General features: G+C 42.4%; 1 protein-coding gene and 1 pseudogene across 1 annotated transcript; both read left to right on the top strand.

Moving 5' to 3' along the window:
• The first annotated feature begins 252 nt into the window (after positions 1-252).
• ZNF365 (zinc finger protein 365) lies at positions 253-35,990 on the top strand. Its single transcript, XM_039481754.1, has 5 exons — positions 253-282; positions 1,391-2,134; positions 22,306-22,486; positions 30,744-30,781; positions 35,706-35,990. Exons 2-5 carry the CDS (start codon positions 1,404-1,406, stop codon positions 35,944-35,946), a joined length of 1,191 nt encoding a protein of 396 aa, XP_039337688.1. The 5' UTR covers positions 253-282; positions 1,391-1,403; the 3' UTR covers positions 35,947-35,990.
• A 7,383-nt stretch (positions 35,991-43,373) lies between these two features.
• Positions 43,374-48,065, top strand: LOC120409499 (annotated as a pseudogene).
• The last annotated feature ends 12,883 nt before the right edge of the window (positions 48,066-60,948 follow it).

Here is a 60,948-nt window from a genome sequence, read left to right as displayed (position 1 = left end):
TCTCTGTTTCCAGTTGCCTTTACGCAGGCTGTTTTTCTGCTCCTATGCTGGCCTGAAGTGGATTTTGCTTTGTGCTCTGCCTAAGCTCTCAGCTTTAGCCCAGCCCCCTCCTTCCTCCAGATGCTCCTCCCCGCTCACTGCTCAGCTATATGTGTTGGTGTGAATGAATGAGAGAGGGGGGTGTGAATAAGTGTGACTGTGCTGGGCTCAGCGTGATTTACGGCTCTGCTGAAAACTGCTTTCCCTGCAGCTTCAGCACCAGCAGCAGCAGCAACAAGTCAGGTAAGTGCTGCTCTCTGCACCATAGAGCCTGGAGGCGGGGGGAGAAAGAGAAAAGATGTGCTTGCTGCAATCCGTGCATGTGTTTGTCAGTGCAGGGAGGAATGGGCTTTAGGGGTGTGCCTGAGGGAACTGGACTGAGCTCAGAGCCCTCGGAGAACTGGGTCTAGGGAATCCAGGGAGACAGCACCAGGCACCGTACACACTGGAGGAGATGGGTCACCTGACACACACACACACACACACACACACTAGAGGGAGGTTGGAGCTCTGCCTAATCTTCCCCAGCCCATGCAGAAATAGTGACCTTGTCTTATTTAATCTACTGTACCTTAAACATCTTTGTGCCCTCCGCATGCACACTGCACAGCCCCCCTCTTTTCCATGTAAGTAGCCTCTCCTTGCCCCTTTCTGCTTGAAGTCCTCCCTCCTGCATCCCTCTGCCACCCCACCTTCAGCTTTTCTGTGTGTAAGCTACCCAGCCCCCATTTGTCCCCATCTGCTGAGTTCATGTCACCGCCAGTACTGTCACCTAGCTGCATGCACACCTATATGCATATATGCGCACAGGTACAATTTTAGATTTGTCATATCGATGGAAACAGTTATCAGGTCTTATTGCTTACTAGTCAAAATAATGAATACAAAAACCTTGTTATTGGCCTTTATCTGTGAGTGAGGAATAATAATGAATGTATGAAAAAGCATAGTAAGCTATTTAGTTTCTGAGCATGCTACACTACAGACTAACATCGTACAACAGGCTCGCTTTTCACATATATGTAGTCTGACTGTTAAACAAGTGCTTCAGGGTCAGTTGCTCTCAATATCATGATGTTTCAGCTTAAATGAGAGCCTAATGAGGGCTTTGAGGCAGCTAAAAAAAGTTACAAATTAATTTGTTGACTTTATTCTGCTGTGTGATGTGCTGCCATTCGAATGAGATGGTTGAATTTACTTTCCCAGGAACCGGTTTGAAAAAAATCAGTCTGAAAGTTTGTTCTTACTTCTTGGTTTGTATTAGCAAAATATGCACCACTTTCCTCAGTATGCGATAAGAGCATCTTTCTGAACAAACCTGAAAATTAGTTGGTCTTTTCTTTCCTTCCAGGATTCAGAGAGTAATGCAACAGAACACTTTTGAAGAAAGCAGACACCCCTGGCAGGAGTCATTTGAAAATGTCAGTATCTGCATGCCATTTCGTTGCCCACGATGTGGTGACCACACTAGATTCAGAAGCCTTTCTTCTCTGAGGGCACATCTGGAGTATAATCATAGGTATGAAGAAAGAAGCCTTCTGACAAAATGCAACCTATTTTCTTCCCTCAAAGATGCAGACTTGCTCTCTTCCTCAGAGACCATGACTCAAGGAAAATTGGGGAACACCAGCAATGCAATAAAACAAAAACCATCCTACATAAATTTTGGTGACACATCACATGAGAACCCAAAGAACAGAAAATCACTGGAGGTGGAAGCTGAAAGGCCTGTCTCTTTTGTGGCAAATTACGGGTCAGCTGACTTCACAGATAAGCAGATTTCTAAACCTGGGGTTCCAACAACAGACTCCAAAGCCTCTTTTGAGGCACACGTACGAGAAAAGTTTAATAGGATGGTAGAAGCTGTAGATAAAACAATAGAGAAGAGAATTGACAAGCTTACCAAAGACTTGGCCCAAAAAACTGCTGAGCTGTTGGAAGTTCGGGCGGCTTTTGCGCAGCTGTCTCAGAAGAAACAGGAAGTTCAGAGGCGAGAGAGGGACCTGAACAGACAGGTGGATGTTGCAGTTGAGATGATTGCTGTACTGAAGCAACGTCTTACAGAGTCTGAGGAAGAACTTCACAGGAAAGAAGAGTAAGTGGAGGGCAATAGAAGCACAGTGTTGATGGCTTTGCATGTGCTTGGAGAACATGTGCAATATTAGTTTATATATATAAATCTACTTTATCATGGGTACTATTGTTAACTGAACATGAGGGCATATAGGCGGTGTGTCTGGTGTTCTTTAGCTTCTATATTTTATTTCCAGAGTAGTAACCCCCACCACACTGGCATTATCTATTTGCAGTTGCCACCAAAATCTTACTATGGGTTTCATGTCACAAGAACCCCTAGGTCACCACTACCCAGTGCAATTGCAGCTTAGGCAGCACTACACCAAATTTTACTCTCCATTATGTGAGTGTAATTCCCCTGACTTCAATGGAACATAAGATGATAGATGATGATAGATGATAGCTTAAAGATGATAAAGTCATTGCGGAGAAACTAAATGGATTCTTTGCTTCAGTCTTCATGGCTGAGGATGTTAGGGAGATTCCCAAACCTGAGCTGGCTTTTGTAGGTGACAAATCTGAGGAACTGTCACAGATTGAAGTGTCACTAGAGGAGGTTTTGGAATTAATTGATAAACTCAACATTAACAAGTCACCGGGACCAGATGGCATTCACCCAAGAGTTCTGAAAGAACTCAAATGTGAAGTTGTGGAATTATTAACTAAGGTTTGTAACCTGTCCTTTAAATCGGCTTTGGTACCCAATGACTGGAAGTTAGCTAATGTAACGCCAATATTTAAAAAGGGCTCTAGGGGTGATCCTGGCAATTACAGACTGGTAAGTCTAACGTCGGTACCGGGCAAATTAGTTGAAACAATAGTAAAGAATAAAATTGTCAGACACATAGAAAAACATAAACTCTTGAGCAATAGTCAACATGGTTTCTGTAAAGGGAAATCGTGTCTTACTAATCTATTAGAGTTCTTTGAAGGGGTCAACAAACATGTGGACAAGGGGGATCCGGTGGACATAGTGTACTTAGATTTCCAGAAAGCCTTTGACAAGGTCCCTCACCAAAGGCTCTTACGTAAATTAAGCTGTCATGGGATAAAAGGGAAGGTCCTTTCATGGATTGAGAACTGGTTAAAGGACAGGGAACAAAGGGTAGGAATTAATGGTAAATTCTCAGAATGGAGAGGGGTAACTAGTGGTGTTCCTCAAGGGTCAGTCCTAGGACCAATCCTATTCAATTTATTCATAAATGATCTGGAGAAAGGGGTAAACAGTGAGGTGGCAAAGTTTGCAGATGACACTAAACTACTCAAGATAGTTAAGACCAAAGCAGATTGTGAAGAACTTCAAAAAGATCTCACAAAACTAAGTGATTGGGCAACAAAATGGCAAATGAAATTTAATGTGGATAAATGTAAAGTAATGCACATTGAAAAAAATAACCCCATCTATACATACAACATGATGGGGGCTAATTTAGCTACAACGAGTCAGGAAAAAGATCTTGGCGTCATTGTGGATAGTTCTCTAAAGATGTCCACGCAGTGTGCAGAGGCGGTCAAAAAAGCAAACAGGATGTTAGGAATCATTAAAAAGGGGATAGAGAATAAGACTGAAAATATATTGTTGCCCTTATATAAATCCATGGTATGCCCACATCTCGAATACTGTGTACAGATATGGTCTCCTCACCTCAAAAAAGATATTCTAGCACTAGAAAAGGTTCAGAAAAGGGCAACTAAAATGATTAGGGGTTTAGAGAGGGTGCCATACGAGGAAAGATTAAAGAGGCTAGGACTCTTCAGCTTGGAAAAGAGAAGACTAAGGGGGGACATGATAGAGGTATATAAAATCATGAGTGATGTTGAGAAAGTGGATAAGGAAAAGTTATTTACTTATTCCCATAATACAAGAACTAGGGGTCACCAAATGAAATTAATAGGCAGCAGGTTTAAAACAAATAAAAGGAAGTTCTTCTTCACGCAGTGCACAGTCAACTTGTGGAACTCCTTACCTGAGGAGGTTGTGAAGGCTAGGACTATAACAATGTTTAAAAGGGGACTGGATAAATTCATGGAGGCTAAGTCCATAAATGGCTATTAGCCAGGATGGCTAAGAATGGTTTCCCTAGCCTCTGTTCGTCAGAGGATGGAGATGGATGGCAGGAGAGAGATCACTTGATCATTGCCTGTTAGGTTCACTCCCTCTGGGACACCTGGCATCGGCCACTGTCGGTAGACAGATACTGGGCTAGATGGACCTTTGGTCTGACCCGGTACGGCCTTTCTTATGTTCTTATGTTGTTACGTTATTTATGGATGAACTGCTTACAGTATTTAGCATTCTCAGAAACCTTTTCTGACAGTTCGCAACAACTTATTTTTAGTAAAATGCATGTTCTTTAAAATGTGATGCTTCTAAACTGGTTCATTAGTTACCAAAAAGAACTATGAGGAACACTAGTAGATATGACAGTGATTTTAAACAGACGTAAGTTTCCAAAATAATAGATCTAATCCTGCAGCGCTTTTTCATGTGGGCCAGATCCAGCTCCCACTGAAGTCAAAGCGGGTATTGCCAGGGACTTCAGTGGGGCCAGCATTTTGCATTCTTTCAATTACATGAGAAGTCTTTCTAATGGCAATCAGAGCAGTGGTCAGACACGGAAAAAAAAATAAGTAGTGGTACTCTCCAAAGCTGTGCCCAGCTGTGTGGTCAAAGTGAGATGCATTAAGTAGATTGTGCAAATCTTTGTAATAAGATCACACTTTTCCCTTTTGTGTGAATGCCTCGATCAACAGACACACTTTAAATGACAAGCGACAAAGAGTCCTGTGGCACCTTCTAGACTAACAGACGTGTTGGAGCATGAGCTTTCGTGGGTGAATACCCACTTCGTCAAATGCATGTTGACATTCTGACGAAGTGGGTATTCACCCACGAAAGCTTATGCTCCAATACGTCTGTTAGTCTAGAAGGTGCCACAGGACTCTGTCGGTTTTCACAGATTCAGACTAACAAGGCTACCCCTCTGATACTTTAAATGCCGACATGGTTAAGCCTCAGAGTTAACATCCCACTGTGCTCCATGGGAGCAGTTTACACCTCTCAGAAATATTCTTTTAAGCTGCTGGTAGATTCAGGCCTGGTCTACACACAGATGTTGTGCTGGTATAACTATTTAGTTTAGAGGTTTGGTAGTGAATGCCGCCGTCCCCCCCCCCCCCCCACACACACACCAAGGTTTTTCACTTGCTTAAAGAGCCATAGGCCGCAGAGCCGTAGGGCACATGGCCTGACCAATTCTTAGCAGTGGTCAAGTATTAACTCAGTAGCAGCTGCTGCCGGAGCATCACTCAAATGTGTGTTCGCACTGAAATTTGACTCAGACAAGTCTCAGTGAGTGGGATTGCAACCTGGCACATGGGATTGCAACAGCACTGAACTTTAGCCTGGCCGCTCCCTGTCCAGAGAGAGGAGCAGCCAGACAAATGGTATTGTGACCTGTCACACTGGGCATCTGTTCCTGTATGGCACAGTGAATGGGAGTCCACCAAGAACTTGACTCCTGACAGCACCTGCTCATGCTCATGCGAGTAAGAGCGAGGGGAGGCTCCTCAGCCTAGGAAACCTAGGGGCCCTGCAGCGGGTGAAGGGAAAGCAGGAACCAGAACGTGGTCCTTGCTAGGGAGGGACAGTAGTGATGCCAATTTTGGTTAGATGTATTCCTGGAGGTTTCATTGCATGACAATCTTTAAAGATTAATCTTTAATTCCTGGAGAATCCTGGAGGGCTAGCAACCCTAAGGGGCAAGGACTGGAATTTGCTCTCCCCCACCTCACACCCAAATATATTTAAATTGGTGCCACTGCCTTACTGGAATAACCATATCAGTATAAAGCATCCTTGTACTGCTATAACTGTGTCTAGATTAGGGGGGCTGGACTGCTTACCTATACCAATATACTTCAAGTGGCACAACTGGTGTGTGTATATGACCCCTCAGGCAGACACCTGAAGAGCAACACCCCCAGGGACATCACTCAAAGAAGAATGCCAGAGATTTCTGTTTCTATTTTGCAAAAGAAAGTTTAATACTCTAGAACACTAGATACAGTCAAAGATAACTCAGGTCACTGAGCCACCTCAATCTGACCCATGACTGAGACCACGCAGATGAGTAAAGGTTGTGGGATTAAGCTGTGAGTGGAGCCCTTGAGCAAATTTCAGAGTTAATTGGAAAATGTGGGCAGAAAGGAAATACTCAATGTTTGATGAAGGAGAGCGAGAGTCAGAGTGAATACTGTGAGCTTCAGAATACCACGGAAACCTGCACAAAGGGAATACATTTTAAACTACCAGTTAGATCACTGCAGCTAAGAGCAATTATGAGTTCAAGAGGGCATCTAGAGGCTTGTTTCTGGAAAATAAGGGGATTTATTGGTATGGTGAGAAAAAAAAATCAAGCAAAAGGGGTTTGATTTTAATAAACCTAAACAGAGTAAGCATGCAAGGCCAGGGGACATTTGTGCACCCCTAAATTTTAGTATGTGAGGCCTGGTCTACACTAGGACTTTAATTCGAATTTAGCAGCGTTAATTCGAACTAACCGCTCAACCGTCCACACCAGGAAGCCATTTAATTCGAACTAGAGGGCTCTTTAGTTCACCCGGCAGGTGGAGTAACGCTAAATTCGACATGGCTAGCTCGAATTAGGCTTGGTGTGGATGCTAATCGAACTTAGTAGCTCCGGGAGCTATCCCACACTGCACCACTCTGTTGACGCTCTGGACAGCAGTCCGAGCTTGGATTCTCTGGCCAGCCACACAGGAAATGACCCGCGAAAATTTGAATTCATTTTCCTGTCTGGGCACTTTGAATCTGACGTCCTGGTTGCACATCGGGGCGAGCTCTGCAGCACCTGCAACGATGCAGAGCTCTCCAGCAGAGGAGTCCGGGCAATCCCAGAATAGAAAGAGGTCCCCAGCATGGACTGACCGGGAAGTCATGGATCTGAGCGCTGTGTGGGGCGAGGAGTCTGTGCTCTCGGAGCTGCGCTCCAGCAAGCGGAATGCGAAGACCTTCGAGAAGGTCTCTAAAGCCATGAAAGACAAAGGATACAGCCGGGATGCGATGCAGTGCTGCGTGAAAGTCAAGGACCTAAGACAAGGGTATCAAAAAGTCAGAGCGGCAAACGGACGCTCCGGAGCACAGCCCCAGACATGCCGCTTCTACGAGGCACTGCATGCCATTCTAGGTGGGTCTGCCACAACTGCCCCACCAGTGACGGTGGACTCCGAGGACGGAATAGTGTACCGGGACAGTTCCTCCTCGATGTTCGCCAATGGGGAAGATGAGGAAGGGTCTTTTGAGGACGGCGCAGGCAACAGCGAACACACTCCCGCTTTCCCTGACAGCCAGGATCTCTTCATCACCCTCACAGAGATCCCCTACCAACCCTTCCCTGCCGTTAACCCGGACTCAGAATCAGGGGAAGGATCAGGCAGTAAGTGCTACACACGTATAAACATTTATTTTTATAACATTGTTATAGAAAAAATAGAAACAGTATTTACAAAATTCTAAATATTAAACTATATGAAAAGAAGGTCCCCACAAATGGGGATAGAATAATAATCCTCTATCGACAATTCCACGAAGGTGTCATTCAGTTCCTGAAGAGGTGCCTTGTTGGGCGCTCCGTGGAAGCAGACTCTTCCACGCCAGGACATCCGAATATAGAGAGGAAGCATTGCCTCTACTAGCATTGCTGCATATGGTCCTGGTCTGTGCAGAACATCCTGTCTTTCTGGGCACGAGTGACCCACCTCAGGGTGATCTCGTTCTGCAAATACTGCATCTAAGTAGGGCAATTAGTGTAGTGTTACTATTGTTAATGGTTTAAAATTAGGTTGCATAACAATGACCCTCGCCTAACAGCCACGTGCTAGAGGCCACAGAGAACAACCATCCATTGATCGTTCCCGTGCACTGGCGGGAGGGGCTGCAAAAGGCTCATCCTCTCTGCTTTGCACATTGCTTTTAGCAGGAAAGCACAGCTATCCACTAACTGATAAGCAGTATGTACTGTAAGGCTTACCAGGACTTTGTGCAAGAGGGATGCAGCTGTCTTTCCTCGCTTGTGCGCTCTCCAGTGCAATGGCGCCGCCAATGAGAGCGTATTCCGAAATCTCGAACTAGTTCTGAGATCTCCTGAGACTTGGTGCCCTGTATGGTCTTGTTCACTGAAACTGACTAGACTGTGTTCACTGTTGGCAAACATTTATGTGTTCAAGGAAATCACCTACTTTTTCGCATCACACAGCTTCGGCTCTTTCCCGGACTGCCCCAGCATCCCCCTCGAGGCTGGCTCAGATTAGACGGCGAAAGAAAAAGACTAGGGACGACATGTTCCAGGAACTGATGGCCTGCTCCAGAGCAGAGGCGGCAGAGCAGAGACAGTGGAGGGAGACCCTGTGTCAGCAGCATCGCACACACATCGAACGGGAGGATAGGTGGCGGCAGGAAGACCAGCAGGCGACTCAAACGCTGCTTGGTCTAATGAGGGAGCAAATGGACACGCTCCGGCGCCTTGTAGATGTTCTGCAGGACCGCAGGCAGGAGGAGAGAGCCCCCCTGCACTGCATCTGCAACCGCCCTCCAACGCCAAGAAGTCCTGTCCCCCCCTCACCCAAAGTTACAAGAAGGAGGGGCGGTAGGGGCCGTGAGAACTGTCACTGCACCGCAGCAGAGCGCTAATGTTCAAGACACCTCTCGCGCTGTAAATTTGTACAAGTTCTTTCCTTACAGCATCACCCAGTCCCAACTCCAAGTTTCAACCCCCCACTGTATACTACATTATTAAAAGCGGTTTGCTGTTACTCACTGTTTCCATCACGTTTCTCGTGTCAGAAGACTTTGTGTGTGTGTGTGGGGGGAATTGTAATTGCAGTGCATAGCCCACAGTACCATGGTACAGACTTGGGGGCAGGGTCAACTGCAGGGCACACACAGACTGCAGTCACTAGGCACCAGGGTCAGTCTGTGTGGTGTATGCTGCCCCGGTCTTCGTTGATGTGTATGCTTGTCCAGGGTCCTGGTGCCTGCCATCCCCGAATGTAAAGGCAGGCTTCCCTTAACATGCACTTCGACTGTAGCCACAATCCTCCCCGCTGCCCTGAGCCCCAAAAAGAGCCCTCATCCAGGGACAGATACTCACCCTTCCCCCACACCCCTCACCCCTTCCAACGCCCAAATCCACAGCCCACAGCCGTCATGCAAACCCCTATCCAAAGACGGCACCCCTCGCCCCTTCCTGCAAACCCACCCATTCCTGCAAACCCACCCCTACATGCACAACCACCGTAAACCGTCCCCCACCCCACAGACCTATGTAGGAGCAGGAGGCTGTCCGTCCTGTTTTGGACAAGCGGTCTGTACATCAGTGCACACCGAACCCAGCACAGTATGCTTCCATGTTTCAACCAAGAAACAGAAATGCAAAGTCAATGAAAGATTTATTATTAATTACTGTAACATTTCCTTAGTTTTAAAACGTGCTTTGGAAGTGGGGGAAACTTGGAGAACCGGGTTTGTGAGCTCAGATCTAACTCGACACATACGGACACAGGCCCATGATCAGGCTCTCTTAAAATCAAGTGGACAGTCACAGGTTACCCTGCTCTGCGAGGAAACTAGCTTTCAAAGCCTCCCGGATGCACATCGCTTCCCGCTGGGATATTCTCTCGGCACGGGTATCTGGCTGATCGTAAACAGCAGCCAGGCGATTTGCCTCAACCTCCCAATGCTTTGCTCTCACAGAGATTGTGGAGCACACAGCAAGCAGCAATAACTACGGGATATTCTTTCGCTGATGTCCGAGCGAGTCAGTAAGCTCCGCCATCTCCCTTGAGACGTCCAGCACACTCCACCACCATTCTGCACTTGCTCAGCCGGTAGTTGAAGAGTTCCTTCTCACTGTCCAAGGCGCCTGTATAGGGCTTCATGAGCCAGGGCATTAGCGGGTAGGCCGGGTCCCCGAGGATCACTGTAGGCATCTGCACATCCCCAACCGTTATTTTGTGGTCTGGGAAGAAAGTACCCGCCTGGAGGCGTTTGAACAGACCAGAGTTCCTGAACACACGCGTCATGAACCTTGCCCGCCCACCCGACGAAGATGTTGGTAAAACGTCCCCTATGGTCCACCAGAGCTTGCAGCACCATTGAAAAGTAGCCCTTTCGGTTAATGTACTCGCTGGCCTGGTGGGCTGGTGCCAGGATAGGGATGTGAGTCCCATCTATAGCCCCACCGCAGTTTGGGAATCCCATCGCGCGGCCATCTATGATGACCTGGACATTTCCGAGTCACTACCTTTGAGAGCAGTTGCTCAACGATTGCGTGGGCTACTTGAATGACAGCAACCCCCACGGTAGATTTGCCCACGCCAAAGTGGTTCGCTACTGACCGGTAGCTGTCTGGCGTTGCTAGTTTCCAGAGAGCTATGGCCACTCGCTTATGCACACTCAGGGCTGCTCGCATGCGTGTGTCCTGGCGCTTCAGGGCAGGGGACAGCAAGTCACACAGTTCAAGGAAAGTGCCCTTACGCATCCTGAAGTTTCGCAGCCACTTTGTGTCATCCCAGACCTGCAGCACTATGCGGTCCCACCAGTCCGTGCTTGTTTGCCCAGAATCGCTGCTCCACACCATGAACTTGACCCATTGCCACCATGATCTCCACGGCGCTGCTTTGTGAGAGGTCTGCACCACTCTCCTCAGAGCCTCTCGCCCGATTTCTCAGCATCTGACTGTGGAAGAGGTGGACGATAAGGTGCGAGGAGTTGACAACGGCCATAAGTGCAGCGATGATCGCAGCGGGCTCCATGCTCGCAGTGCTGTGGCGTCCGCGCTGTAACCGACCAGACAAGGGCGCGGACAGATTTCCCGCCGGCGCTTTCAGGGAGGGAGGGCGTGATTGACGGTTCAATGACGACAGTAACCCAAAACCACCCTCGACACATTTTTTCCCCCAGCAGGCATTGCGAGCTCTACCCAGCATTCCAATGGGCAGCGGGGACTGCGGGAACTGTGGGATAGCTTCCCACAGTGCACCGCTTCCAAAGTCGACGCCAGCTCCCTTAATGTGGACTCAGAAGTTTGAATTAGTGTATTTAGTGTGGATACACAAATTCGACTTCATAAGGTCGAATCCACAAATTCGACTTAAGTAGATTCGAAATAGTCTTGTAGTGTAGACAAGGCCTGAGAAATATTTAAGAGATTAGAGACCTGGGCCTAAGTAGTTCTCTCTGCCTTGATCATTGTTATGACTAAGGACAATACATAATTGGGAGGAACTCTCCCTTTACAGAAAAAAAGTGCTGATTTTAATCCAAAATCTGGAATTTCTACTGGCATTTTCTTTTTGTTTTGTCTGTTTGGTCTTTCTATGTTCTCTGGCTTTAGTATAAGAGCAAGATATAAGGACACTTATTAAAGGCCAAACTTCCAGTACTTAGACAAAACTTCCATTGACTTCCCTCTATCACCTACCTTCCATATTGTTAGTTTCTTACTCTCAATGTAGAGTCCTTATTCTGGAATAAAACTCACTTTAACTCTGGAAAAGTGTGTCCACATAGGGAGCTATTGTGGAACAGTTTATTCCACTTTCCCATGAAGAGTAGGCCTTGGGGCCAGATTGTGACTTGTTTTTCCACAGCAGTTCACAGAGCTGTTCCCTTATGCCCCTAAGTAGCAAACTGACACAGCTGTGGTGAGTGGCTCTCTGGAGTACATATCCTATTCCTTCTGTGCACCTCTTGGGATGCCCGGAGGGCAAAGGGAAAGAGCAGAGCCATGGTCACATCCACTTGCATAGAGAACAGAAAGGGGATTCAGAATACTGGAGGTCTTCAACTGAAGCCATTTGTGTCAAAATTTCACAGAAACTTGAAGGGGGAGTTGGGCACCACATTGAAAGTCAATGGGAATTGGGTGCCTACCTTTCCTTGGTACCTTTGAAAAATTTCCTTCAGTTAGTTAATGCTTATCATTGGTGTACATTTAGGGCCACTTAGGATGTGGAAACTATCAAGGCATTGCCTTGCTATCTACAGGAGGGAAAATTTTTGCCCATATCCTCTTAAACTGATTACTTCCTTTTGTTGAGGAAATATTGGCCAAATCTCAGTGCAGTTTTAGACCATCCCATGGGACAACTGACATGATCTTTGTTGCCTGCCAAATCCAGGAAAAATCTTGGGAGCAAAATCAGGACCTGTACATGACTTTCATCGATTTGACAAAGGCCTTTGACTCTGTCAATTGCAAAGCCCTGTGGAAGGTGCTGGCCAGATCTGGCTGCCCTCCAAAATTTATTAAGGTCCTAAGGCTTCTACATAATCAGATGACTGCCACAGTTCTCTGTAATGGCCTTGAGATGGAACCTTTTGTTATCAAAACTGGGGTTAAGCAAAGACACGTTGTTGCCCCAGCCCTGTTTTCCGACTACTTAGCAGTCATTTTGGTCCTTGTTAAAGCTCACCAACTCCCCAGTGGAGTTGACATTCAATACAGAATGGATGGGCAGCTCTTTAATCTTTGACATCTCCACTCGACGTCTGAAGTCTTCAGTGGGTCCGTTACTGATATTCAGTATGCTGATGATTGTGTCATCCTTGCGCAAACTGAGAATGACCTTCAGTCCATACTGGATTTTCATGCACAAGCTCACCAAAGCCTAGGACTCTCACTCAATATTGAGAAGACTAAAGTGCTCTATCAGCCTGCTTCAGGCCTTGCACATGACCCACCACAAATCCTGCTGTTGAGGGTCAGACTTTGGAGACAGTTGAGCACTTTTGCTAGCTCAGTAGCAAACTTTTTCAAAACGCAAAAATCAACAGTGAGATCCAGCACAGGATCCAGTGTGTAAGTGCTTCCTTTGGAAAATTGCTCCGACGCATTTTCACGGACCGTGACCTACGGCAGGATACACTGCTCTACAGGCAAAATGCTTCTGAAATAAATGTAGTCCAACTTTATTAATTCTGGGTCACTGAGAATGAAAGTGATGCTTAAAATTGTTGATTGGCTCTAGTTTTCAAGATATGCTATTGGGTCAGTATATCCGACCCTTAACTTGGGAATAGCGGAGGATAAGTGAGTTATAAAGGGAAGGGATCTCAATTTAAACCAGAAATGACTAAAATACATCTTTGACTGGATCTATGAATAAATCTGTGACTGGGTTTGGACAGTACTTGCTTACAAAACAATGAATGATGCAATCTGAAGCTGGTATTGTGTCATACACATGTTGAATCAAGGAAGATTTTGTTACCACCCTTACACATTAAGCTGGATCTGATGAAGAACTTTGTCAAGGCCATTGACAAAACACAAGCAGCTTTCAAGTACCTCCGTGGAAAATTTCCAAGGTTAAGTGAAGCTAAGATAAAGGAAAGTGTCTTTGTTGGTCCTCAGATTCGTGAACTTCTTCGAGATGATGCATTTGACCATGCACTGCGTGGCAAGGAAAAGATGGCATGGAAAGCCTTCCAGTTAGTGGCAATAAATTTTCTCGGAAACAACAAGGCAGACAACTACAGGTTGTTGGTGGAAAACCTCCTCAAGGCATACAAAAGCCTTGGTTGCAATATGTCACTAAAGATACATTTTTTGCACTCTCATCTAGTTTTTTTTTTCCCACCAAACTGCGGAGCAGTGAGCGACGAGCACGGTGAGCGATTTCACCAGGACATTGCAACAATGGAGAAACGCTATCAGGGCAAATGGAGCCCATCAATGCTTGCAGACTATGCTGGACAGTGACAAGAGATGCTCCATTTAATGAATACAAGAGACAAGCCAAGAAGCGCCGAGTAGACACTGAATAGGACTTAACTATGTACATAATAGTTTTTTGCCTTTTGTTTCATAATAAATTTTAGTTATATAACCCTTTTGCTGATTTTTAAAGTGTTACATAAACAGGACAGGTGAAATATTATCATGTAAAGCAACCATAAACACATGAAAAGACCTAGGTTTACAATTTATGATTAAAACTCTACTATCTACACAATATACATAGACATAAAATGTAAAAACTTAAATATCTTAGAAACAGTAGCCAGTTGTTTTAATTGTCATATTTGAATTCAGCACATCAAAATACATAATAAATAGCACATTTTATCTCTGAAGCAGACGACTTCTCAAAAATTGTAGACCAGTGATACCAAGATCCAGTCTATAAGACAATTGTTGTTCCTACACTCCTCTATGGATGCGAAACCTGGGTGACCTATCGACAGCACCTCAAGAGTCTGGAGAGGCACCACAAACAATGCCTCTGGAAGATCCTTCATGTCAAGTGGCAAGATCACTGCATTAGCGCTCGCATCCTTGTTTAAGCAAATGTCACCAGCATTGAAGCAATGATCCTCATGCACCAACTACGCTGGGCTGGACATTACATGCAGATGACAGACTCTTAGCCCCCAAAACAAGTCCTCTTCTCTCAGCTCACGCAAGCTGGGAAGAGCAAGCTACCAACCGACCCCAATGGCACCATATCTCCACGAGGCAGTGGCCCACTTTAAGGAGAAGTGCTTTGCCCTCAAAGCTGAAAAAAGAGAGAGGAGGAAGGAAAAAGAAATAACTTTCTCCCAGCAGGCTGCTGACTTGCCACAAAATGTCTATCTACTGCGGGCAGATTTGCGGTTCCAGGGTCAGACCCCTGAGTCATCTCAGGACCCATATGTAAATCCATGGTGGAGATCATCCTTGAATCGAGGGATCGCCAATCAATCATTTAGGGTCACAGAAGAGGTTTTTTTGTCAATGAGTGACACCTTAGGGCCAAATGGAGACCCTCCTGACTCACCCTGGTGAGTCAATGGAACTACTGATGCAAATAACTACTCAATGGGAATACGAGGTTCACAATCAGACAGAGACCAGCGCAACTCATGCTTTTTTAAAGTACACAGTGGAATGTGCTTCTGATTATTTTCATCAAAGACAAACAGTCTTTGCATTGTCTGTAAGTATAGTAATTAGTAGGGCCAACCAGCCTTAAGGTGATAATACTTACTGGGCTGATGAAATACCATCAGGACAGCAACCTTAATTTCTAACTAGGCCTCAATATTTATATGGTACTTTACCAACCAAAGAACTACAAAATAAAGCTTGCTGTATCATAAATTAGCAACATTCCATGTCTTAAAACAGCTTGACGGGGGAGGTTTGGACAAAATTGTTCAAAACTGTAATTTAGGGTTTTGACTCCAAATCTTAGTAACTATCTTAGTATTTTTCTCCATTTTTCTTCATTTAAAATGTTTACTGGAGGAGAGGATACTGTTGCAATTGCCTGTAAATAATACACCATATTCTCAGAATCTGTTGGAAGGTTCAATCCAGATGGCTGACAGAATCTATTCTCTCTTCCTGTGCATAGTTTAAGTAATGAGAAATATCTTCACCCTTAGAGTTACACCCAAACCCTACCTCTGTCTCTATAAAAGCATATAATTAGTTACAAACTGAAAATATTTTAGATACTCAAGATATCTACAAACGTCCACAATCTTAACACCAAGAGGGCTCAAGGAAACAAGAAACCAAAGTGTTGATTCAAATGATCTTGCAGGACCAGCGTGAAATCCATAGGCTAAACATAGGTGAGATTCACTCTTCTGACCTTTTCCCAGCTATGTTTTGTGACTCCTTGCTTACCAGGGCTTATGCTGGTTTGGAGGGACCAGCCTCTGTGAATAAGTCCATAGAGATTCTGAGCTCCACTGAATAAAGCCATCACTGCTTGGAAGGTGTCCAAACAGGGCTCAGGATCTTATGCTCTATATATTTTAAGGCATTATTTTAAGTGATAGCAGATAAATGAGGTATTTTTGAAGAAACAAAAGGTAGAAATCCTTAGGCTGAATGACTATGGAAAGGAGAGCCAACAGATTACATTTGGAGGAGGTGAGGAAGGGGTTAATGTTGAAAATGATGGGGTTCAGATGGGTTTAATAACCCTAGAGAGTCTGTTTAGAAATATTAGGAGAGTACACAGGGTGTAGCATAGCTAGCATGACCTAAAGGAGTTCTCTTTTGAAGGTACAGTGCCCCAGCTTTGAGGCAGCCCTTATCAAATGTTTCCCACTTCACCTTGAGTCTGCTGAAGAGGCTAGTTTGTGAGGACATTGGTCACAACTGTCTTGCTTTGGTATATTGTGTGTATTCTCCATTCTGTCCCTCTAAACAGAGGGCCCCAAAATGGGGAGGATGCCGCTGACTTCATTAGGAGCAGCATCTGACCATACCATAGTGAGTGTCGGTTTTTCTGTGAAGCAAAGAAGTGAAAATAGCAAAATGGGGAAATTCAGTGTAGGTAATATTAACAAAATCCAAATTAGCTAGCATAGGCAAGGTGTGAATGGGAACTAAAGAGAGAAAAAATAAAGAGCACATAGCTATATATATATATATATATATATATGCCTGTATATATGCCTATATATTATAAAAAATAGATCTGAAGCAAGAAGGTCATATATATATATATGCCTGTGAGTAAGACCATGCAAACTGCCTGGAGTGAAGGAGATAATTTAAAAGATAATGTAGCTGTGGTGAAGTTAAATAGTTTGTTGAATCAGTCTTCTCTAGTATGGATGATGAGGGAAAAAATTCCCCAATGAACAACTCCTAGGTAATCAAGGCATAGCAATGGCAGAAAGAAAGATGTCTCTAAGGAAGAGGGTTGGAACAACTAAAGAAACTTAATAGCAGCAGATCCTCAGGGCTTGATGTTGTTTTTAAAGGAAGTACAAAATATAATAATTATAAGATAGCAGAGCTACTAACAAGTATGTAATGTACCTGAACAGAACAGGAGCAGTGCCTGAGGATCAGAGAATTGCTACTGTGGTGCCTATCTTTAAAAAGAGTAAAACCTACCCTGGGAGCTATAGAGGGGGGAGGCTCACTTCTGTAGGGAGAAAATTAGTTGATAGTACAGTCATTAAAGGCACATTAATAAACTGCTTGGATGAATCTACACTAAAAAGCACAGGATTTACCATCCTCAATCAGACCATCTAGCTTGGTGTCCTGCCTTTGACAGGGATCTCGATCTTCCAAAGAAAATCAATCCCTTACATAATATATCTAGCCAACTATGGATGTGAAGGAAGGGGAAATTACTTTCTGCCCTCTGCAGGTGATCCATTCACACCCTAGAAAAGGAGATTGTTTCCTTTTAATGATCTTTCCTGGAATAGGTACAAATATCATTAGTATTCATTAAATTATCCAGCCCATCTTACAGCAACTGCCAATTATTCAACCCTTGACATGCTGTCGCATTGAATCCCACCAGGATGACTATGTACTTCAGAAAGTAGTAGCTTCTTATTGTTTTAAATTGGCTGGTTCAGTAGCTGATCCTCCTGCTGTTTCTGGGGGAAGGGAAACCAACTATCTGCTTCTCTCCTCAGCAAAGAGTAATGGATTGTTACCCACAAAGAAATCCAGGGCAGCCCACCGATACCTTATATACGCTCAAGGTGTGACCCAATCACTTTAGGGCCCCCCCCCACCCTTTCCCTTCCAAGAGCTCGGGGTGTAAGGCACCTATCCTTACCCCTGGGGCTCAGGAAGAAACCTGGTCAATTTAAGTACCTGCCCTTTTCCTCGGGGCTTGGGGCTTTACAGGACCTTTTCCCACTGAGAGAGCCTTACACAGCTGTGCTCTAAACATCTATTCATTAGCAACACACATAGAATACACATACCAAGCAAATCTCTTATGCTCACCACTCCCAATATACAGACAAAATTCACCTGATGGCTAGTCAGGATCCTCTCGTCCAGGGTTCCGGCGATGCCTCTACACATCGTGGTCATGCAGAGGGGTCAGAGTTCTAGCAGCTTGATGTTAAATACCAATCCAGAGATGGTTCCCAAAGAGCTTTTTTGTTGTTTTGGTTACATCATATAGGTAAAACTAGCTACCTCCTTTAACTTTACTAAACCTATCACATTAGTCAGTACCCCTACGTAACCAAATTTAACCAATCACACACTGGCATCTATGTTTTCTCCTCCCTGATCAACTTTTTATATTTTCTCTCTCATGCCAAATTGTAACTTATGACCTTCTTTGTCTGTGCAGATGGTCAGCATAAATTCACTGGTCAGAGCTTATCGTATCTATTTTACCAATTCTTTCTGTTTCCTCCCTAAACTTCTCAGCACCTGGGTCTCTCTACTTTACAACCCTTGGTGTTATAACTCTTGTTAGGGGCATTCCTGAGGTGGGGGAACATTTCCCCCCCTTTAATGCAGCAGTGGAGCATTTCCCCCCCTTTAATGCGGCAGTGGAGCATTTCCCCCCCTTAATTTGAATGGTGAAATCCCAGAGTTTCACCCAAGGTTGGTTTAGTATGGGGTGAGTTAAATCTCAGGCCTACGGTATAGCAAACTGCAAGTTTCCACATCTGAGTTTCCTGTCCCCTATTAAATAGTAGGGTATGTAGGAAATGACAAGGCACTTTGTTTGTTAATGCAAATTCATTATTATTTTCGTAAAGTTGGTTGCAAAACATTGCATCCTGTAATCTGTGCAATAACATGTGGGCAGACATTCATTAGATCATTTCTGGGAAGAGTAACATTGTAAGACAGATTTTTTTTTTGTTTGTAAAAAAAGTAAAACATTTCCTCTGACACACCTAGACAGCAAATCAAAAGTCCCTGTATGAGTGTAAGATTCCTAAGGGCCTCTATTTGCTCTTGCATCAGTATAAATCCAGAGTAATTTCATGGAAGTCAAAGAAGTTACAATGATGTAAGTGAGTTAGTGAGAGGAGAGTCAAGCGCTAAAATTCATCTTGGTTTTAGTGTCAGCATTCTCCTAAACTCTGATCTGTGCTTTTTACCTGTTTGTAGAAAACCTCATGTTATTCTGGAGCAAGCTGATAGTAACAGAAACCATATATAGCCATAAAGCTGGTATTACCCAGTAGACAGTTTAAGAAATAAGGTTCCCATTATCTCATTCTTGCTTGTCTCTAGCAAAATCTAGACTATGTGTAAGTAAATACCCTAACAGGAGCTGGGATGAAAGACAAAGCCTTTGTGTGTGCCTTTAAACAACCATTCTTGGAGCACCTTCCACTCCTGCTAGATTAGAGAGGTTTTTAGTGCATTCTGGTATTGTTTACAGCAAAATCCAGAGGAAAATCAAATTCTGCATGTAAAGATTCCATAGTCGTTTGCTTGTGCCTGAAACTACTCATGAGACAGATTCAGTTCATGGTTTGTTAGGCAGAAAAACTGTAAGGACACTATTATTATCTACATACAACTATGTGGTATTAAAAAAGTTTAGATAAATTTAGATGAAATGTGAAAAGAAACTTCTGAGTGCTGACGAAGAACAGGGCTTTAGAAGGTCATCACCACTATAATGTTTTTCTTTTTAGCCACTGTTTATAGCGTTCTCATCTCAGACTACATTTTTCCCTGGCCAGTTTTGTCCTTTTTTAATTTACTAAACACTGATTTCCCCCCTCCCATATTCTGTGTTTTGAATGAAACTAAAACATGGTTGTATTTGCATACCAGTAACCTCAGTTTATCTAGCACTTCGTGATTAGGGGCAAATCTGACATGCTCAGAATTGCACTTAACCAGCTCAGGCCTGCTGAACTCGATGCAGTGGTCAGGTAAACAGGAAAAGCCCGCGAACTTTTGAATATTTCCTGTTTGCCCAGTGTGGAGTATCAGCGCTCCGTTACAGAAGATGAAATTCAGAATCCTTTTAAAATCTCAGACAGGCGCCATAGCAGGGACTCAGCGCAGTTCCTGCAGCCTGTCAAACACAGTGTAAAACAATCCTCTGACTTTTTACATGTCACCTATCTTTACTGAATGCTGCAGATAGAATGGCAATCCATCCTCATCATCAGCATCAGCTGATCGAAGATGGAAATCCATCCTCATCATCAGCCTCAGCTGATGGTACAAAAGGACTTTTTCTGGTGGATGGATGGTGCAATATGGCTGGTAACCATCCTCATCATAGCAACAGGGGCTGAGCTCCATCAGCCCCCCCCCTTCATGTGTAAAAGAAGATTCAGTTGCCCTGGACTAGCAGTGGGATGCTGGGCTTCTTCTCCTACACACTGCTTTATGTCCTGTCTGGACTATCATAGCAGCTGGAGGCTGCCTTCCACTCATTTCTCACTAACAAGTCAGTGTGTCTTATTCCTGCATTCTTTATTAATTCATCACACAAGTGGGGACAATGCAGAAAGGCTGGGGAAGAACGGAATCAACAGATGGGGGTTTTTACAGGAGCACCCCCTGGAATAGCATACAGATCATAATTTCTGCAGGCTCTGACACAGAGCAGCTGTGCTCTCTGGTTCTATGATACGGTGGTTCTCTAGCACACTTGCCTATATTAGGCAGCACTGATTCTATTTTTAGATGGATTGACTCAGGAGTCATTCCCAACTGGCTGATCAGCCAAGCTAATGGTACAAAACGATGGAAGGTGCAGCACTAGCAGCAAATGGTACAAAAGGACTGGTAGCCATGATCATCCTCAGTTCCAATTTATGGAAGGGTTTGGATGGTGCAATATGGCTAGTAACCATCTCTGCTGTCATGCAAAAGCAAAAGCATGCTTCTGTGTAGCGCTGCTTAATCGCCCTCTGTGGCATCTAGTAGTACACATGGTGAGAGTCACAAACAAGCTCCATGATTGCCATGCTATGGCATCTGCCAGGGCAATCCAGGGAATGCTTGTCTGCCGTTGCTTTCCCAGACGAAGGGTGACTGACGACATTTACCCAGAAACACCGCGACAATGATTTTTGCCCCATCAGGCACTGGGATCTCAACCCGAAGTTCCAAGAACTATGGGATAGCGGATAGATACCCACAGTGCAACGCTCCAGAAATCGCACCACCGATTTAATGTGTTTAGTGTGGTTTATAAAATCTGTTTTACAAAACCGGTTTATGCAAATTCGGAATAGTCCCGTAGTGTAGACGTACCCTCACTCTTCACCCTGCCCCTTTCCTTAGCATGGCAGCATAGAGGGATAATGCCTTGGGCTGTTTTACTTAGCCTTGCTCACACTTTGTCTGGAGCACAACAGTCTTATTCTGCCCTATTGTGCCCTTTGTAATGATCAAGCCAAAATACAATTTAAGGGGCCTGCCAACAGTGGCTCTGTTGATTAGTGAAGAGCTGATGTTTTAAAATAAAGGTATTTGGGAATCATAAAATTGTTTCTTTAATTTAATTTACAGGATAGGATGAGAAGTTTTAGGTTTCTTTTCATTTCTAGTCATATTTCAGGGTTAAGTGTCAAACTAGTGTGTATGTAAACAGGGAAAATGGCACCACGCTTGCAATTAAACATTAAGGAAGTGTCAATTTTGGAATGTATTAAATGTTGCTTTTACAAAATATCTCCAGCCACCACAGTTGGCGATGAAGGTTATTTCTGAGGTTATATGGGAGATCCTCATCTACCATGTGTTGGCCTTTCATATTGCTCAGTATGAGTGCAAGTTTCTTCCCTGGATGCAACAGACATATGAGTGATTTTAGTGCTGTTGGCAAGGAGCTTACGAGATGAATTCGTCAAGAGCTTCTGAGGTGGAATTTCCATTTAAGGAAGGAAGTTGTCTGAATCACATTTTACTAAATCTATCCCATATTTGCATGTTTTTATTTTAAGGCACAGCTCTGAGCAGGGGATATTCTGTGCACCATCCTGGCCCAGAAGAAGCTCCAGGAGGCCACTGTGTTTTAGTAAGTTCTTGGGAAGCACAGCAGCTGTGCCACCCCTTAAGCAGTGCACAGGGGTATGTGGCATAGCAGGGCAACCTTCCTACCCTTTGTGGGGTAGCCTGCACCTCCAGGACTGCTAGCAGGAAAACAAGGAATTTCTTGGAGAGGCTTTCCTAATCCTATAGATTTTCCAAGTCTGTCTATTTTTCTTATTTCCTGTCATTTACATAACCAGAAAAAAAAGAGAAATATGGCAATAAACACAAAGGCATTGGTAGGAGATTTCGACAATACAGGTGAGAATCCCCTTTCCATTGCTGTTTCTTAGCAACAATTACAACAACTACAAAGCCAGGACTCTTTCCAATACTTTGATGTTGCTATATTTCAAACACTTTTGTCTTACAGAGAGGTTGTTACTTTTAACCACTTCCTGGAAGAGGCAGCTGAGAAAGAGGTCCATGGGAAAGCCAAGCTCCAACACTTCATTGAGAATCTGTTGCAGCGGGTTGATCTGGCAGAACGACAACTAGAATATTATCAAAATCAGCAGATAATGTGCAATTACAATGATCTCAATGAACACATGGTAAGCACACAAAACTGTCATCTAATGTGGGTGTTCTCAAACCATGGGTCGGGACCCCAAAGTAGGTCATGACCCTGTTTAATGGGGTCAGCAGGGCTGGTGTTAGACTTGTGGGGCCCAGGGCAAAAGCTCAAGCCCCATCGCTTGGGGCTGAAGCCCTGGGCTTGGGCTTTGCGCCCCCCCCACCCCGCATGGGTTAGTGAGGCTTGAGCTTTGCACCCCTCCCCCCCACACACACCCAGGTGACAGTGCTCAGATGGGCTGAGGCTTCAGTCCCGCCTCCTGGGGTCGTGTAGTAATTTTTGTTGTCAGAAGGGGGTCATGATGCAATGAAGTTTGAGAACCACTAATCTAATGAATTATATTGTAGTTCACTGCTCCAGGGAAAGTACCTGAATTTCAATGTGAATAGACTCAACAAGACTGAATCATTTAGAAACCAATCACATCTGTACTTGTAAGATGTCCGTATGTCTGTGAACTTTTGTTTTATTTATGTTGTTAAGCTGTTGCTCTACATGGGCAACAAACTGCATATGCTGCGTGGTAACTAATAGGTGCAGGTCAAGCACTTGTGAATGTTCTAGAAACCTGAGAAGTTCTGAGTCACATCTGAATTTTATTTGAAGCTTTAAAATTCCATTTTAATTGTTTAATGGTAACAAATTTAAACACAAACCTAAAGTAATGATTTAGATGCGATAATTAAGAGAGGCAGAAGGAAGAGTATGTTTTGTTTTGTAAATTCACAACTGCCACAAATGACAGCTAAATAGCTACTGCTGGAAACAAAAGCATTACACACCACTCTAAACATTACTAGTAATGGACAAGCAATGCTCCAGGTCGATCATTCCTCGATCTCTAGCCGGGACTGATTACAAAGGTATCATTAGTGATGTGGATACCAGCCACATTTAAATTAATGGGAATTAGGCAACGCTCTTTGAGGATCTGGGCCACAGTCCTTGGGCATTAGCAAAGAAATGTATTACAGGTTACTGAACGGTCAATAGATGGTAACCCCTACCAACATGGGTTGTGTACAAAGGTTTAACCTAGCAATAGAGTTGAATGAGTAAGTGATATTTTGGTTCAGGAACTGAACTAAAAACAATCTCCCTCTCCCAAAAAATTTTCAGTTAATTTAAAACCAAAAAACCTGATTTTTTTCAGTTTTTCTTGCCAAAATGAAAAGAAAAAGTATTTTTTATCCAAAATTATTACGAAACATAACTGGAAAAAATGCTGTGTTTTTGGGCATGTCACCCCTTTTGTTTAAAATACAGTTCAATTTTTAAATGAAACCTTATGACTTTAAAAAAAATAATTTCAAATTTTTTGGATGACACTATGGGCCAATGCATTTTTGGGCAAATTTGCCGAAAAATGTCACTTATCTCTACTTAGCAGTGAAAAATTCACCTATGACTTTGGCTGATGTATCCATAAATGTAGCTGCACTGTACATATTTATGCAGAGAATTAAGAATTTCACTTTTTTTATATAAAGATTTCAATGCCATCCAGTGGTGTGGCTGGGGGAGCAACACATACAGAAGCTCAGTTCATCCCAACCCCATTCCTTCCCTACCACTCAGCCAAACTGCATTTTCTTTTCAGTAAATGATGGCAATCTTAGGCCTGGTCTACACTAGGCGTTTAAACCGGTTTTAGGAGCGTAAAACCGATTTAACGCCACAACCGTTACTGGACACTCATGGACTGGAGGACTGAAGCTATCCCACAGTTCCTGCAGCCTCCGAAAAGTATTTGCATTCTTGGCTGAGCTCCAAATGCTTCTAGGGTCAAACACAGTGTCCGCGGTGGGTCAGGGCATAGCTTGGCAATCTACTCACCCCCCCCACACACCCCCAGAAGCGAAAGGGAAAACAATCCTCTGACTCTTTTACATGTCACCCTATCTTTACTGAATGCTGCAGATAGACGCGATGGTGCAGCACTCAACACCAACATCCTTGCTCCCCCCACGCTATGGCTGGCTGATGGTACAATACGACTGGTACCAGTCCTCATCATCAGCCTATTGGCACATGGGGCAGTGCAAAAGGACTGGTAACCATACCAACTTGCTTGGGACCGGTCGATCAAGGTCGCCTGGTCCTAATTTTTCCTGGTAGATGGTACAGTATGGCTGATAACCATCGTCGTCATAGCAACAGGGGGCTGAGCTCCATCAGCCCCCACCCTTCATGTGTAAAGAAAAGATTCAAGTGCCCCTGAACTAGCAGAGAGATGCTGGGCTCCTCTCCTACACACTCCTTACTGTCCTGTCTGGACTATCATAGCAGCTGGAGGCTGCCTTCCACTCATATCTCACTAACAAGTCACTGTGTCTATTCCTGCATTCTTTATTACTTCATCACACAAGTGGGGGGACAATGCTACGGTAGCCCAGGAAGGCTGAGGGAAGAACGGAATCAACAGGTGGGGTTGTTGCATGAGCACCCCCTGTGAATAGCATACAGCTCATAATTTCTGCAGGATCTGACACAGAGCAGCTGTGCTCTCTGGTTCTCTGATACAGCGGTTATCTAGTACCCTTGCCCATATTCTAGGCAGGACTGATTCTATTTTTAGATACCAAAAAGGAGGGATTGACTCAGGGAGTCATTCCCAATTTTGGCTTTTGCGCCCCTGGCTAAGAGCAGCCAGGGGCACTTATGACAGCAGCAAATGGAACAGTGCAAAAGGACTGGTAACCATGATCATCTTATTACCAATTTATGGTATGGTAGATGGTACAGTATGGCTGATAACCATCTCTGCTATCATGCAAAAGCAAAAGCATGCTGCTGTGTAGCGCTGCTGAATCGCCTCTGTCAGTGGCATCTAGTACACATACGGTGACAGTCACAAAAAGCAAAACAGGCTCCATGATTGCCATGCTATGGCATCTGCCAGGGCAATCCAGGGGAAAAAACCGCGAAATGCTTGTCTGCCGTTGCTTTCCCAGAGGAAGGAGTGACTGACGACATTTACCCAGAACCACCCGCGACAATGATTATTGCCCCATCAGGCACTGGGATCTCAACCCGGAAATGCCAAGGGGCGGGGGAGGCTGCGGGAACTATGGGATAGCTACGGGATAGCTACCCACAGTGCAACGCTCCAGAAATCGACGCTATCCTCGGACCATGGACGCACACCACCGATTTAATGTGTTTAGTGTGGCCGCGCGCACTCGATTTTATAAAATCTGTTTTACAAAACCGGTTTATGCAAATTCGGAATAGTCCCGTAGTGTAGACGTACCCTTAGAGAAGAGAGGAAAAGGACAGCAGTAGCCAAAAATGGGAAGGAGAAAGTGAGGAATAACTAAATTTCCATCTGCCTTTTTGCTGAAAGGTCTTGCCTTTGGGACAAATAGCCGATATAATTTTTTCCATTAATAACCACTACTATTACTTTGAGTCAGTAATTTCCCTCTAATATATTACATTTGTGTGGCAAGCTTCATCTACAAGAATTCCAAAGGCCTTTCAACACTTAAATGGATACAGAGGACAAACTGTACCTTCTCAGTGAACAACAGTGATTAGTGACAGGTTTCAGAGTGGTAGCCGTGTTAGTCAGTATCAGTAAAAACAACAAGGAGTCCTTGTGGCACCTTAGAGACTAACAAATTTATTTGGGCATAAGTTTTCATGGGATGTAACCCACTTCATCAGATGCATGGATTGGAAAATACAGTAGGCAGGTATAAATATACACCACATGAAAAGATAGGAGTTGCCTTACCAAGTGGGGGGTTCAGTGCTAACGAGGCCAATTCAATTAGGGTGGATGTGGTCCTTCTCAACAGTTGACAAGAAAGGGTGAATATCAACAGTGGGAAAATTGTTTTTTGTAACCCAGCCACTCCCAGTCTTTATTCAGGCCTAATTTGATGGTTTCAAGTTTGCAAATTAATTCCAGTTCTGCAGTTTCTTGTTGAAGAATGGTGACTTTTAAGTCTGTTATTGAGTGTCCATTGAAGTGCTCTCCTACTGGTTTTTGAATGTTACAATTCTTGATGTCTGATTTGTGTCCATTTATTCTTTTGCGTAGAGACTGTCCAGATTGGCCAATGTACATGGCAGAGGGGCATTGCTGGCACATGATGGCATATATCACATTGGTAGATGTGCAGGTGAACAAGCCCCTGATGGTGTTGCTGATGTGGTTGGGTCCTATGATGGTGTCTGTTGAATAGATATGCAGATAGAGTTGGCAATGGGGTTAGTTGCAGGGGTTGGTTCCTGGTTTGGTGTTTCTGTTGCCTGGTGTGTAGTTGCTGGTGAGTATTTGCTTCAGGTTGGGGGACTGTCGGTAAGCGAGGACTAGCCTGTCTCCCAAGGTCTGTGAAAGTGAAGAATCATCCTTCAGGATAGGTTGTAGATCCTTGACGATGCGCTGGAGAGGTTTTAGTTGGGGGCTGTAGGTGACGGCTAGTGGCTTGCTATTACTTTCTTTGTTGGGCCTGTGGTAGGTGACTTCTGGGTACCCTTCTGGCTCTGTCAATCTGTTTCTTCACTTCTCCAGGTGGGTTGTGTAGTTTTACGAATGCCTGATAGAGATCTTGTAGGTATTTGTCTCTGTCTGAGGGATTGGAGCAAATGTGCTTGTATCTGAGGGCTTGGCTGTAGACAATGGATCATGTGATGTGTTCTGGATGAAAGCTGGAGGCATGTAGGTAAGTATAGCAGTCAGTAGGTTTTCGGTACAGAGTGGTGTTTATGTGACCATTGCTTATTTGTACTGTAGTGTCCAGGAAATGGATCTCTTGTGTGGACTGGTCTCTACCTAGTGTGGACTGGGTCACTACAAAAAATAATTTTCCCACTGTTGATACTCACACCTTCTTGTCAACTGCTGGGAATGGGCCACATCCATCCTAATTGAATTGGCCTAGTTAGCACTGACACTCCCCCTCACCCCCACACACACACATACAAACACACTTGGTAAGGCAATTCCCATCTTTCATGTGCTGTATATGTACATCTGCTTACTGTATTTTCCACTCCATGCATCTCATGAAGTGGGTTATATCCCATGAAAGCTTATGCCCAAATAAATTTGTTAGCCTCTAAGGTGCCACAAGGACTCCTCATTGTTTTTAGTGATTAGTGAGCAACACAAATACCACCCCAACCTTTGGTACTAATTGGCTCCCCATTAGCAAGTTCAGTAGCAAGATCAAAGAATGAATGAACATGGAAATGGAACTCTGCAGGACATAAATGAGATTCAAGCACATTGGTTGGATAGTAGCAGGGAGACATGGCCTGTCATTGCTGTCTATTGTTAAAGATCTCCAGAGCTGTCAATCTGGCACCTTTCAGAAGCACTAAAATACACATTAATATTTGGAAAGGTAAGTGTTTAATTTGGGGCTGCAGGCAGGCAATGTTGGTAGATATTGGGAGTTGTAACAATGTATTGTACTTGAATTCAGTCATGGACAGATCATTGATTGGAAGGGCATGACAGATCACAGTAGACCTCCTGTGAATTGAGGAATTGCAAAATGGACAAAATGTGATCCAGGAAGCTGGTGCAATGCCACCCAGATGCATAAAACCGTTCCCCAGCAGAGAATGTTTTCCCCTCCAGTTTTCTTTAGGCCCCATTCCTATACAGTGCTCAAACTTCAGAGCATTCTGCTGCAGGTAGGTTTGAAGGTAAGGGAGAGGACAGCAAAAATTGTGGATCTTTGTTATTCTTTGCTAATATTATTTAACTCGGGTTTTGCCACAAAACTCTTGCAATGCAAAAGTTGGGATTTTTGGCATGGCTCTTTGGCCTGCTATTTGGGGAGATAAAGTAAGTCAGTATTTGAAGACACTGGTCAGGAAGAATTATTGCTTGAGTCAAATGTGTCAATCCTCTCATCTTGCCATATGGGCTGATGATGCAGTCCTTATTCAAGCAAAACTCCCTTTGACAGTCTTGTCTCAGTAAGGACTGTAAGAATGGCTCAGACTATGTATGATTATCCCATGCAGAAAAACATAACAATTCTGAGACCGGAACCCCCCATTAACGGACGAATGTGGTTCACTGTTAGATTTCACTGAAAGTCATTACCCCTGCACAGGGCCAGATTCTTGCCCCACTAAAGTTACTGGTGCCACTCTGGTGGCAAAATACAGCCTTAAAGTGGACTTAACCATCTACCTGGAGTTTTTCTGATGTAGGTAAATTCCGAGTGGATCTAGCTCTGTCCACCCCAGTTCCACACCACCTGTCCTGGCCCTTAGTGTCTGGAGTGTCACTGTGCTCTAGATAGACCCTGCTATAGATGGACTCCTTGGGGAGTTCCAGCCCAGCAGTTTGGAGCACGCTGGAGGCAGCTCTTACTGTGCCAGAAGTTGACAGGCATTAGTTGGTCCTGGGATTGGGGGTGGGGAGAGGAAAAGGGGTATAAAGCCACTGCTGTGCCCCTCCAGTGAATGCTGCTCTTGGCATAGCTGAGAATGTAGCTTAGAGATTTTTAGTTGTTCTTGTAGAATAAATATATTTTGGCAAAATTAAAGGTTGTGAGGGAAAATTTATTTAATCCAGTTTAATGGGGAACAATGGCTTATTGAGCACAATAATTACTTCTCATTGTATGTAGACTGTATAATCAAATGTGAAGTACCTACAGTCAGCCCTTGCTATTCATCTTTAGCAATTTACTTTGATTATAGCTACAATAAAAAAAATTGTAAATACCTGCGGGTAAATGAACTAACAACGCATGCATAATTACAAGATTTAAGATTATTTATTAAGTTGGAAGAGTTGTTAGTAGGAAAAGAAACAAAGAATTTTTTGTTTAAATGTTCCTAGTAGTGAAAGAAGGGAAAGCTGGAAATAGGATTCTGCATACTGAATATACAGAATTGTTTCTGTAACTGGAAAAGTTTAAAAATATTCCACTATTGCACTTCAGTCATTTTAAATTTGGCTTTAAATTTTAATTGAATTAAAAATATGAGCAACTGGACTAAAATAAAGAGCTGGAAGATAATTTCATAGCCTTTGATTGCATGGCCCCAAAATGAAAGAATAACAGTGGCTTAACTAAAGAGATAAGGGTGAGGTAAGATCTTTTATCGAACCAACTTCCGTTGGTGAGAGAGAAGCTTTCAAGCCACACAAAGCTCTGCTTCAGGTTTGCAAATTACACCTATAGTTGCAGTGAACACATAGCTAAAAGTGACCAGATGACCCAAAATATGGGCTTTGCATTTAAAAAGGAATCCCTTTATTTGTTTCCAAACAAACTGTTGCTAAGCTATGAGAAACGTCCAATGACTACTACTTTTCTTCCACTACAAATACTGGGCTATATGCTAACAATATGTAGAATTTAGTGCACAGGGGTTAGGAAGCACTACAAGTTTCCACCTGTTGAATTTCCTAACTTTGAGGAGGACAAAATAAATCTCTCTTCTTTCCCCTCAACCCCTAGAGCAGGCAATGAGTTCTACCTCTTAACATACTGATGTCCTGAAATCTATGTAGATCTAGGGGTGCCCCTGACTGAGGTTAAAGTTAAACACGTGTAGATCTTTGCAGGATCAGGGCCTTAGATACATTTTTTTGGTAAATATAAAGTGATTTAAATGACCGAAAACCACTGTGCATAGGTGGCATGCGAGTTTTTCATTTGGGGAGGCTACACCCAGCAGTGCCAGAAGCTCCCTAGAAGTGGGGGGGGGCACAGGTGCCCAGACAGTGCCCCCTGCTTGCCCACTCTGGCCCTCTCCCTGAGGCCCCACCCCTGCTGCTCGCTCCTCTAAGCTCCCCACCACCACCCATCAATTGCCCTTAAGGCACAAAAAAAGTGGGAAGGCGTTTGTATGTCATTTCATTTTGCTTTTATCTTCATTTATCTATATTCCCTCTCCTTTTTTCCCTGCCTTAAAGGCGAACGACGGACTGGAGGGGGTGGAAAGGAGCGAGCAGCAGGCAGGGCCTCAGGAGAAGAGGGGGAGCTGGGGTGGGAAGGGGTGGAGCGGCACAGAATGGTGGTGCCCTCCCGCCACCGCCGCTTTTAGGGAGCTTCCAGTGCTCCTGCTCCCAAGGCACAAAGGCGGCAGGCAGGCGCGCCTCCAAAGGGAGGTGACTCACCTCCATCATTTGCCCCCTACATGGCCAGTCTTTTTTATTTTAGGGAGGCTTAGCCTCCCCAAGCCTCTTATACGTGCCACTCATGCCACTGTGATATTTGCTCATAAGAACATTTTTCTGTTTTTTCCAGTTTACAGACCTCTCATCAAATAAGAAACCCAGATGCCTGTATGTATGTCATTTCATTCTTCTATCATTTAAACATGCTTGCATTTTAACATGCTTACATTGCTGCGTATGCTGTATAACCCTGATCCTAAGTCCATTACACTGACTTCCATGGGCTTTGGAGCAGGTCCTATATTTGATGATATATATGCATTTTGCATAATAAAGGAAAACCAGGTGTTTTGCTAAATTAAAAATAAAATATTTTATTCAAGAGAAAAATAGAATCCTTTTGTGCCAATAAATTACTGCTTCCTCTTTGACCGTATGAGGTTTTCGCAAAGTTTGAATCTACTAAATGAACACATACTAAGTTTCAGATGAAAATGTCTTTAACATTCTGTCAGGGCCATTCTTGAGTACCATATGCGGGAGATTTATACTTGCCATTTATGTCAGATTTTTTTAAAGGGGGCACAACTTAAAAATACCATATTATGAACAAACAAATGTCCTGACCTACAGTATGTGACTAAAAGAGCTTCAATTTTTGAAATCAAATTAAAAAATGTAACTTACTTTTCACTTTGTCCACACTAAGAAATTAAAAAATAAACAATGAAAATTATTGGAATCAGTTTCACTTTTGCTGATAGCATGGGGATTATTAATTAACAGTGCAGGAGCTGGTGATTTTTGTGTTTGGCTTTAACAATTTATTCCATTTGAAATTTTGTTTTTTTTAAAATCATGAAACATTTCTCTACTGGTTTTAGATTAGTAAAAACAAACTTTTTTCCAAAAACCTAAACTTTGGCCTATACTTGAGCTGACAGTGTCTCTGAATTTCAGACCCCGTCACTGTTTATATCATTGGAAGAAGTGGGAGAATGTGTGAAATTAAACATGACGTGACACATTCACCTAAGTGGGTATAACTCCACTGGAGTCAATGGTGTTGCACCCACTTGTGTCTTATTTCTACAATGCTGACATATCAGGCCAAGTTCAATCAAACTTATGTATTGAAATCAGATGTGGGTAAGTGATATGACATGGATAATTGAGGGGATTGGTAATAGCATATATAAGCCACTGGTTTAAAGCAGCACATTTTAGCTGAAGCCAGTAGTTGCCACCATTTGCTGGGATTTCAGTGGCCTATATGAAATAACATGAAGGTCTCCATCCAGCCACTGATAAACAGTTGTCCTTATGAAAAACACCATTAGAATGCACACTGATTAGCACCCCAGCAATCTCAGCAGATACACCAAGGACTGAATCAGCAGATGGACTGAAGTTACCTGCTTTTTATAGAGATGGTTACCACAAACAGAGCTGAGGCAGTTTGGGGAAGCTTTTATTGCTGCTATGCCTGTTCTGTGGATGAAGCAATAACTTCAGTTTCCATAACTGTCAAGCCAGCTGTTTTTGAGATCACATTACAAATTAAGTTAAAGGTAAAAGAGTTAAGCATTATATGCATCAGCAGATTTGACATATTGTACCTCTATAGTTTACTCTCCGTAAAACAAATATATTGGCAATTTGATGAAGCTTCAGCTACAAGAGATTTTTCCTACAATATTTTTATTTTTAAAAAGTTGTATTGTGGATCACTGGTTGTTCAAGCAAGAGAACCAGGTTTGAGTCCCACCAACACTCTGGAAGGAGAATCCTCATTTGGTGTAAGTAGTTATAGCCCCACTGGGCCTATAACATTTTACATCAGTGTCCTACCGCCTTATGTCAGAATGTACTAATAATTAGAGGTGAAACAGAGGACAGGACAGTTGTCAGAGTCAACTGTCAAAAGATGTCAAATGCATCTTTTCTGTAATAACTCAGTAACTCTCACTGTACACTATCTCAGCATCTAGCAACATAGACTAGTTCATAACTGGTTGGTGTGATCTTTTACCATTATGATCTGTTTTAATAAGATAAAAAGTATTTTTAAATACACTGAGGTTTTTTTAAGTTAATTTGCCTTCCACGTGCACTGAAGTCTATAGCCATAAGGGCTATAAATCATTTGTGTCTGTAACAGTGTAGCACCCACCTCTCATGAGAGTCCCTTCTGGTCCAATGTGTCTTCAGTCATTAGCCAGTCCTGGCCCTGGTATTGAGGCATGCCCCCAGGGCTTCCTCCCTGGTTTTACCATCTCTGGTCTCTTCTGGCCCCAAGCTTTCCAGATGGGCCTCTTAACAGTTCAGATACCCTTCTGGGGGCTTATCGCTGTCCAATTGTAGGCCACTTCCCCAGTGAGGGGACCCAGGCCCACCCACTATATCTGATCCCAGCCCAGGGACCCTAAAAATAGCAGCCACATGTCCTTTTAATGAAACTGCCTTCAGTTCCCCAGACCACTTCCCCACGGTCTCAGCTTTCACCAATGTTTCACCCTTAGCTCAGGGTTTTTCTGCATTCAGGCCCAGCAGCCAGCCAAGTGCTCTTTCTCACTCCCCCAGTCCCTACCCACACTGAGCAGTCTATCATACTACAGTTTCTTTTGGACAGCCAGCAGCACCATGTGCACTTCTCTGGTTCCTACAAGGAACTGACTGTGGTATGCACTGCAGCTCTTTCTTATATGGCCCTCTTGGGCCCTGATTGGTTGCTCCTTACACCCTCCCCCCCCCCCCCCCCCCCCGATTGGCTGCTTTCTGCGCAATCTCTCCAGGCTGCTTGGAGGATTTAGCTCCATTGCTCCTTTCCTGGGATGAGTATGGCAGGACCCTGAGGCCTCCAGCAGGGGGCCTCTGGGCCTAATCCACCCCATCACAGTGTCATATTAATGTTGGCTGCAATTTTCAAAGTAGCCCAAGAGAATTAAGCACCCAAATACCCTGTGACCAGCACCACCACTAACTCCAGGAGCAGAGCCTCAGCTGGTGTCTGTTGTCATAACTCCATTGACATTAGTGGAACTATACTAATTTACACAGCTGAGGATCTGTCCCTGCTCTCCTCATTGGTCTCCTCAATTTCTCCACTGTTTGCCTGCCAAAATCTGATAGCAACTCAACTTGCTGGGGGCAGCAACCTCTCATGTCCATGCTGCTTGAGATTAGGGTTGGTGGGGGGAATCTACATTCCAGAAACTCTTTACCTTTCACTACCTCTCCTTTGAGATTATGGGGTTCTTTTCTCTGTGAGGTTATCTTCATGAAATTACCTCTAAAGTAGTAATCTTAACAAAAACAAATGTATATTAAAGGAGAGAAAATGGAATTAAAATAAAAATTGTTTGCTAACTTATCTAAATTTGCACTTCTTATAACTTAAACTAGCTAATGCAGTGTTGTTGTAGCCATGTCGGTCCCAGAATATTAGAGAGACAAGGTGGATGAAGTAATATCTTTTATTGAACCAACTTATGCTGGTGAGAGAGACAAGCTTTTGAGCCATACAGAGCTCTTCTTCAGGTCTGGAAAATGTATTCCTAGTGTCACAGCAAAATGCAAGGTGGAACAGATTGTTTAGCATAAGTAGTTAGCACATACTGTGGTCCTCCATGATCCCTTAGAACAGCGTTTCCCAAACTTGGGATGCCGCTTGTGTAGGGAAAGCCCCTGGTGGGCCGGGCCTGTTTGTTTACCTGCCCCGTCCGCAGGTCCGGCCAATCGCGGCTCCCAGTGGCCGCGGTTCGCTGCTCCAGGCCAATGGGAGCTGCTGGAAGCAGCAGCCAGTACGTCCTTCGGCCCGTGCCGCTTACAGCAGCTCCCTTTGGCCTGGAGTGGCAAACCGCGGCCAGTGGAAGCTACGATTGGCCAGACCTGCGGATGCGGCAGGTAAACAAACCGGCTCAGCCTGCCAGAGGCTTTCCCTACACAAGCGGCGTCCCAAGTTTGGGAAACACTGCCTTAGGATATGTACTAACTACTTACGCCCTCTTCCACCTTATATTTTGCTGTGAAGCTGGGAGCATCTTTCCAAGTCCTGAAGAAGAGCTCTGTGTGACTCTAAAGCTTATCTCTCTCACCAACAGAAGTTGGTCCAATAAAAGATATTACCTCACCCACGTGGTCTCTTTAAACTAGCTAAGGCATTTTCAGTATAGTTACAGAGAAAGCAGAAAAATAAATAGTTTACAACTTGAAAGCAATCTCCTCCCTTTAACTATTTTTGTCAGCTTTCCTTGCTGATTAGATACTCTCCACTGTGAAGAGAAATTTCTCTCTTATCAAGCTCTCCATCTGAATGTTTGTATCCCAGACATACCACCTTTGATCCAAGCCCAGTGCCCTGCTTTCCAAACCAGGTTTCTTCAGTACCTACTCTCACAGTGGGGATTGGCTCACTGCTTTAATGGTCTATTAAAGGTACAAAGACATTTGCTAATGCTTAATAGCAACCCAGAGGAGTTTCGGTGTAGTGCAGGGGTCGGCAACCTCTGGCACGTGGCTCGCCAGGATAAGCACTCTGGGCTGGGCCAGTTTGTTTACCTGCCGCGTTGGCAGGTTCGGTGGACCACGGCTCCCACTGGCTGTGGTTCGCCATCCCAGGCCAATGGGGGCGGCGGGAAGCACCGCGGGCCGAGGGATGTGCTGGCCACGGCTTCCTGCCTCCCGCCTTGGCCTGGAATGGTGGGAGCTGCAATCAGCCGAACCTGCCAACGCAGCAGGTAAACAAAGTGGCTCGGCCCACCAGGGTGCTTACCCTGGCGAGCCGTGTGCCAGAGGTTGCCAACCCCTGCTCTAAATGAACATGCACTGAAAGTGCATCCGATGATGCACATAGCATGTTCAAGTAAGAAATGTGAATGTCTATATTTCCTTGGAGTAAAGGGAAATGACTACATGCTAGTCTCAACTCTTACCCAACACTCTCCAAAGCAAAAGAACAATTTACAGTAGTCATTCTAGAAATGCTATTTTTACCATGCAGTACCTCTGGTAGCCGCAAGTGCTCAGCACCTTTAAATATCAGACCATTTGTCACCTTTGCAAAATCTGACTGAATTTTTTTTTATTTCAGAAGCCGAGGAAATCAGCATGGTTCATATAATATACCTGATGCAAAACCTCATTCCCTTCAAAAAGGTAGAATGTTCCTAAAGAAAACCAAGGATGAGAAGAACAGCATCCAGCCAGTTATATTCTTCTATGAGCCTGTCGACTGCTCAAGAGAGCTATGGAGGCCACAGAAAAAGGGTGAACCAGTGAGTGCTGCCCGAAAGGCGAATTCAAAATCCAAGCAGGGTAAAAAAAGCAAATAGCTACAGTAACAGATTATATTATATAAACAACATGCAGGAGCTACTGGCACAAGGCTTCAACAAAACAGATATTGAATCATGTCTGCTATCTAAGCATTGTACTTTTTCCTATTCATTTGTTCATGCCATAAAATATTAAATATAAATATATATAATATATACAGTTTGAAAGAATATTTATATTATTTAGTAATTTTGTTTCCATTGGGGGGGTCTATAAGTGAAATAACATTTATTTATGACAGTTTGCATTTGATTTTTCTATTTATTTAATGCTAGAGTGTATTGAAAATGATCCTAGTATCTTGCTGTATACTCTTGTGGCTATATGTTTTATAACCAGAGATTTTAGTGGCAGTATGTGGTTTACTAATCTAATTTCCATCTATGTCATTGCATTAGTTCAGAAGAATCCATTTAATTGGCATCCTGATACTCAGTCTTTGCACTCAATTGGTGTGATTGCAGGGAAATATGTTCAGTGACAAATCACTACATATACCAGCACACTTAGTTGTGAGAAGTGCATTTTAGTGCAATCCTACAGTGCTGTCTTCAAAGTTGTTCATAGCAGCAGATTGGTATTTGCCATCCTGAATTTTCTCTGTGCAGCCCTGCATGTTCATTTCATGCTCCTTTCATGCTTTACTATAGCTGCTAAACAAATTGATTTTACCTAGGGCCAAATTCCAAGCTGGTGTAAATTGACACAGCTCAATTAACTTCAGTGTTTGCTTTGAAAATGCTGTATGCTCTGTATTTTCAGTACCGTTACAACTCTTGCCATTGTTGATCAGATGGAATTGAACTGGGGCCTAGAATCAGAAACTACTTTGTCCATGTCTACACTGCAGTTAGACATCTGCAGCTGGTCCATGTCAGCTGATGCGGGCTAACGCCAGGGCTCAGGCTGAGGGGCTGTTCAATTGCAGTGTAAATGTTTGGACTCAGACTACAACCCGAGCTCTGGGACCCTCACACTTCGTAGGGTCTTAGAGCTCAGGCTTCAGCCCAAGTCTAAACGTCTACACCACAATTAAATAGCTCCTTAGCTTGAGCCCAAGTCAGCTGGCACAGGCCAGCCTCAGGTGTCTAACTGCAGAGTAGACATATCCTTTGAGCTAACGGAATAACTCCATTACCAACTAGCAGTAGTAGTTTCTTTCCCTCCGTGGATCAGCAGCTAGAGGGAAAGATGAGTTATGCTATGTGCCAGCATGTTCCACTGTAATATGTGTTTTTAGGCAATTAATGAATATTTACCAGCACAGTGTATTATGTGATCCTCTCTTAATTGGGATGATAATTTAGGACCCAACCTGCTAATTTTTATCTGTATGAATACTCCTTTCACACACTAATACTCCCACGGATTTCAAATAAACACATATGAGTACGGATGTTAGAAATGATCGCAGGATTGGAACCTTAACTGGAATGTCTCTACTGCCACTGGTTTGTGCCAATTGAAAGGATTCTACTTGATCATAATGTTCTTCAGAATTAATTTTGTGTGTATATTTTTAGTAGAATTAATCCTTATGCCAAGTTTATAAATACTAGCATCCTGTTGAGATTACTGGCAAGAATTGTTTTCTTGAGAAGAGAATAAATAGCCGAGTCAAGTCTCTGTTTAATTTATTTTTTAAATGCTCTTAACAGAAGTAAATTGTCTTTGTGGAAGTTGGATTTTAAAGTATATATATATAAAGATGTGCAGAAAATGTGACTTGTTTTTTATAATTATGACTGTAAGCATAACTGAGTGAGAAGAAACAGAAGAAAACATATCACCATGACTATTGCTGCAATAAACTCTAGATTTGCAATATATTTGATATAGACGATAACTAATATGCTAAAATGCAGGAAACAACAAATGTCACACATTTTTCATTTCCCAGAATGTATCATAGTGAAGAATGAAACGATTGAGTTCTCACTTTTATTTAAGATAATGTATATGGGACTATCACGTGTGTGTTTAAACTTTCACAACACTGTTTCAACTGAAAGTCACAGGGTAAAAAAAAATCAGGTATTTAAATTGTTGACATTTTAATATATGTTTAGATATCGCATTGCAAATTTAACGTTATGTCATGTTAGATGTCATGTGCTGGTAAAAAAAAATGATCTGCAAATTGTATTGCATGCTGTTTTTTGTCAGGTAGTATCTGATGAGAACCATCTTTTGCAATCCATGCAGCCAAAAATTCTTTAAACTTTTCTACTGCTTCCCACATTATCAGCTTTCTTTGAAAAAAATTGCAGATCTCTTAATGCAGATAGTAAAGGAGGATGTTTAGAAAGAACTTCAGTAAAACCCATTAGCCCATTCTTTATTAGTCAAGAGTAAAAGTAGTCTTTTTATTTTTCAGTACCTTGTCTACTTTTTTTGGATGATAAGTTACCAAAGTTAAGCACAACTATTCATATTTCATGCATGAGAGGCTTATTTTATTATTTATCATCACTTGAAATCTCTACTATAATTGTCCTTTAAAAAAAAAGTTGCATGTTCTTTAACTTCCTAAATCCTAAACTGTTAAAGACACCATTTGCTGAATCAATGCCAAACTAGTCATTTGCAAAGAAGTTGAGATATACTGTAACCTGCAGAAAAAGAATTTAGAATATAAAAATTTTAAAATAAAGCTATATTTCTCAGTTATTGTGTTTATGAACTATGTAATAGTACAGTGCATGTTTGTGCAATGATGTCAGACGGGGCATGAATACAAAAGAAAAATATCCCCCCGATGGCACTGTTCATTAGTTAGTTGCTTGTTACATAAAGTGAAACAAGGTGGATAAGGTAATATCTTTTACTGGACCAACTCTGTGCGTGAGCAAGACAAGCTTTTGAGAAGAACTCTGAAGAAGACCTCTGTGGAGCTCAAAAGCTCCTATCAGCAATAGAAGTTGGTCCAATAAAAGCTCTTGCCTCATTTGCCTTGTCTCTGTCATATCCTGGGACCAGCACAGCTACACCACCACATTACATTAAGTGGCAGTTTACATAAGTATAAGTTAATTGGGCCCCAATCCTGCAAAGATGTACAAATGAATTTGAAACAAACGACGTGAAAATAAAATGCCTTTTTCTGAAAAGATTTATTTTCTTTTTGAGGAAGAAAACTTCTGTAGAAACAAAAGCTGCGGGAAGAAGTGGTATTAAGACATTGTAAAAGGAGATGAAAAACCTCTAAAGGATATCTTCAAGTCTGAATATTATTAATTCATTACTCTGTAGGCCAAAATGGCTCCTGCATGGAAATATCTTGCAATTCTGTAGGCATGTTTTTAAGTGAATGTCTGATCTTCAGCTGAACATAATTGCTCCACCAACGCTACAAAGCATCAATCATGTCCATTATTTAATGGCACAGATAATATTAATAATGATAGGTACATTTTAAAAATACGGGAAAAAATCTATATATTCAGTACATTTAATGTAACTTTTTTTGTTTAGGTGGTTTTTTTTTTTTGCTATTCTACAATTTGGAATGTAAAAATGTTCATTTAAAATTAAAAAGCTTTTTATTTTTAAAATTAAAATAGAAATACAAATATCTGAAGCCAAGAACTATCAGGCTAGTATCTTCAAATGGGCCTAAGCAAGTTAGGCAGCTGAATCCAATGGAAAGCGAATAAGAGTTGGGTGCCTAGTTCCTTTTCAATCCTTTTAAATATTGCCGCTTGAAGTTCTACATCTTCTATCACTTTAAAATGATTCAATGGATGTTGAAATCTCAAAGCAGCGTGCATTCATTTAGACCTTATGGGTCAGCTTTTATCTTAAAACAAAATGTTCTAACAGCCTTGTAACATTTCAGTGCAGGAAAATAGGAGACTCTAATGGAAATCCTGACAGAGCCTTAATTATAGTAGTGCAGAGAAGCACTGCTATGATTTTGATGTACGCCTGCCAGTTGAAGAAATAGCCTGTTTTAAAGCACTTGAAGGCATTTGACCCCTCAGTATCTCAACAATACAGGGAATTTCAGGCTATTTGAGGCACTCTAAATACATGTCTTTTGTTTCCAGAAGAGTTACTGGAAATATTCAAATATTCATATTCAAGGGAATGGGCATCAATAATAACATCAACTATGTCTACCAAATTACCACTTCTGCTGTCCCTAATAATGCACTACAATGGTAGTCAAATCCTTGAGTCTACTTGAGCAAAATCCTGTCCCTTTATTCTGCATCACCAAATGGTTGCTGCTGTTTCTTCTTGCATCATCCTAATGTTGATTATTTCCAGAGATCCTGTCTGAAGTGTTTGGAGTAGACTATTTTAGTGTTTTGTGTACAAGCAGTAGTTCTTTTTATTCCAGAAGTGATTTTACTGGATGAAACATTCAATAGACTCTTATAAATAGAACCTGGTGTTGTGAACAAAATGTCCATTCTCATTTCATTGCTAATGCCACATTCTATTTAGCTTCAATGTTTTGCAGTCTGGTTCTTCCCTCAGGATGGGAGATATAAACAAACAATTATCTTTAAATGCATTTGGTGGTTTGGCAAAGTCATTTTATCTTTCTTGATGTTACCTACATGAAGCAGGCATAGTTTTAACATTGGCTTAAATGATGTATAAAATAATTAGTAAAAACATATACTTTATATTGTTTCAGTAATACTAGAATGTAAAGGTAGAAAGGGCTGTACAGAATTGACAAATGTAAATCAATATTCGACTTGTGTTAAGAGTAACTTTCAAAAAGCGAATGTAACAGGCCCTCAAACAAATTCCAGACTATCATGGCACTTTTGTTGATGAATTAAGTTCTCATTTTAAGCAGCAATGGCAGAAGGAACTTCAGGTGTTTATTTCTGATGCATATTCCCAAAAGCAGTGCATTACAATTTCATTGCATACTACGTGTTTCTTAGCCCTCTCTGATGCTACTTGTTGCCTAGGTCCCAAAATATAACTCTAAATGGTAGCCAACCTGTCATGCTAATACCCTAAATCACTGTTTGAAAAGACAGAAAGGAGGCTAAGAATTAATTTCACAAAAGTAGATTTTAGGTCCAAATTTTTAAAGAAGTCCTCTGAGTCTAATGGACAATTGTGTTTTTAGAACATCGCCATAGTCTTCAATGGGCTTTGGGTCAGACCAATAAATAGCTTTTAAAATAAATAAATAGCTTATGTTCTGGATTTGCTCTGTTATAGCTTTTCACACAAAGCAGAACTGTTCTGAGTGGCATGTAGCCTGGCTAATCTGTGGTACCTCCACTCATTTACAGTCAAGTTTTTCCTCACTTTGAGGATTTTTCATGTTGCTTTGCAAACAACACTTTCTGCTTCATAATTTCAGATCAATATCCTAAAGGAATAAATGCAAGACCTTCTCTGCTTCAGGCTACAAGCTGTGAACTGGAGCTATGTCCATCCTGGCTAGTCAAGGCCAAGAGAGCGACATGATGTCTGTTTTGGAGGAGACTGTCAATGCTTCCAATGTTGTATGTAGTGTTATTGTAGCCACGTTGGTCCAGGATATTAGAGAGACAAGGTGGAGGAGGTAATAACTTTTATTAGTCCAACTTCTGTTGGTGAGAGAGACACGCTTTCAAGCTACACAGAGCTCTTCTTCAGGTCTGGGGAAAGTATTCAAAGGGTCACAGCTACATACAAGATGGAACAGATTGTTTAGAATAGATACCACATATTCTAAGGGGCCATTCAAAGTGGATTGGCCTGTTAACACCTCTGCAGACATAGGAAAAAAAGGGGGAGAGAAGAGACAACGTGATGCTCAGAGTACCTTTCCCAGACCTGATGAAGAGCTCTGTATAGCTTGAAAGCTTGTCTCTCACCAACAGAAATTAGTCCAATAAAAGATGTTACCTCACCCACCTTGTCTCTCTAATGCTTCCAACAACAGCTAAATAAATAAATGACTACATACTGTTTTAGGGCCAAATCCTGCCCTCAGATAGACAAGTGCAATTCATATTGACTTCAGTGGGCACTGCACATGGGTACATGAAACCAGAATTTAGCCCTTTGAGTCTGCACTTTCAGGGGAGATATCTCCCAGATGACACCAATTTATTTATGTAAATTTATCAAGCATTTGTGCAAACCTGCCGGCAATATTACATATTTTATAAAACATATACAGATAAACTAATGGATTCATTTCCTTAAAATGCCCCTACCCCCAAAAGTTCTCTTCCTCTCAATATGTACAAAACATTTCCTTTTACTGAAATTTATTCTTCCTCAGCCTGCTAATGCCATATACTATATTATTCAGATAAAGTTACAAATAGTCTTCCTTAACTGACCAACAATTTGAGAGACTTTTGCCTAAACACAGCTACGCTGAAAACTTCCCCATCACCTTCTAATTTAAGATACACAAAGTAAATAGAATTCTACATATTACATTGGAAATATAAAATATAGGTATTTCACTATCTTTTATGGGATTCCAACAATCATAACATACAGCTTATCAAAATAACAGCCCTGGCAGTATTTAAAGAGGAGAAATACAATATGATTGAACTCATATGAAATGCTTTCCCTGAGGAGTTACCATTAATAAATAACTTCTGAAAATTAAAAATAAAAGCAAGTCTGTAGTACAACAGTATATTGTATAACATTACAGGTGAGTGCAGTAATTTAAAAACAGAAACATGAAGACAAACCTTCAAAATCATGGTAAACACTATTTGTAGACTTGATCCAAAACCCAGTGAAGTCTTTGAGAGGCTTGCCTTTGACTTCAGTGGGCCTTGGATCAGGCCAGGAATGAATGAATACGTCTAGTCCGTAGGGACTGTGGATAACCCACACATGTAGCTTATCCAACTAAACAGCTAAAAAGCTTCTTTAACAGTCAAAAGACTGATTTTCCCTCCTCTATACATATAGTTATGTGTGGGTCCTTAAGACAGTCTTGAGAATTTCATATCAGGAAGATACGTGAGGCTATTTCAATTCAGGTTTAGTTTGTACACGATCCACAAATAATAGTGGATTCATATTCTTAGAAATTGGATTACAACATTAAGGCCTTGATTCTACAGACACTTATGCATGAGATCCCAAGAGATTGCTCACATGATTAAAGCTAAGTGTATGTATAAGTGAAGGTGCAGAATCAGGGCCTTACTCTAAGAAATAAATTGCTACAAATATATAAAGATATAAATATATATATAAAGATATAAAAATATAAAGATACACATTTTATATCATTAGGAGAAAAAGAAATGGTCACTCTTGCCCCTGTTGTCCTTCAAGATATATTATATATGTCCATTACACAAGGTGTGTGTCTCGTCCACCAGTGCTGGAGAGTTTTCCCTACTGGTACCAATAGGAGCAGTCTTGCCCTGAGGGATTAGGGAAGGAGTGTGGGTCACGTAATGGATATATGTAACATATCATGAAGTACAACAGTTACAAGAGGTAAGTGTTTCTTCTTCGAGTGCTTGCATATGTCCACTACACTAGGTGATTCCCAAGCAATTTCCAATGGAGGTGGGCAGTCTCACTGGAAGAGGGGCTACAGCAGTGCTACTCAAAGTGGTGGTCCGTGGACCGGTGCTGGTCCGCGAGCCATTGGCTGCGCTGGTCTGTGGCGAGTTTCCAGGAAAAAAAGAGAGAAATAATAGTATAATTTAAAAATCGCACTGGAATTCCACCAAGAATAATGATCAGTCGATAAAAGTCGACAATACTAAATAATATTATGTTTTCAGAAGCACATATTATAATATTGATAATTATGCCATAGCGCTACAGCATGTTTTGCATGAGACGTGCGAGCACATGCTTACCTCACTCCTTCGCATATAAAGACCCCGTCCCACCAGCAGTTACTATCGAGAAGTCGAATAGGTAGCGTCATACGGATCTCTGCGTGTTTGTCATTTGGGACCCCATCCGAACCCACTGATCTGAGAATGTAAGTACTAATAATATTATAAATTTTAATAATTCTTTTCTATCCTATCCCGCCGTATCCCTTATGAAGTAGATAGAGACAATTGAACACCACACACCTATAGCCAAACAGACAGTCCTTGTAGGAGCAGGATTTTATAATTGTACTAGTTGTACTATAAGAATTGATGTAAACTTTTATTTCATTCTGCCAGCCACCCTTTTTGAATAACAGAAAGGAATGACCATCTGAGACTGGGATCCTGTTTCCAATATGTATTACAACTAGGACCTGTTATAAAGTTTAGTTAGTAAGAGACAGGATTTTGTATTGTGTCTATGATAAATAGATTAGAGAACTGTTGAGGGCCTGAAGCCCCAATGTGTATTGTTTTAATTATAAGATTTAGCAAGGCTTGATTTACAATGTATTCTGCTTAATATAAAATACTGCTGTCTGTATACCATTGAAGGTTTCTGTGAGAGACTGTTTGTGTGAATGAGGAATGCATCAGGAAAGGATAAGGTGTGAAAGCCATCACAAATGTCCAGATGGTCAAGAAAAAGTGAGAGACTTGGAAAGACCAGGAGACAATCAGAAAACATCCATTGTATCAGATGCTAAACATGTTAACAGCACTGATGACCTCAGAGGTGAGGCAGGCACCCCTGAAGGCGAGACAACAAATAGGAGCTAATGATGGGAAGCCCAACAATAACCATCAAATGATAACTGCAGAAAACCCTAAGATTAACACCACTTAAGGACTAATGATTACAGGATGACATTGTAAAATGCATGGACTCAAATGGGAATTTACAACTATAAAGCTGGAGCGTTTTGCCATGGAACTCTGGGTTCAGTCCTGCAAAGCCTCAGAGCATCAGATCGCAACCAACAGAGCCCAGCTCCTCACTCATGCTCAATCTAACTGGCCATTAGGTTGACTCGAGCTACAACAGACTGGTAACTATAAACATGAACTGGCAGGACTGTGTGTGTGTATGTGTGTGTGTGTGTGTGTGTGTGTAACTGTTCCCCCTGAAAAGATCCTGTGTGCTTTGTATGAGTATAACATCCTCGCTTCCTCCATATCCATATATCTTTTCATACACGTGCTCATTGTTCTTACTTATAGACTTCCCCTCTTCTAGAATCAAACCTACGCGTTTCTGCCAGGAAGTTCTTGAAATTCCTCGCTTTCTCACTCCATATCTTTCACACAGGTAAATCTTATTTTTGACGTTCATTATTCATTCTTTCCATATGTTCGAACCATCTTAACTTTCCAATTATTATCCTGTTTGCAATTTAATTTTAAAATTTATATTATCTTCTTATCCTAACATTACTTACCCTATTAATCAATGTTCTCCCGCACATATTTCTCAATAAAAGTATTCCCACTGCATTTATTCGGCTTTCATCCTAATATCATAAATTAAGTATATACCCAGGGTAATGGAATTTATATTAATTATTTTTAGGCCTAATTTACAGATGGCAAAGCAAGGCCCAATTGACATATTTATCAAGCAGAGACATCCGGTTGCTGAACACGCAAATAATTCTGAATCAGATGACGGCAATGTAAATGAAACTGAAGTATTGTCAACAAAAAGAATTTGTACTAGCTTTACTTGGAAATATGACTCCTCATACATTCAGTTCAGTTTTGTAGCCACGAATGATGGTGGAGTGCCAAAACCGCAGTGCGTTATTTGTGGCGATGTGTTGGCTAATGACGCAATGAAGCCGTCAAAGCTCAAGAGGCATTTAAATACAAAACATAATGAAATTAGTTCAAAGCTGAAAGAGTTCTTCGAAAGAAAGCATGTTGATTTAAAAGGCCATCAGAAACTGATCTTTGAAGTGTCACACATAAATACTTGTGCTTTGTGAGCTTCTTATAAAGTAGCGCTTCGTGTTGCTAAGGCTAAAAAGCCATACACAATCGGTGAGACACTAGTGATAGGCTGTATTAAAGATATCTGCATGGAAATGCTGGGTGAGCCGGCGGCAAAGAAAGTGGCTCAGGTGCCACTTGCAAATGACTCTATAGCTCGACAAATTCACGATCTGGCTCAAGATATGGAAGATCAGCTCATAGGACAGATTAAATTAGCAAAGTACTTTTCTTTGCAGCTTGATGAATGTACAGGTGTTGCTAATACAGCAATTCTGATGGTGTATGCGCACTTTGAACATGAGGGTGATTTGAAGGAAGAGTTTTTGTTTTCTGCTTCACTACCAACAAAAACAACTAGTTGTGAACTGTTCGAGACTGTGAGCGACTACATCATTAACAAATGTGGGTTGGATTTCAAGTTTTGTGTAGGTGTATGTTCTGATGGCGCTGCTACAATAACAGACAGCATTCTGGAGTGGTTACCCAGATTAAGGTGCTTGCACCCGAATGCAAGTCACCGCACTGCTTCCTTCACTGAGAAAGTCTTGCAACAAAAAAATGTCAACAGAACTAAACAGTGTGCTCAGCGAGGTCATAAAAATTGTGAACCATGTAAAGGTGAATGCTTTAAATTCGAGACTATTCGTTGCATTATGTGATGATATGGGAGCTGATCATAAACAGCTCCTATTGCATGCCGATGTACGTTGGTTATCAAGGGGAAAAGTCCTGTCAAGAGTATTTGAGCTCCGAAATGAGCTTGCCAAGTTTCTTCAGGACAAAAAACCAAACTGGTCACAATTGTTCCAAGATGTGGATTGAATAGCCACACTGGCTTATTTGGCTGATATCTTTGCCATCTTTAATTATCTCAATACCTCCATGCAGGGAAGGATGGCTTCACGTCTTACAATGGCAGACAAGATCGACGGACAGAAACGAAAGCTAAAAGCATGGAAGAGTCTGTTGTCAGAGTGCTACCGGTATGGTGCTCTGCTTTCTCCAATGTTGATATCACTCAGCTGTGTGCGTGTGTTCCATCTGTGTGCTGTCCTAGCTCTGCGCAGATAGCTGACACAGCAGACCCGACGAGAACCCCCAATGACCACAGAGTCTAATAAGGTACGAAGGCACGTCGGCCAGGTTTATTGCCATATTGGACACAACTATAGTTCCCCGTAGATTACTTAGTCTACCGGGCATACTACTAATATGTGCCCACGGTCAATGGACCCGGCTCAGTTAGTGGCGGGACTTTCCACTGCCCCCTCGGCCGGACAAAGACACCGCCCCAGGGATGCATTCTTATACACAAGTACAAACAAGTTACACATCAATCCTGATGTATTGAGGTGCAACCCTTCCACGTAGCAAGGTACAACCCCTCTACGTAGTAAGGTGCCGCCTCTCACCTTATACATGTTGGTTCGAACAAAACAACTCCATCATATTACCCTTTTGGCCCTGTCATTGGGATGGGTCAGCCTGTTCCTTGTTATTTGTGTGAAATGTACAAGTATGTGAATGTTCTGATATCTAGTGTTCAGTACCTTTTAGGTATGTATCTTCTTGCAGCATCAGCCCTTTCCATGCCAGCTTCTGTGAGCAGGGCCTGCCTCTGGCTCACAGCTTAACTTTGCTTTATGTTAGCAAAGTCTTGACCATTACTTTAGTTCAGGCCTTAGGCCTCATACAGGAAATTGATACCAAGGTTTATATCTCAGGGCCTCCTCTTACTACGGAGTCGAGTGTCAAGAGATTGCTATGACATGTTTCACAACTTAACGACAATCATCGCCAATGCAGGCAAAGACCTTGATGTTACATCTCTACGAAACATCATCAGTGAACACTTGACAAATTTGGCAGAACATTTTGAGTTTTACTTTCCAGCAGAAGAAGATCCACGGAAAGGGACTGGATGGATCCGAAGTCCATTTATTCCATTGAAAGATGACTTAACTGTCACTATGGAGGATAAGTTCTTGGAGCTGGCTGCTGACAAAAGATTGAAGATGAGTTTCAAAACTACAACATCACTTGCTTCCTTTTGGATAAAAGTGAAAGCAGAATATCCTGAGCTTACTGAAATTGCTCTGAAAACTCATCTCCCATTTCCTTCAACATACCTCTGTGAGACTGGCTTCTCAACCATGAGTGTCATTAAGACAAAATACAGGAACAGTATGGATAGTCATTCTCCATTGCATGTGGCACTGTCCTCAATTGAACCACAACTGGATAAGCTGACAAAGAAGCAGCAGGCTCACCTTTCACATTAGGAAAGGGTAAGGTCTTAACATGCCTATTAGTGTCTTACTAATTTTTTAATAATATCTTTGTTAGGAGACTTTGCTGGTTTGTTTTTTTAATATTTGTTATTTTTATTGTAATATTGTATTATTTGTTTACAAAATAAACACAAAATAAAAAATGTCTGTCAACTTTTATTTTATTCATTATATTGTTTCCGATATAAATTAATATTACTACGAATGTTCAAATAATATTTTGAATAATATAATGGGAACATCTCCGCATGTACGCCACACTCTCATTCCAATTAACAGAGTGAAGAATGTTAGTTTTTCTGATCTGATGTGCTAGGTGCCTATGTGAAAACGATAATAATATGGCACAAATATGGTACCAGTCCCTGGCAAATATGGTACTGGTCCCTGGCACATTGAGGGAAAAAAACTGCCGGTCTGCCACATCAGATAGTTTGAGAAGCACTGGGCTACAGGACTGACTTCCCCATACTCATATCATTCCCTTGCTGCGGTAGAAATTGCATAATGTCTAGCAAAGGTTTCAGCTAAAGACCACGTTGCTGCTCTGCAGATGTCCACGATAGGGACATTTTCCATAATTGCCCTGGAGACTGAGCGTGCTCTGACTGAATGTGAGGACAGCTTTTCAGGAGGCATGATGCCTTTGATCTTGTAGCACATGACAATACAGCTGGTGATTCACTTGGGCGGTTGTTGCTCTGTTATAGGATGCCCTCTCATTCTTTCTGCACAAGAGATGAACAGCTGTGACGAGACCAGAAAGGCGTCTGTTTTATCCAGATAAAAGGCCAGTTCTTGGTGACTATCCAAAGTGTGGAGCTTTTGTTCATCTTCAGGAGCATGTGGCTTTGGAAGAAGGCTGATAAATACATTGATTTGTTGAGGTGGAAATCAGACACTACTTTAGCGAGAAACTTAGGTGTGGGCTTTCCTGTACCTTGCCTTGTAAAAAACACAATGTATAGAGGATCTGTTTACAGCAATGTTTCTCAAACTGGGGTCGCCGCTTGTGTAGGGAAAGCCCCTGGCGGGCCGGGCCGGTTTGTTTGCCTGCCCCGTCTGCAGGTCTGGCCGATTGCAGCTCCCACTGGCCACGGTTCACCACTGCAGGCCAAATGGGAGCTGCTAGAAGCAATGGCCAGTATGTCTCTCAGCCCACGCCACTTCCAGCAGCTCCCATTGGCCCAGAGCAGCGAACCGCGGCCAGTGGGAGCCGCGATTGGCCGGAATTGCAGATGGGGCAGGTAAACAAACTGGCCCGGCCCGCCAGGGGCTTTCCCTACACAAGCGGCGACCCCAGTTTGAAAAACACTGGTTTACAGGGCACATAACTCTCCTATTTTCCTCACAGAGGTGATGGTTGTTAGAAAGGGCACCTTTGCTGAGATGTATAATAATGAACAGAGGCTTTCACTTTGAAAGGGGGACACATAAGGACTGATAACACTAAGGCTTGTTCTACACTAACAACTTATGTTAGTATAGCTATGTTATTGAAGGGTGTGGAAAATCCACACTCCTGAGCAACACAATTATGCCTGCCTGCAGGGGCGGCTCTAGCCATTTCGCCGCTCCAAGCATGGCGGCACGCTGCGGGGGGGCGCTCTGCCGGTCGCCGGTCCCGCGGCTGCTCCACCGAACCCACGGGACCAGCGTGGGAGGTCCGCCGGAGCTGCCTGCTGCCCTCCCAGGGACCGGCAGAGCGCCCCCCGTGGCATGCCGCCCCAAGCACGCACTTGGTGTGCTGGGGCCTGGAGCCGCCCCTGCCTGCCTGACTCCTAGTGTAGACAGCCCCATGTTGATGGCGGGGCTTCTCCCATTGACATAGCATGTCCTCTCAGGGAGGTGGAGTACCTATACTGAAGGGAGAAGCCTTCCCATTGGCATAGGTAGCTTCTACACTGAAGAACTACAGTGGTGCCACTGCAGCATTTTAAGTATAGACAAGCCCTAAATTTAAATCCTACTGTGGAGTAGGGTTTCTGATAGAAAGATTGTTCCCATATAAGCCTTTTAGGAACCTAGTAGTGATAGGATTAGAGAATACAGCCCCACCTGTAATATGGGGGTAAAATGCTCAGATTTGTAGCCAGGTGCACTTTAATGGAGCTGACTGCCAAAAAACCTGACTCAGTAGTCCAAATAGTCCAAAAACTTTTGAATCATGGATTGTGTAGGAGACACACTGTGGCTAGCAATCCAGACAGAGAAACACTTCCACTTACAAAGGAAAGCAGCAATGGGTGGCCTGCATGAAGATGTACCTGAGCTGCTCCTCAATTTGCGTCTTAGTTCTCATCTTGGAGCCACAGCAAATCGGACTGCCTGTCCCTGATGTGACCCTCACCCAAGCCCTTGAGACAGTGAGAATGAGGGCTGCTCACAGGCAACAGCTTGTGATACTGGAGCAGGGCTTGAAGCCAGGTGACCTTGGCATAGACTCCCCTGGTACAAGGCAGAGCCCAGAACCCACTGACTAGTAATCAGACATGCCAAACCCGTGGGGAAAAAAAAGACAGAAATTGGGCTTGTTTTTGGCTTAATTGGCTTGTGAGTTGCTTGTTGGCTAGTTTTTGGCTTGTTGCTTGTTGTAGTTTGTTGCTTCTTTTTTTGATTGGATCTTGGCAAGCTGGGGCAAGGTGGGGCAAGCAGGGGCAAGGGGAGCAAAGGGGGAGAGAGTTGGGGGTGCACAGCGGGCCCACCACAGTCCCAGACTGCACGCCGGGGGGGATCTAGTCACATAGAGTGTTCTTAGGGATTGGCTTGTTTTGGCCTTGTTTTGAAATGGGATTAGCTTGATTTTTGGCTTATTGCAAAAATTGTGGTGCTTATTTACCACATGAAAGTTGGCAACTGTGTTATTAACAGCAGAACAAATAGTAGAAGAAAGACAGAAAAGAAAGGAGAGAGGTCCAAGGGACCCCAAAACAATAGTTAGTACCACTAACTATTATTAACTACTAACTATAGTGGCCTGTTCACAGAAGGAACATGTTGACAGCATACTATGACCACCTTCATAAGAAGGAACTGAAAGATGGGCAGGGAGACTTTGCCCATTTATATCCTCAGCTCTGAGCACCAGGCATGTCAGGGCACAGCTGTGGCCACCCCTACGAGAACTGTGACTCGCTGGCACCAGTGCACAAGACACACACACGCTCAGTGTAACAACTATATGCAACCATTCAAAGAACTACTATAATTCCCTTTTTTCAGACTTTACAGTTTATAACACAGACATTATGCTTTTAACACCAGATGTCTATTTCATATCTAAAAAGGAATTTAGACTAATAGTCTTTTCAACAAATTATCAGTTCACATTCTGCTATCCCAAAGCCCGGGAAATGAATTCCTTATCTGAATTTGATTCTCTCCAGCTGCAATGCATCTCACTGACACAGACAGCTATTTTTTTTGGGGGGGGGAAGGGTGTTAAGTTGTAGTGCCTCTAATGTACTGACTTTATATCATCTGCACAGTGTGTCCAGTCCATCTTCTCTAATTCATTTTGCTTGTGTCTATTTGTAAATAGAATAATACCCTACACCTAAAAGGTAGATGACATGCATTTGTTTGAAGGCATTGACACATCTTCAATGCATCAGTCAGGTGCTAGAAAATGAAATTAACCTTGACTGAACTTTTACTCTATGGAATTATTTTCACAGGAATAATATAAATGTGGTTATTTCTCTTCTTTAAAGTTATGTCAGGCGTTATGGCCCTTCACTTCTTAAGGTACATGAAAAAATCCTAGACTGCACCAGTGTTGTGATTATTTTTGTGGGGGAGGAAAGGATGAAGTTAAGGTAATTCAAACATTAAATATGTATATTCAACTGAGGAAATATCCCAGGGAAGTTAGAGAGAGGAGTATTCAGTTTTTCATCACACTCTACATTTCAGCATTAAGATTTGACCACTACTTGATCCCAAAATACTGCATACAAATGGAAAAATGGATTTTAAAAATAAAGTTAAATAAGCTTGTCATTGTAATGTGTACAAAACATACATTTCCATCCAAAATCAATTAAAACTGCAGAATATACATCTGAAATCATCTTTAAAGACTTTTCCGAACTGCACTAAAATCAATAGGAAAAATTGGCATGTTGTATCATAGACCAGCATTGCTCAACATCTGTAGTTCATCTGCTGAAACCCTAGCAGAACAATAAAATATTCTGCATGTGTGTTGCAATTCACAAAATTCCAGAGTTAGGATTTTAGGGCAGAACCAATCAATCAATTTCACATCTCAGATTCCTCTCCCCATCGATCTTCTTTCAGCACAAAATTGAATGTGGTACAAATCATGTGGTTTTACCATGTTACTCCATGTAGTTTTAGTGGAATTATTTGCTTAAAAGGAACATGAATCAGTTACTGGCTTTGCTTGCACTCTGTACACCCTAGAATGTTTATGCTAAATTGTCACGTGTCCACTTACTTGCAAAATGCGGCCAGAGAAAAGTGGGAACAGAGATCTGTGTGCGGTGCAAGAGAATGTACTGAGTGCAAACTAAAGCCTCCATATTGTGGCAAGTGCAGTTTATACTTTAAAAATACGGCCCTATGTGCCTAAGTTACTTAGATTGCAGCAGGAGCAGTTGTACAAGAGATCTCTTTATGTCCTGGGTGGAAATGAATTTGATTCCTTTACAGGTATTTAGGCATCTAAAGATGCAGATAAGCACCTACTGTGGTTTTTCAAAAGTGCCTGGGCATCTCACTAGGTGCCTGTCTACCTTTAGATGCCTAAATACCTTTAAAAATCTGGATCTGAGGAGTCTAAATCACATTGACTAAGTCACTTTTGAAAATGGGACTCCTAAGTCACTTAGGTGCTTTTAAAAATTGTATCCTTTAACAAGTAATGAAATTACAATCGGGGGGAAAACAAGGAGCTATTTATGAAATGGAGACCACACTGCTAGCTAAACACTTCTATTGTAGATTTTTTTAAAAAATCGAATAGATTTTGTTTTAAGAAGGCACCTAGAAACTACCAAACAGTTTCATTCAAGTAAGAGCAACATGAAGAAACGGTCACAATGCAAAATAAATAAATAAATAAATAAAATATCTATATCCAAACATCACCAGACTTTGACGAGTTTTGGATATGGATCTGAACTCCATGGCCAGCATTTATTCCTATGATAGTTCAGACCAAAACCTCAGTTCCACACTACCCTGGATTTGGATCCAACCTCATTTTCACAGTCAGTTCCTATAATGAACACCATTAACACCTGGATGTTTATAAAATTGTGGTATTCACCTTTATTAGGTGTCACCAGCTCCTGGTATGGACTGTGGAGGGGTCTCTGCTGCTCCTGATTGACCCTCTTTAGTTTGCCCCCAGTTGGGGCAGTTCTTGGACCCTCACCTCTAATTAAGTCTAGCAGTCTGCTTCAGTCTCTTGACTGTGTTCATGGAGACAGCCTGGTTTTTGGGATGCTAACCCTTTGCTGCCCCAGGCCTTTCTGCCCCTGTTTCCTTCTCTATTCTCTCCCTGTTATAGCAGGCTTTGTTTCCTCTATTGACTGACGCTGCAGGTGCCTGCCTCCATGATTGGCAGCTCTGGCAGCTGCATGGGGGTGTGGTCAAGCTGCTTGCCTGTAAACAGAAGCTCTCCTTCCCTTCTGCCTATGCTCAGTTTGGGGTTTGTAGACCCCATTATACCAGGGTATTTACAGTACTTCTTGTACATACCTGCCCTGAGTACAATGCTTATTGGTGGTTGCTTGGGACCCTGTTTATGCTAGTGCTCTCACAGTTGAAAATTTTAGGGGGGGCGGGAAACCTAATGTAAGACACACAACCAACCAGTCTCTCTTCTCATGTTTCCTGATGTATTTTTCTAGCCATTAAATGCTCTAGATTCTTCAGGTATTTTCAAAATATCCCTGTTGGTATCACATGACAAGCACAAGCACATATGCCCTAGTTTATAATCCTTGAGTCCATAAAATCATCTTGTTTTGAAAAGTGAACTAATCACTGAAAATCTTCCCAAACTGGGGTTATGTTAACCTAGTTCTGGGCACTTTATCTCTAATTGAAGCATGAACATGGATAATAAATATGTGCCTCTTTTGACCTCCATATGTTGTAGATATGCACAAATGACCTCAAAACATTTGAAATTGACAATGTTGATGTGGGTGAAGATGGCAAAAGAGCAGAATCCATATATTTAATTCTCCATGTTTATAGCCACATAAATTACGTCCAAACTAATCTTATTTTTAGTCTCCAATGGGGTTTGTTCTAAAATAAACCAATTGGCATTTTTAGTCTGTTTCATGCATGTTAACAAGAGGAAGAGAGTATAACATCTATATTGTTATTGATACCGTTCTGAAGCTTTCTATTTTTTCAGCTGTCCTGCAGGAATGGAGTTAGTTGTTTTTAGGTTTATATTTTAAAAATTACAGGAACTCAATGAAATTCAATGGAATGCACCCTGTTTAGCAGGGAATCTGCTAAAAGACAGGTGGAACTTTCAGCTTCCAAGACTGCACCTTGTGGAAATACAATGAAAAATCAGAAACAGCAAATACAGATTAGCATAGTATATATTCATATAAAAGGGAATGATACAGCATTCTGTATATTGTAGTCTATGAACATAATGACGTGCCAATTGTATTAAAGACCCCAATGACCATTCAGGGGCAAACACAAGAATTGTACAGGAAGGAAGAGAATAGAAATCCACTCCCAAAATATCGTATTTCTGAGAATGGACCCATTCCTCAAGTTTTTACCTATGCCTCTCTGATTCAGGATTGGTCCTTAAAGGAAAAAAAAATCCAAAAGTTTCCATACATGTGTGTATATTATCCAACTATTTACTTTCCCAGAAGTTAAGTAAGAATTACTGTTCAGCCTGACTAAAATGAGAAGTATATACAGAAATTAATTTGTCACATGCTTCGCTGATGAGAGGGAGAGGGGAGTTATTCCTCAAAGTGTGTTTGAGCTATAGACCATAACATCCATATAAAAAACTGGATTACCAGATCCCCATTTGTTTTAAGATCAGGCTTGTGACCTTTTGATATAAGCAGAGAAAAGCCCAAGCCATAACGTTTAACTCTTTGTTTGGAATTTGGATGTGTTTCTGTAATGGGCTAAAGGAGTGGATTACATCTGAAGCTGGGTTTTGGTTCAAGACCATCTTTCTCTCAATCTGTTTATCGCATGCAGCATATGCACAAGAACAAAACCAACCCCGGTAAACGTAAGTTTAATCAATGCATATGCTACATATCTAATAGATAACAGGCCTGATTCTGAACTCATTTAAACTAGTGTAAAATAGAAGTTGCTCCACTGAAACAAATTAAGTTACATTATTGTAAAAAACAGTGTGATTTCAGAATCAGGCCCGAAAAATGGTAACCAAATGTAAAGATTTTATCTACTATTGACCTGATCTGAACATTTGTGTTATTAAAAAATTATATAAAAATAGGTTAGCAAAATTATGTAGCTTGACTCCTTTTGCCACTAGGTGGTGATAGCTGATAATGAATTGATACAGAATTTAGACAATCATTCTACCAATCTTCATTTAAGAGTACTTTTGAATTTTTTCTCTACTCTGGTATTATATATGCCTTTTATTTTATTTTTTACTCCCTTTAAACATGTTCCATTGTCGTTAGCCACCCTACATAACATCTACTTTCTGCTTCAGCTGAAAAACATTTGAAGTTATGAAAATTAATTCCAGGATTTCTCTGATTACTTGAATAACTAGAAATGGCATTCAGCCAGAAGGAGAATTAGAAGCTAAATAGAGGAGAGAGAGTAATAATTACAGTATTCATGTTGATCATTCATGGCAGCAGGATGTTAGTAATAAAATCCAATAGCAGTACTTTAGTCAACCTCAGACTCACAAATGGAATGGGAATGGTCAATATTTCTTTTCTTGAAACAGAGCCGGATCTTGAAACACTAATGGGCACAGTCTATAAGTAACAAAGAGAGTGTTCCATAAGAACGTTGCAGGATGAGGCCTACAGATCATTAGTAACTTGCTGTTATCACCATAACACCCCAGGGGAAAAGCACTGCAGATGGAATGGGCCAGATTTATAATAATAATAGGAGATATACCAATCTCCTAGAACTGGAAGGGACCTTGAAAGGTCATCTAGTCCAGCCCCCTGCCTTCACTAGCAGGACCAATTTTTGCCCCAGATCCCTAAGTGGCCTCCTCAAGGATTGAACTCACAAAACCCTGGGTTTAGCAGGCTAATGCTCAAACCACTGAGCTATCCCTCCTCCCTAAAGCCCAGGTCCTCCTTCCTTCCCCTCAGACAATTTCCTTTGTGCTTTCTCAATTGGTGCACAATCCCCATAACCAGCCGGCATAAATTAGAACAGCATCTAGGCTGCTCTAACTCATGCCAGGGCCAGGAAGAGCACAGATCAACCCAGCCAGTCCCCTGAGAGCTCTCCCCTCTACCGTCCACTCACTCTCCTGGGGGCCCAACAGCTACTGCTTTTCTGATTAAATAAGTCGATGGGGATTTGGGGCCGCCCTAACCCTAATGAAAGGCTGTTGTTGACACTATAGCAATTACATCTACCTGGGAAAGAATGGCAATTTTCTCTTATAAAATGATTCATTTGTTAAAAAAAAAAATGAAATAGGTCTAATTCCCTGTAAAAAGCTTAAAGACCTAGCTGCAAATGGCATTTTCCTTTTACGGTTTACCTGGCAACATCTTAACTCTCCATCATGATAGTCACATCTGCCTCTTTTAAAGAATGACTGTGGATGGTTTGTAAAGATAATTTTAAAATACAGATTGCAAAAGAGAAGTGCCCTCCCTACAAGGACTCCTTAAGCCTGCAGTCCTGCAAGGATTCCCCATAAGCGGGAGGGGGCTGATACCAGAGATTGGAATGACAGTGAGAGGTGGTGGTAGGAGGGTGGGGTATAATGGAGGAGGGGGGTGGAAGAGTAGTAGCAGTAGTAGGCTCTGATTTGCACCAGAAATTATGAGAAAGGGAGAAGCAGCACTCAGTGCCCTGAAGAAGGCAGTGGGGATATAATCTCCTCTCTCTATGCTGGGTCATCATCAGAGATGACTCTGCAAGGTATGTGGGAAGGGAGCAGTACCTCATAACTCTTCAGTTTCACCTCGTTATTTGGCAGCAACTGAATATCAGAATTTTGGCCACCATTTGGCTGAATACCTGTATTAGATTCCAAATATTTATCCAGCCCTAATCATCGCTGTCAAGTTAGGGGCAGTGCTTCTGGAGACACTTCTCACAAATATGAGTGAAGTAAATGAGCTTTGCTGAGAGCCCAGGGACTTGTCCCTCTGGGGAAACGTTGTTGGTTTGCTCCCCTCATAGTACTGTGTTCTCTTTGATTATGCTACTCCCAGTTCCCCTCACCCTAACCATGTTCCTCCAGCTGTAATCCCCCGTTCCCCAGTTTGCATCTCTCCGATTCCCTTTGTAGAAAATGCAGAATGGCTAGTGTTATGACTACTCCCATCTGGGTAAGTTATAAATACTAGAAATTGGAGGAAGAACCGTGTGTGTATTAGTTACAAGACTGGTTGTGACTGATGTCCATGTACTGTATCCATTTAATACCTACCAAGCCTGAAAAAGAGCTGCTTACCCCCAGGCAAAACACATTGCTAAGATATAAGGTTGCAAATATATATCAGTTGCTGCCCTTATTGGAATGTTGCAGTTTTCAGGGAAGGGGAGGAATAAAAAGAAAGCATGGAAGTGGCCTAGAAAACAAAATGTTTAAAATGTCCTAAAAATTCCTTAGTCCCATTGGCCTAGGTTTGAGTTGCACAAATGGCTTCCGCTCTTTCCCATAGGAAACCAAAAACCACGCTTGTTCTCGTTTTTAAGGTTACATTCATCTAGTCTGGGAGCCGTACTGTATGACTAAGATGACCAATCACTTAGGGTAATGAATAATAACAAACAGCAAATACATCTGCAGTGTTTGACACTCTGAGTGCAATCCATTGGCTGAAATATTTTTGTATGAAACATCAGTTAACTACCTTGAAGTAAAGAACAAATTAGTGTAAATCAAAGTAATCAAATATATTACTTGCTGTGAATAGCTGGTTCAGTTATAACCCTGACATATATTCTTACCTATGAAAGTTCAGGTAGATTGGTTTCAGTTTGGTCGAGCTTGGGTGAAAAGAAGAGAAAGTCATGTCAAAATAGGCCTTATAGTGAAGGCTTCTTTCAAACTTAACTAAAAAATTGTCTAGCTTTTTATTCTTAAACTGATAGAATAAAAATTACTAAAATCTTCCTCGGACACCCTTCGTAGGTTGTTTGTACTTTGGTTTCCCATTGAAGTAAGGTATGTTGACATCCTCAGCTTGAGCCTGTCCTTTGAGCACTGCACTATGAGTGTGGAGAGTACTTCTCACTTTGCTGGGAAACCTTTAAATAGCAAAGGGTAGCAACTCAGTGCTTCACAAAGAGCTACTTGAAGGCCTTGTTCCCCATGACAACAGCACTGCTTACGTATAGACAGCATGGTGCAGAACTAAAGAGAAAAACAGTTTATGCTAGAAATGTGAGCATTTCAAAGACTAAAGAACAAAGAATCCCACATATGAATTACATCCTGATTAGCCCGGATGTCTACTAAATCACTGAAACTAGGGGCCAAATTCTATTTTGAGAACTGACTCACGTAACGATGCCATTGTTGTGAATGTCTTTTAAGCACAGGTAGGTTGTCCCAGTGTTTCAGAAGATGTGATTGTTCATGGAAAAATTACAAATTATATTCTTGGGACCTTGCAAATCCAATGGAAGAAGAATCCAGATGCACATCACAAGATGGCCACAACTCAAATGAGCATGTGAACTAGTCCCAAGCCAACTCTAACTCAGGTTGGCAAAAACGACGCAGCCCTAAACCTCACCCATGCCCAGAATCCAAACTCTGCCACCCTTCAAGTACAGCCAGACAAAGACTTTGACTTGGTCCAAACTTTTACCATAGCCCTATCCTGTGAATTGGCACTGATCCTAACCTAAGCCTGAAAGCACCGGTCAGCTCCAGCGTTAAGCCTAGTCTGGGCCTACAAACAGATGCCAACCCAAACACTAGCCAGGCCTACAAATTGATATTGATACCAAACCTAGCCCAGGTTCACAAGCCTAGGATGTAACTGCAACCAACTTTTACCAGAGCCTATAAATTGGTGCCAGCCCTAATTCTAGCTTGGTTATATGAGCTGGATCCATCAAAACCTTTGGACTTTCAAATCATCCCTAACACTAACCCTATCCAAGAATTTACTCCAACCTCAGCCTTAGCTACAGCCCATTCCACAAGCCTGTCCCAGACCTATACCAAGGCCAAGCCCTCAGACTTGCCCCAATACTTCTCCTATCACAACCCATGAAATGACACCAAACCTGATCCTACCCTGAAATCACAAGCCAGCTGGAAAACTAACCATGTTTAAACCAGGTTAAAGAAAAGGAAGTATTTCTTCACACAAAGCACAGTCAACCTGTGGAACTCTTTGGCAGATGATGTTGTGAAGGCCAAGATTGTAACAGGTTTCAAAAACAACTAGATATATTCATGGAAGATAGGTCCATCAATGGCTATTAGCCAGGATGGGCAGGTATGGTGTCCCTAGCCTCTGTTTGACAGAAGCTGGGAATGGGCAACAGGGAATGGATCACTTGATGATTACCTGTTCTGTTCATTCCATTTGAACAGCGGCGGCTCCAGGCACCAGCGCTCCAAGCGCATGCCTGGGGCGGCAAGCCACGGGGGGGTGCCCTGCTGGTCCCTGCAAGGGCAGCAGTGAGGCAGTCTTCGGTGGCTTGCCTGCAGGAGGTCTGCTGGTCCCGCGGATTCGGTGGCAATTCGGGGCGGGTACACCGAAGCCACGGGACCGGGGACCTCCCGCAAGCAAGCCGCCAAAGGCAGTCTGCCTGCCGTGCTTGGGGCGGCAAAAAAGCTAGAGCTGCCCCTGCATTTGAAGCACCTGGCATTGGCCACTGTTGGAAGGTAGGATACTGTGCTAGATGGACCTTTGATTTGACCCAGTATGGCCATTCTTACATTCACAGTTTGGGCCCACAAACTGGTCCCAACCCTACGTTCAGCTACACTTACTCCTACACTGAACCAACTAACTCATCCCAAACTCAACTCCAATCTCAACTCTAAATTGGGCCCGCAAATTTGAGTTGCACCAACAAGCAATTGTCTAGGTGGACAAGCCAGTACCCACCCTAACTCCATCCCTTGCAAAAAATCCATCTTCAGCGATATGTCTGGGGTGGGGCGTGGGGATTACAAACTGGCATAAAACTTTGTTTTAGCCCACTCACAATGAAGAATTAATCCAAACACTAATCTGAGGCTTTGATCATCTGTAAAATATATACTGTAGGTAGAAGAATTTGTGTTTGTAATGATACACAAAAGGAGGACCAAGAGCTAAAATAATCTTTTGTGCTAGCAAAATGGTGTGTCTGTGTTTGTGAGTGTATAATCTCTAGTTTGTAAAGATTTTAAGGCCAGGAATCTAAGTGGACAGTGCCAAGGTAACAACAAAGGAAGAACTATAGTGTAAGATAGAGTGATAATATTCAGTATTACTGTGAGTATTAACATCATAATTCTGGCATTAATTGTTTCTCAGGATGAACAATGCTATGGGGTGCTTGACCAGCTATGTATTTTTAAATAAATGCCATTATTAGTATGAGTCTCAGCAGCTGAAATACGAAAAACAGTGTAAGCTACCACAGCTTTATGGCAAAGAAAGAATTATCTGTAGTTTTCCAAAGGTTGGGTTAGCGT

The sequence above is a fragment of the Mauremys reevesii genome, linkage group 7 (assembly GCF_016161935.1).
Source record: "Mauremys reevesii isolate NIE-2019 linkage group 7, ASM1616193v1, whole genome shotgun sequence".
Lineage (NCBI taxonomy): Eukaryota > Metazoa > Chordata > Testudines > Geoemydidae > Mauremys > Mauremys reevesii.
Note: the sequence above shows the minus strand (reverse complement) of the source record. Positions and strands in the feature narration are given on the sequence as shown.

Coding starts and splice junctions, on each gene's coding strand:
- ZNF365 (XM_039481754.1), top strand. CDS start 1,404: ATGCAACAGAACACTTTTGAAGAAAGCAGACACCCCTGGCAGGAGTCA. Junction 2,135..22,305: donor GAACTTCACAGGAAAGAAGA/GTAAGTGGAGGG, acceptor TTTGTCTTACAG/AGAGGTTGTTACTTTTAACC. Junction 30,782..35,705: donor AATAAGAAACCCAGATGCCT/GTATGTATGTCA, acceptor TTTTTATTTCAG/AAGCCGAGGAAATCAGCATG.